Below are 72,089 nucleotides of genomic sequence, written 5' to 3' on the forward strand. Positions count from 1 at the left end.
TCTTTCTTTATTGCATACATAGATCACTGTACTGGTTTACCGTATTTGTAGGTTTTCCAGAGACCATTTTGAGGCTCCTTCAAGTTACTCAAAATGTGGCAGCCTGTGTCTTGATGGAAGAAAATCATTTCGCTTCAGTTATCCATCTTTTGCCTAAGTACTTTGGTTAAGGATGGGCTGAGGAGGGCTTCAGGTTGGGCAGACTAGATGGACATTCGGGTCTTTATCTGCCGTCATCTACTATGTTATGTATGTTACCAGTTGGGTCTTTCCATATAACATTAAAATTCTCCAGTAATCATTGCTGAGGAGCGGATAAGATTGAGATCTACAAAATCCTGAGTGATATAGAATGGGTAAAAGTGAATCAAATTTTTACACTTTCAAAAATTATGAAGACTAGGGGGGAGAACTCAATGACAATACATGGAAATACCTTTAAAACAAATAGGAACAAATATTTTTTTCACTCAATGAATAGTTAAGCTCCGGAATTCATTGCCAGAGGATGTGGTAACAGCGGTTAGCGTAACTGGATTTGGCCAAGTTCCTGGAGGAAAAGTCCATAGTCTGCTATTAAGACTGACATGGGAGAAGCCAGGGATAGCTCTTTGGCTTTTTGCCAGGTGCTTGTGACCTTGATTGGGTACTGTTGGAAACACTATCAGGAAGAATAAGGGTCTTTTGATGTCCCCTCATATCGGCAAATTAGGCTATGAGAGCATGTAATCTGCATAGTAGCCCCTATCATCTGATTTGCAATTATTTGCACTAGAAAGGCCCCATCCTGGCTTAAAGCAACAGCAATTTATATAATATTGTGAATTCATAATAACAAATGGACAAAGAGAGTTAAGAAAAGACAGAGGAAAGAGGAAAGCGGAAAGCAGAGACTGGGTCCAACACAATTAGAAAAATAAAATAACCAGACAACAAAGGTAGAAAAAAATGTTGATATTCTTTTCTTTTTAGTGATTAAAATATGCCAGTTTTTGAAATGTACATCTTCCTGAGCTGGTGTTAGACATGGCTGGGACCTGTGAGGGAAATCTCCAGCTTTCGGATGGGCCACCTTTGTTTTCAAAGGTCAGTTTTACGTTGAAAAATGTTTTTAGAAAAATTATGTATGTAAGTTACTAAATAGCATTGGACTTTGGAACTCTTTTATTTAAAAATTTATATCCTGCTTATCCGACAGTTTGATGCGGGTGACACGCAGCATATATAAAATCACACAAAGAATGCAATTTAAAATGAAAAGCAACAAAAAAACATCATCAAACAAGCATTAAAAACAAACCTCTAAAACCAAAAATAACAATCAAACATTAGACCCAAGAAAGCAAACAAATCAAAAATAGCAACAACATCGCAAAATGTCATTTAAAAGAGCTCTGTTCATTTCAGGAGGGATTTTTGGGATACAACTCCATTTGCAAATTGGGCTGAAACCGCTTTGTTTTCTTTCACGAAAGGCGGACAGACTGACTCCCAGAAATGCTGTGTGTGTATTTGTTTCTTGCCTAATGGACTCATAAATGAAAATCAGCCAGTAGGTAAGTTAGGAAAGAGAAAGAAAGATGAACTTTTAATGAAAAGGATTTTAATCTGGCATTGGATTTAATAACAGGGCATCTGAATTACTTCAATCAACTTTAAAAATAGCTAAGAATCATCAAACTTAAATAATAAGAAGACTTTTAATAATCAACCATGATGTAGCTTTCTGCTCTCAGCCTAGAGAAATCTTGCTTTAGAGATGTTAATTTCCTTCTTTTGATTTCGATAAATCCTTAGACAGGGCGACAGTGGCCTTTTTTTTTTAAGACACACAAAGCACAAGACCCTCAGCTGATTCAGTTTTAGACCATGCTTATAATGTTATAAAAGTCTTCTGCTTCTTATCGTGGAATAACAGCGGATCTGTTTAAAGTAATATTTAAAAGTTCACTCCACCTCAAGCTTAGCCCTCTGCAGTCATGGCAAAAAAAACCAAACAAACACCCTTCTATCTCTAGCGCAGACCGTCTGCCCAGCCCCCACCTGCTAGACTAGAGCTAGAATTCCCCCCCATCTGCTCTACAGGGTGAGGCAAAAATAAGTAGCCCTTAGAGTGGTAAACACAGCAAAGATGCAGACTCTTTAGTCTGACCACCCAGAGATGTTCATGTGTTCAAACAGGAACCAGCTTACTGTTAATGATGTCACAGTGATGTAGGCTTTTGCCTAGGTCTGTCACAAGCTCCACCCAAAGCTACAAACAAGCTCTGAGCTCAAGGAAATGCTGCAGATGAACTGGGATAGGGTTACCAGATGTCCTCCTTTTGAGGACATGTCCAGGGGTCCGGATGGCTTTTCAAAACCCAGCACTTTGTCCGAGTTTTGAAAAGCTTTCCTTCAGCAGGAGGGCATCCGTGCATTGCAAGGGGGGATAGGCAGGGCTGGGGCAGGCTTGGGGGCATGACAAGGCAGAACCAGGGAGTGATGGGGTGGGGATGGGTGGGACTGAGCGGGTCTGGGGGCAGGTCTAGATGGAAAATCTGGTAATCCTAATCTGGGTCAGCGTGCTACAGGAACCAATCGACAAGACTAAAGCCACTGAAGGCCTGTGCCATCGACTCATGTTCGAGTCCTAGCAACTTCATGAATTACAGATCTAAAAAGAAATCGATTTTGGGCTAGTCTGGTCAGGTCCTCCAGCGTCATCCCCATGCTTGTTTTCAATGTGTCCCGCCGTCTAAGTGCAGGTCGCCCTCTGCTCCCGCTTCCTTTGAGCTTCCCAAACACGATGTCCTTCTCCAGTGATCTCTCTCTTCTGACCAAAATAAGCTTCGAGTTTGATCTTCAAGAATCGATTTGTTTGCTCTTCTGGTGGTCCACGGCACACCTAAAATCCGTCTCCAGCACCAAAACTCAAATGAGTCAATCCTCTTTTTGTCTTGTTTCCGTAGCGAGATGTCACAGTAACTGCACAATTCTGATACATTGTTAATTGTATCATTTGCCGTTATTTTATTACGTTTTAGATTGAATACTTGTAACGCACAAAAAATCACTGGGTGCCATGCTAAAAGGTCAGTAACATCAACACAGCTTAGGATAATTAAATGTAAGTTTGATGCCTAACCAGGTAAGTGAAATTCAAAGCGATTGCTGAGAAAATGGTTCCTTTTTTTGCCATTTATTTGGGATCCTGCGACAAAAGTAAGTATTACCAAAATATTAATCTGACTGTCCACAGCCAGGGGTCGAGCCAGAGATACCAGGCTTCACCTTGGAAATTCTCAATCATCCCCTCTGTTGACGGAAACTTCTTTTTATCATTTTTGAATGATTTTCATCTTAACATTAAGTTGTCTGCTGAATACCTAATGAGCCCATTAGCATACATTTTTCTAGCAGCTGCCTCATTTCCATGCATGTAACATTGGCAACTTAGAACTAACACACCTGAAAATAATGTGCACGGTCGGTGGCCGTCGGTAAGGGCAGCTGCGTCACGCCAGGTCACCAGCTCATCAGTCGTTATGTTAAATCTAGAATATCGATTTTCTCACTTACCGGTAAGAATCTTTGGAATGAGATTACGCAAAGATCGTGTGTCTTTTAAGAAAATGTTAAAAAACAGAATGATAACTCTGTGGTTATTTGTTTCAGATTTAAATAATTCTGTATTGAGGAAATTTGTGGGGGAGATTTTATTTGTTTACTGCATTTTACAGTGTTTGTTTGGCTTGAAACTGTGGATGTAAATGCGTAGATTTAAATAAATAAAACCTTTTTTTGGACTGCAGGAAATTCACTTTTGATGAATGTACCATGTTCAAAACTCCAGAGATGGTAAAGTGCCAGGTACGAAGTCGAGATCAGCAGCTTTTCACCCCCAGGATGGCTATTTCTCTTCTTGCCCAGCTGCTGTCAGAATCCTCCTGTTATATACATCTGAAAGGACTTTACCTGTCGGGATTCACAGGCCAGATCAGTGAAAGAGATGTTTTATGTGTATTTCCTGGTGTCTCTGTCTGTGAAGCTGGTTCTCTCTCCCTTTGATACCTGTCACTCCATCTTTGCATCTCTCTCCTCTGCACTAGAGAGTAAATGAAATCCCTGGTGGCATCTTCAGCGACACAGGGACCTGTCAAACCACAGAGCAGAAAGACTTTCAACTACTCATGTTCTGGATGCATAGTTTGAAATAATGCGGTTACAACATTTTATCCATTTTTAACTCATTCTTAATTGGTACAGCTAAAGTTATTATTCCCAGAAACAGCCTGGGAAGACCAGGAGACCATGTCCTTCACTGTATCTCATGAAAGTGTCTGGGAGTCACTGCAGGATCTCACACCACCAGAGACACTGTGTCCTCCATTTTGCTGGTGCAAATCTCACACCAACGAGACACCATCCACCACTGTATCCAGTGGAAGTTTCTGGGAGTTCCACTCGAAGCTCACATCACAGGAGACAGACACACTGCTCCGCTGCTATGAACAAAGAGGTTCTCATCTTGAGGTCCACAACCCAGCCGGGTGTTCAGGATCTACGCAATGAATATGCATGAGATCTATTTGCATTCACTGCTTCCATTTTATGCAAATAAATCAGTCCAAGGTTAGATAGAAGAAGATGTTTTCAATAACCTTTATTTTCCAAGCAGCTAAGACATATGACCAATTACAGACAATTCCATAAACCCCTGAACACCTTTTTGTTTCCAAAATGTGTTGCCTTAATTATGTGATCCTTGATTTTATGATGATGCTGTCAATTACTTAATTGGTGAATATGCTGGGTTTTCTGTTGTGTGAACCACCTGGAACTGTCTTGGTTACAGTGGGCTAACATATGAAATTTGTAATGGAATCTAATGATACCAATTAATTGTGGATCTCGAGGGCTGGATTTGAGGACTGTGTGTAAGTGGCAGAGGGCATGAACGCGGGTAGGACATGACTATGTCTACCACTGAAGACTGCAACAGTGAAATAATACTATTCGTATAGTCGACACTATGTATCACAGCACAGACTATATAGGAATGCTTTGGGGTTGAAATATCGACCTGTAACTTAGACTCACCCTTATTGCACTTAGACCCTGATGCTGTAAAATTGCTGTTAAAATCCTGCGGGTCGCTGCAGTGCCAGTAAATTTAATGATTTCCAAATGACGAACGATGCCCAAGGAACCTCTCATAGAAATGAGGTCCATGGAAATCCCACATAAGCACATAAGCATTGCCTCTGCTGGGTCAGACTAGAGGTCCATCACGCCCGTCAGTCCGCTCACACGGTGGCCCATCAGGTCCAGGACCTGTATAGTAATCCTCTATCTATAACCCTCTATCCCCTTTTCTTTCAGGAAATCATCCAATCCCTTCTTGAACCCCAATACCGTAATCTGTCCTATCACACCCTCTGGAAGCATATTCCAGGTGTCCACCACCCTTTGGGTGAAGAAGAACTTCCTAGCATTGGTTCTGAATCTGTCCCCTTTTAATTTTTCCGAATGCCCTCTCGTTCTTATAGTTGTCGAACGTTTGAAGAATCTGTCCCTCTCCACTTTCTCCATGCCCTTCATGATCTTGTAAGTCTCTATCATGTCCCCTCTAAGCCTCCGCTTCTCCAGGAAAAAGAGCCCCAGTCTCTCCAATCTTTCAGTGTATGAAAGGTTTTCCATCCCTTTTATCAATCTCGTCGCTCTTTTCAGTTGTTGGAGAAAGCACAGAATAGTCCATGGAATGAGGCATAAATGCCATGTTGTAGACGTGCATCACAGGGATACCTTATTGTCAATGCTATTGGCTGGAGGAAAAGGAAGGGGATGGGGTGGAAAAGGCCAAACCAAGGCACATAAGATATGCTCGAGACGTGGTTTTGAAATAATGAAGGTGACGTCTACCAGGTTTTGGAGGGTTTTTTTGAACCTTCTATGACACGCAATCGTCAGCCCCAGCCCCAGAAACACACGCCTGAGATGCGCTTTTAACAGTATCGGCACCCCAGCACCAGCCGGTAATGTGGGAGCTTTAAAAGTCAGTGCTTCAGTTTGTGCATCACCAGGCGATATCAGAGCCTTGTCCGGAGTCCTCGTTACTACTATGAATGATTTCTATAGCGCTACCAGACGTACACAGCGCTGTACAGAGTCACAAAGGAGACAGTCCCTGCTCGAAGGAGCTGACAATCTAAAAAAACAAGACAGACATACAGATGCCATGGATAATATTAATGACCTCGTTGTACTACATTTGCATAGCAGAGTTGGAGGCTGCAATGAAGCACGTGGTGAACCATTATTTGTACTGATAAGTACAATACTTCGATACTAAACAAGTAAGAGCAGGTTTAGTGTTGATGGTTAAAGGCACAGTGAGGTATAAATGCAAAGCAGATGTCTACAGGAGTAGAGCATGAGGGAACATGGTTACATGCATGACTTATGCACATCCCTGCTACAAATGCATGCCCTCTCTCCCCCCGTTACCCCAGGTCTAGAGCTGGTGTAACAGCAAGCACACTGACACCGGCTGGCAGCTCAGATGCCGTCAGCAATGTTGCATCTCGACTACTGTGACGCTCTATTGCAAAGTGTCAGGCGTAAGGATATTCATCGTCTCCAACTCATGCAGAACGCCGAAGTTCACCTCCTCGCAGGTGCCAGATGTTTTGATAATGTCACCTCTCTGGCTATCTCCATGTGTCTTGGTTTATAAAACCCTCCTTACCTGTCCCAACTATCGCTCCTCTACTGTCTCTCGAGAGGCTTGCGTTCATCACAGCAGAACTTACTACATGTCCTAACTCATCACACCATCCACCTTGCTGCTATCTGTGATACATGTTTTGCTGTCCTGAGTCCTTCCTTGTGGAATTCCAAACCAGCTGCTCTTTGCCAGAAGCAAGCCTTGGCTGGTTTAAAGTCCAAGCTTAAAACCTTGTTATTTCTTAGAGCCTACAGGTCCTAACTCGTCCTTTGCGTTCCTGTCTGGGATGGAATTCAGGAGCCTGACAGCGCTGGCTTCATAATGCTTCACTGTTACTCCTTCCTGCCTTTCTCCCACGCCTTCCTGCTCTCAGATCAATTCATTGTTGAAAACCATCTTAATGGGTTCCAACAAGTCATTAGAAAACTTAATTACAGAAAAGGTTTCTACCTGCTGTCCTCGGGGTGCCCAAATGGAGATGCAAACACCAGCACCACTGACTATATACGTATGAATGTTTTAAACACTGCAGCTGGCGTTTTCAGTAGATACTGGACCTGGAACTTTTTATTGATTGCAGGTGATGAGAGCATTTTCCTTCTGGGTTCTGGTGCCATTTCCAGCGGATGAGGTATGCTGCATTATTTACAGGCCTTCAACTTCTGACTTCAGCATGTCCCCCCCAACAACCAGAGGCGGCTCAGTCTCTGGGTCTGTTTTACTCGCTGGCTGTGAACCATCTAGTCCTTGGCGCAGCATCCCCCCTTCCCTGTGCCACAATTATCAATCTTTTCACCTAGGGTTGCCATATTGAGACATCCAGGCTTTACTTCTTCTGAAAGCAATGGAAGTAAAACCTGGATGTTTCAATCTGTCCTCCTTTTTCTGGAGCCATATAGTAACCCTAGGTTCACCTCTCCCCAGCCACTCCTGCATTTTGATTGACATGTACAGTAATTGCTAAAGTAAAGATAATTCCGTGTCTTATTACGTAACCCAGTGTGCACATTTCTCCCAGCTTTCAGGCTCACGGATTCACGTGTTTTCCTCCGTGTGGGTGGCTGGTTATTGTCCACACCTGAGCATTGACTGGGTTTGTCTCCTGCTTAATGAGTTTGTTTGGCAGCTCCTTTAAGATGCAGCCGTTTGCCTCCACTGGCTTCTCATCTCTTGGAAAATGATGTTTTAATTTCAGAGGCTCGAGAGCTGAAGCTGTATTTAAGGGTCAGCTGCAGTCCTGACTCATTGTGTAATGTCCTCTGACTGTTAATGTGTTTCTTTATGTTGAGAATAGTTGGTTATTCCTTTTCAATCTCATGGAAGGCTCTTAAGAGATTTTTATTCTTGAACTGGGCCATTTCCTGAAAATTCTAATAAACAGGAAGTATAGTTAATGCTTCTGCCAGTAACCTGCATTAACTACTGCTCCCCTCCTTCCCCCCCCCCTTAGGTGCCTATAGGCGCCTATGGAGACACAATTCTCGTCAAACATAGGTGCCAGTAATGTAGACCTGCAAAACCCTGGCCTCCATTACAGCCCCTATGTTAGATGTAAGCCACAGTTCTCTTAACAGCACTTACGATTGACACGTGGACATCACCATTTTGAGAGGCATCGGTCGGTGTAAGCGCTGTTACTAGAATCAGGCCCACATTTTTTATGCTTAGTTTAAGTAATACAAGAAACAGCCAGAAAAACTCAAGTCTTTTGACCCATAAACAATTTTTTCTTTCTTTTGGAAGTAAAATTCAATAACCAGGCCTTTTTTTTTTTTTTTTTTTTTAAATCTTCCAAACAGTTTACAAAAATGAATTCATGTACCCCAGTAAATCAAACACATTGCTAAAAATATAAAAACACAGGCCCTCCCACCACAGAATCTCATTAGCCCCTCCTTGCTGTAGGCCTCAAACGTTCCTTGGAAACCAGTGCGTTCAATTTCCTCAGATTCTAGTCTTGGCTCTCTTGGTGAGGAATCTTCCACCCATCACACAAAACATCCATGACCTGAATCATTCGGTTTTAATTTCTCTTACAGAGGGTACTTCTAACCGTAAATCTTGCCTGGAGCTCAGAGTCCGGTTTGGCCTATATTTAGTCATATAAATAATGAGGTTGAAAGCCAGCAGTAAGAATTTAAACTTTACTCTACATGCAGTCGGGAGCCAGTGTAGCCTCTTCGACAGCGAAGACACACTTGAACAGCTCGGTCTTCTCAGCAAAAATCTTGCTGCTGTATTCTGTACCGTCTGTATTTGTCTTATCTTAAATTCTGACAAATCCAACAGCATTGCAATACTCAAAACCAGAAAGAACAAAAGATACAATATTAATTATAGCCTAAGATGACAAATATGATTTTAAGCCTCTCAACTAACAGAGCTTAATATTGTACGTGAATTATCATTTCAAAGCTTGGGGCTAACCAAATTCCTTAATACTATCCAAAACTGATTCTATTAATGTCCCATTCACAGTTAACTGAATCTTAAATCCCATTTCTGTTTTGTCTTTATTTACCACCAAATCCATTGACCTTAAAACACCCAAAAATCCTTTCCAAACCCACCGAGAAGCAGGACTTGGGTGTGATTGTATGTGATGATCTTAAGGTGGCCAAACAGGTTGAAAAGGTGACGGCAAAAGCTAGAAGGATGCTAGGTTGCGTAGGGAGAGGTCTGGCCAGTAGGAAAAAGGAGGTATTGACGCCCCTTTAGAAGACTCTGGTGAGACCTCACTTAGAATATTGTGTACAATCTTGGAGACCGGACCTTCAAAAAGACATAAAAAGGATGGAGTTGGTTCAGAGGAAGGCTGCTAAAATGGTGCAGGTATAAAAAGCCTTAGCCTTTAGGAAGAGGAGATGGAAATGTTAGGAGATAGTGGATGCTGCGGATGGGTGGACTGGATGGGCCATTTGGCCCTTTCTGCCATCATTACCATGACTATACGTCCCGTTTTGAACAGGACCATCCTGTTTTTAGGTAGTCTGTCCTGTTGCCCCCAAGCACAGCTTCGGGATGCCGAAATGTCCCGTTTTCAGAAAGAGAGCAACTAGAGAATGACACAGTGGCTGGTAACCCGCCAAAACAGTAGGGGGAAAAAATGGTCACTGCGAGGACAAGGCCATTCACCACCCCAAGGAGCAGTGAATGGCCTTGTCTCTGTGGGAAAGCACGCGGTCACCGCACGGTCCAGCAGCCCCCTCCTTAGTTCCTGCCGATTGCTGCCGTCTGTCCTGGCATCTCCCTCCCTTCCCCTTACCTTCGTTGCCAGTTTTAATTTTCTTTCTACAAAGCAGCAGGAGCCTCGAAGTCGCGTGTGGCTGCTGAAGTTCTCCTTTGACGCAACCAGGAACAGGAAGTTGCAACCGGAAACAGGAAGTCGATGTCCCGTTTTGAGGAAAACAATAATTGGTCACGTTAGCCATCATGTTTCTAAAATAACCATGCCTTCAGTTCTTACCCTCTCACTTTCTTCTGTTTGTATCCATAATGGGGGGAGGGGAAGCTCATGTTGTGGCTTCAGACACACTGGTCTTTCCTTGTTTCATACGTCTTTTTCTCGTTAACCTCGCAGATCTCTTCATTGTGTCTTCTTAAAGTGGCAGAAGTGAGAGTGGGTGGGTGGTCTCTCTACGTGGTGTGCCTTGAGGGGTCCTGTGTTTGAGAATGTGAGTGAGTTGTGGTGGGTGTGGGCAGGAGTAATGTGGGGGGACAACATCTGGGTTGGGGTGTGTGCGAAGAACCCAACCCAACCCAGATGCTCTCATTCCCCTTGCACACTCCTCTCCCTTCATCCACCCCTAACACACTGTCTCCTCCCTTTCCCATTTCTCATTCCTCCTTTTGATTCCCTGGGCAGACATTCCTTCTTTCTTCTCATGCCATAGGGATGGTTTGGGATTCCTGCAGCATACTCTGCTCTGCTATGGGGGCCGTGTGCTTGACTCAAGTGCAAACAAACTTATACATATGGACGGACAGACAGGCTTTCCTTTGCTCCAGTGAAAACCACTTAAAAAGTACATTATCTTGGCCTTACTACTACTAATAATAACTTTATTTTTCTATACCGCCACAATCTTGCGACTTCTAGGCAGTTTACAATCAAGATAGCTGGACATTCAGCGGAATACAATAAGTAGATATTCAGAGGAAATACAATACGATGCACAACGTATAACAAACTGCCCACCCCATGAAAGAGCAGGCCTACTCACATAGGAGGGACCCCACTACGGAGCTCCCTCCCCCCAATTCCTTGGAACAGATCCAGCACCCCAACCCCACTGAAAGTCCATGACCTGTATAGTATTTAGTTCTCCCTGCCCCGATCCCACCTACAAGACCCCAAACTCAAAATGGCACCATAGAAGTTCTGATTTGAGAGGCTCAGGGAGCTCTGGCGTAGAGGAAGGAAACATAGAAACATAGAAACATAGAAATAGACGGCAGATAAGGGCCCACGGCCCATCTAGTCTGCCCACCTTAATGTCCCTCCCCTACCTTTGCCCTGTGAAGAGATCCCATGTGCCGATCCCATTTGGCCTTAAAATCAGGCACGCTGCTGGCCTCAATCACCTGTAGTGGAAGACTATTCCAGCGATCAACCACTCTTTCAGTGAAAAAGAATTTCCTGGTGTCACCTCGTAGTTTCCCTCCCCTGATTTTCAACGGATGCCCTCTTGTTGTCGTGGGACCCTTGAAAAAGAAGATATCTTCCTCCGCCTCTATGCGGCCCGTAAGATACTTGAACGTCTCGATCATGTCCCCCCTCTCTCTGCGCTCCTCGAGCGAGTATAGCTGTAATTTGTCAGGCCGTTCTTCGTATGGAAGATCCTTGAGTCCCGAGACCATCCGGGTGGCCATTCTTTGCACCGACTCCAGTCTTAGCACATCCTTGCGATAATGCGGCCTCCAGAATTGCACACAGTATTCCAGGTGGGGCCTCACCATGGATCTATACAATGGCATAATGACTTCCGCCTTACGACTGACGAAACCCCTTCGTATGCAGCCCATGATTTGTCTTGCCTTGGACGAAGCCTGCTCCACTTGATTGGCAGACTTCATGTCCTCACTGACGATTACCCCCAAGTCTCGTTCTGCTACCGTTTTTGCTAGGATCTCGCCATTAAGGGTATAAGACTTGCATGGATTCTGGCTGCCCAGGTGCATAACTTTGCATTTTTTGGCATTGAAGTTGAGTTGCCATGTCCTAGACCATCGCTCCAGTAGGAGTAGGTCGTGTCAACAATGGTTCAGGGACCCACTCGATACTGGGATAACAGGGGAGGGGGATTGTATGGGGAAGAATAGTGGTCTATGAAGATCACTACCATTTATCAGATATGTAAAAATGTAATATGCTTTGTAAAGGGACAAGGAATAAAACACAGAATATAGGTTTCCTTTATTAAAGGCATACCGAGGGGAATGGCAAAAGCAGGAAGAAGAATGTAGGAAAGCTGAAGAGCCAAGTTAACTGTGAAAAGCTGTTTTCAAGAATTCTAATAACATAAGAACCATTTTTTACACTTAATACCTTATGAATAAAATGCCCTGTAGTGCAAATTTCACACGTCTTGTTGCTATCTGTGAAGGCCGTCTGTTTCCAGCATAGACTGCTTTGTGGAAAAAAAATGTACTTAGGTACAAAACCGCAATAGCGTTTTTTTAGCGCAGAGCATTCAGCGCATCGGCCTGCGCTAAAAAAACACTATTGCGGTTTTGTAAAAGGGGGGGAGGGTACAGCAATGAGCCCCTTTGCATCCCCATACTATCGAAGGCTTCACCTACTATTGAAGAAGATTTGTGGACTTTTCACATAGATATACACACAGAAGAGTTTTGGAAGAGCGGAATAGCCAGAAGCTGCAGACTAGTAGCAGAGGAGTGATACCAGATGTATGTGTGTGCAGTGCCCCCTGGTGAAACATCAAGGAGGCTGCAGCTTGAAACCCAGGTCTCTTTCCCTCCCTCTCTGGCAGTGAGTTCTCAGCTGCAGTCACTAAGATCAGGACAGAAACGTGCTCCTGGCTTCCCTTTGCAGCTCACCTGCCCCCAGGCCACCATGAAGCTGACAAGTGATCAGAGCTGGTAGAAGAGGGGGCGTTTGACAGTGAGGTAAGTTCCTCTCTCTTTCATAACTAAATATCAAAAATGGACTTGCAGAAAACCAAAGTAGCTTGAATGGGAGTTTCAAGATCTTAAATTAACACCTCAAAGGTGCTCTTGGCAGTGATTCGAGTTTGATGCTCACAAAGGGATCTTAAGTTTCTCCTGCTGACCTGGCTGAAGTCCTGAACCACCCACAACCTGCACTTTCTGCTGCTGCTTGATTGCCGAAGGATGCTTTTGTATTGTATTTCTGATAAACAGCAGAGTTTTGGCTGCAAAAAAACTGTTTCAACCTGGAAGCTGCGGTAAGAGGTGCCTGGGATCTTCTACATGTGACTCAAGTCTTAGCTGCTTTCCACATGCAGGTGAGCAGCTGGTGGGAAGCTGGGGACAGTTTGGGGCTCAGTGGGTACTGGTTTTGGAGCTGGGATTTCACACTCCTCCAGTGTGTTCTGCACAGAAAGGCAATCTGAGCTGGAATCTATAACTCTTTCTCTGCTCCTGCTGTGAATGTGTAGTCTGGGGGTTTTCACTCTACAGTAAGTTACATGTGTGTTCTTGTGCGCAATGTTCATTGTATGCTAGATGGTTTAATGTATGGTCTGCACGGGTGGGGGGAGGTTCAGAGATACCAGCTCCGTGAAAACTTGCATCTGTCAGTAAAAAAAATGATGCCATGCTAGTAGAAACATCCAGGATGATGGGACCACACGTTGTCTCACCCCATTAAGGCATCAACACCATAATGTCTGTCCCTGTAAAGTCAGGGAAAGGTGTGGCAGGTGAACTGAATGTATCTATAGCAATATCTGTCCATCTGCAGGTGAGCTGCTAGCCCTAATCGCGTTCCTAAGTGTGCAACATGTGTGTGCTTTTAGTCTTAGTGCAGAAGGGACAGAGAAGCCAAATAGTTAAAGCACTGGGCTGAGAACCAAGGAAGCCCAATTCAAATCCCACCGCAGCCCCCACGAGGAGCCTCTTTGTGACCTTGGATGCATCACTTAATCCTCCGTTGCTTTAGGTACAAAACTTTTTTTACAGGCAAATATCTCCAGGGTCTGAATAGAATTTGCCTTAAGCTCTGAACTACAGTCAAAATATCTTCCCAATCGCAGTCTTTGGAGATTCTTAGTCATTTCATATCTGCAGTCATAAGCCCTAAATTCAACCACTAGGTGTCAGCATGGTACAATGACCATGACTTCCCACAGGGAGGGACATTTTATCGAACCTGGATCCTTCACATAGCAATGCATAATACAGTCACTGTGTGAGCCATCAAACTGATCTTCCCCTAGCGGGAAGAGGCATTAAAACTCCACAAGGCTGATGTCCACTCTGGAATGTTTCAGCATGAATAACTCTTTCTTTTGAGGACCATCACCTCTAACTGGGTTAATAATTGAAAACTGGTGCTTTGGAGAGGCCGTTCTATAAGCTTAATGATGTTACATTACCTTTGGTATTACAGCGCTGATCATCTTACAATGAGCTGCCTACAGTCTCAGAAATGCAGCACAAAATAATTTTGGAACAGGTAGAGTCATAGTTTGTAGTTCAGTAAGAGAAAGGACCCATGAAAACCTACAAGTCCAGTGAGATGTGGTTGAAAGCCAAAAGGTAGCCCAAGCTCAATGACAAAACAAAGGTACTCCAAAAATGTATATGAATATAAGAGAGGAAAAAGGAACTCAGCAACTGATGGAATACTACAAGATTCAAGTCTGAGACTTAGTTCCAGATTTCAATCACTGATTCTATATTTAAAAAATCCTCTTTTACTATTTGATTTGATTTGTTATTAAATGATTTTTCTATATTTAATAATTTGTTTTTTTAAATATAATTTTACTATTTATGTTTCAACTGCACAAAAAATTATTTCAAATGGTAACAGAAAGAGCCAAAAAAAACTTATGTCAAATGTTTGATTGCACCAGTTCAATCCCGTTTCGCCAAACATAAATCGACTTCTTCCAGGGATACACCAGGGACTGGAAAAAGCAGAATTGGCTCAAGAAAATTATTAAATTGTCAGCTTAAACTTTAGCAGCAGGAATTTTACTTCCGTTCCTTTCTGTTCATGGCGTCTGGAATTAATAAGTCTCAGACTTGAATCTTGTAGTATTCCATCAGTTTCTGAATTCTTGTTTCCTTTCTTATATACATATACATTTTTTGGAGTACCTATGTTTTGTCATTGAAAGTCATAGCTTTAATTGAGCTTACACATCCATACAGTAGGAGGAGCAGAGGACTAAGGGAAAGATTCCTGCCTTATTACGGATTCTGCTGGAATTCTGACCTGCTAATCCGTGCTGCCTTGCTGGATGGATGGAGAGGTTTGGGGAGTCTGTTTTCAGTGCTGGGAAACATAGTAGAAGGTGCTGTGAAGCTTCCTGTATTTCCCTTGGGCATGGTCCATGCTAGGGTACAAGGCTTTCTCTGTTGTTATGAAATGATGCTTCTTACAGGGGGTCAGTCACCAAATATGATGAGTTACTTCACTCTCCTTTTCTTCAGCAGTTTAATGAAGGCAAAAAGAATCCTCAAAAGAACAATTGAAGTAGAAACAGATTGCAAACCTCCAAAACACTGGGAGAACTTTGCTCCTCTTGCCATGCGGCGAATTACACCTGATGTGGGAAGGGAGACTCATGGTATTCCTGAGGGTAAAAGATTTCTCTACAAAGGATGGATTAAATATGCATTTATTAAAGATTTGGCTTGTGGCCTTTTACTGGTAGGTTCAGGTCCAGTTATTTCATATATATTCTATATATTAAAAACCTAGATAGTTTCCAAATGTTAGCAATTAAATGAGGAGTGACGAGGTCAACATTAGTTATCCAGAAGAGGACAAGAAACAAAGTTCAGTACAGCAAACCGAAACAGAAGGCAATGTTCTGTGTTAGGTACATTTTAGTGTGGAGTTTCTCTAGAGATGATCTGAATTTGATTGTAAGGCTGTGTATTTGGCACGCAATATTGCAATAATCCTGGACTGGGTAATACTGTGGATGTGGCACATGGAGCAAGGTTTGGATGGGATCAATGTCATGCATCATTCCTGTTCCTGTGTAAGAACATGGGTGGCTTTGTTTTAGTAGGAGTTGTGGGTGTTAAATTTGTGGCTGTAGTGTGGATTTTTGTCATTTCAAATGTTTTGTTAGGTAAGTAGTTGATCACCCGGCGTTGCTCGGGTATAAATTCACTTGAGGAATAACATCACACAAATTTTCTGTTTAGGCTTCACCACACCACACCACAGCTGCACTTCCTTATATACTGTTGACTGTGACATCATTCCACAAGCTTCACACCATTGGCCAAAGCAATATCTGTCTTTTTCGATGATTCTTTACGTCACCCCCACAGTATTTTTTCCCAGATAGTAATTGATATGTTTGATATGATAAGTTTGGTTGAAACCTGTCCATGCATTTCGGAGTTATGCCGGAACATACATCCATCCATCCGATTTTATATATATATAGATTTGCTGGCAAAGGTTTGATTGATGGGCTGTAAATCTTACATATCACAAACAGTACAGGTGGTCTGGATGAGAACAGGGAGGTGCAAGTGCAGAGGGTCACGATGTAATGTCAAGTCTTTTGGAGAATATACATAAGGGGCAGGAAAGAAGCGTGTATAGGGCAGCACATCGTGTGGCAACAGCTCTTTCACAAAGCAGCAGGGTCAAACAGAGGAGCTTCACGTAGGGCTCGGTACATACTTTTGAAGCTCACATGGATATTCTGGCTAAGAAATCTAGACACCTCTGGAAATTTTGTCCTTTAATGATGGATGATAGTCTATTAGAATCCAACCTGACACTGTGCATCTCATGGTAGAGTTGATAGTCATTACTGTGAAGATGGGCAGATGCATATGGTAATTACATTGGAAAATGAAAGTTCAATATTCTTGTTATTTATAGGCCTGTTATAATTAGACTCAAAGTCATACTTTGAGTTTTCATCTTTCAGGTTACTGGTTCAATCTCTTGTATTAAGTATTTGGGATGATTGTAATATTGTTTACCTGGGATCTTACAAAAAAACCTTCAAGAGACTAAGAATTATTCAAACTTCAGAGATCTTTGGTCTGAAAAAATCTGAACATACACCCCATATTATAAAAAACATACACTGGTTACCAGTGAAGCCAGAATTATATTTAAATCTGCATGTTTATGCTATAAGGCGTTGTTAGACTTTGCACCTATTTATCGTTCAAAACATTTTTGTACTTTCTGAGAATCTACGACATATACGCGGAGCTTCTTTGTTCTCATTTCCTATGTTGAAAGGATGTGTTTACAAAAGATTCCTGGTATTTGGGGCAAAACCATAAGTGAATTGCTACTAAATTCTCTTTCAGATTAAAATTGAGAAGATCTTTGAAAACTTATTTATATGATAGATTTGTTTAGAAATGTATTTCAGGCATGTGTTCATGTATGTATCTTTGCTGCGTTTGGAAGTTCTTCTTGATGTAAACCGCTCTGAACTGAAAGGTATTGCAAGATATAAATAAAATATTATTCTTATTATAATGACAGTGTTTGCCATCAAATATTACTCCTAAGGTTAGAGCATTAGGCATTGGCGTGAAAGTTGAGGATTGGTTTCATTCTTTCGTAATTGAGAGAAGTTTCCAGATACAGTGGTTGGGGAAGGACTCTGACTGGTGCTTTATCGATCCTGGTGTCCCTCAGGGATCTGTATTATATGTTTTCTCACAGTTGGCCGTTTCTTATCATCTCTATGCACTGCAGCTTCTCTACCGTCGCTCAAAATTCGATCATATTATTCCGCTTCGCAAACCTGAGCCCATGCTTCCCATCTCCTTCAAGATTCTTTACAAATATAACCTCCTTACTTTTCAGATACTGGATTCTGGTTCTCCTCTATTTTTATTTTCTCATCTGATTCCGTACTCTCCTAGAAGGGAGCTGCGTTCCTCCAATCAATCCTTACTGACCATCCCATCAATTAGGCAGCTCTTTTTAGACATTTACAGAGATTCTAGTTTCTCTGTAATGGCCCCAAAGCTCTGGAACTCCCTTCCGCTATATCTGCGCACAGAAAAATATCTTAAATCATTTAAATCACTTTTGAAAGCCTATTATTTCAAATTGGCATTTGACCCTAGTTCTTAACACTTCAGTTTTGTTCTTCCTTTGCTTTCTTCTTCTTGCATTTTTTTTCCCTATCCTCTTGTTCTTACCTCTTAATATTGTAAACTTTTCCTGCCCTCAATTGTCATTTTGTGTCTAGTATTGTTAATTGTACAGTATCCATTTCCTTGTTGTGTTGTTTTATTTCCCTTTGATTTTTATCTATTGTTAACCACTTTGATTTTACTTTTTTTGTTAATAATGCCAGTATATCAAACTGTGTGATATATAGCTTGCTATTCTATTAGGAGGAACCATTTCAGATACCTATGATCATTTTGTTATAGAATTATTATTAAATGGAGGGATTTATTAGAATGGAAATCCTCCAAATCAATATATCACTCTCAAAGACAGGAATATAATTTATAAAGAAATAGTTATACAGGAAAGAATATAGCTCTGCCTGTTTCTAACTGTAATATATATTAAGTATAATATATGTGAGAGATTGGAGAAACTGGGCCTCTTCTCCCTTGAAAAGAGGAGACTGAGAGGGGACATGATCGAAACATTCAAAATACTGAAGGGAATAGACTTAATAGATAAAGACAGGTTGTTCACCCTCTCCAAGGTAGGGAGAACGAGAGGGCACGCTCTAAAGTTGAAAGGGGATAGATTCCGTACAAACGTAAGGAAGTTCTTCTTCACCCAGAGAGTGGTAGAAAACTGGAACACTCTTCCGGAGGATTCAAGACAAAGTTAGACAAGTTTCTACTGGACCAGAATGTACGCAGGTAAGACTAGACTCAATTAGGGCACTGGTCTTTGACCTGGGGGCTGCTGCGTGAGCGGACTGCTGGGCACGATGGTCCTTCTGATTTCACTAGACCTTTCAGCAGCATTCGACACAGTTGATCATAATCTTTTATTAAATAGATTACAATCTATTGGCATTTCCGAGCAAGTTCTTCTTTGGTTTAGGTCCTATTTTGATAATCAAACTTCTATAGTCTCTTTTAATGATTCTATGTCTTCGAGTTTCTCCAGTTCCTATGGCATTCCTCAAGGTTCTATCCTATCTCCTCTCCTGTTCAATATTTTCCTCTCTCCCCTTATGACTCTCTGTCAATCTATTGGTTTCTCAGTATTCGCTTATGCTGATGATGTACAATTCTTACACCCCCTTGACCCTAATAATCCATCAGAAATTGCCACCATTAATGAAAAACTTAAACATATTCATCTATGGTTGGACCAAAACAGATTGTCCTTAAACATTAATAAAACCAACACTTTACTCTTTCCCTGGAAAGAAAATCACAAAATAGCGGTTTCTATTAATATACAAGAAGTTACGCTCAAACAAGTAAATAAAATCCGGATACTAGGTATCATTTTAGATGAAAATCTTACTTATCATGACCACATTAGCTTTGTGGTCAAGAATACTTTCTACAGGTTACGTCAAATCCGCTCTATTTCAAAATTCCTCTGTCCCAAATCTTTAAATACATTAATTCATTCATTGATTATTTCAAAAATTGACTACTGTAATGCTTTATTCAAAGGAATGGCCCAAAAAGAAATTAGAAGATTACAAATTATCCAAAACACTTCCATCAAATTAATTATGGGGGCCAAAAAGTTTGATCATGTCACCCCGTTACTTCAAAAGGCACATTGGCCCCCTGTGGCACACCGCATTCTTTATAAATTATCTTTACTCACCTTTAAATCATTGCTATACAAAACTCCATCATTTATTTACAAAGTTTTAATTCCATATTCTTCTCAAAAAACTTTAAGATTGAATGAACAACTTTTATTGGTTATTCCCACCCTTAAAATGATTAATACACGAAGGCAATATATTTTTACCGTTACAGCACCACAAACTTGGAACTCTCTCCCACTTTACTTAAGACAGGAGAAAAATTTTGATAAATTTAAAAGCCAACTTAAGAGCTTTCTTTTTAAAGACGCTTTCAATATCTAATTGAAATGCCAATTGCTCTTTATAGGTGCCATTCATTTTGTTTAATTGTGTATTATACTCCCAATAAACTATTTTGTTTTCCCTTTCCCTTTGTATATTACCCTTAAATGTTCTTCCTTTCCTATCATAAAATGTATTTCGTTCCCTTCTATCCTAGTGTTTCCTGTTGTAATTTGTCTATTTTTAAAAGATTTTTATATTTTTATATATTCTTGCTATTGTTTACCTTATATTTATAGTTTATGTACATCGCTTAGTAACTGTGATAGGCGATCAATCAAATAACAAATAAACTTGAAACTTGAAACCACTGGTCTGACCCGGCAGCGACAATTCTTATGTTCTTATGTGAATATTTATTCAAGAACTAAGACTCAGAACATTTATATGCAAACTGACAAAAATGTATTTCTTTTAGAGCATAATTAATGATAAAAACAGGCCAGTAGAACAAGTAACAAATAGGATCGTTAAGCAGGGAAAATAGTTCCACACAAGACAAGATTTTACTAAGGTCAAATGATTAAAGTTACTCACAAATACTGGTAGAAAAGTCTTTGCAATGGAAAAGAAACTGCATGGCCTAGTTGGAGATCTAAGCACATGGTCGATGAGAGAGAGTCCAGCCTGGTCCGAGGGAAAAGGAAATGAGAAAGAAGGCGGAGCGTGGATCTGGCTTTATAGATGTGGGTGTTTCCCATGAGGCATCAGAACCCAATCCCTGAGGATGACATCGCATCCAATCATAGAGCAGTCCAGTCTTTCTAGGCCGATGATGTCATGATTAAATTTTCTTGCAGACTGGGGGGGTATTTCCTTTACTGGCACACCCAGCCATGCTTTTGTGGATTGATAAAGTTCTCTTTAGCATTGGTATCCACCCTGGCTGTTCTTTTGTGTTTCACTGAGTAGATGCATTTAACACAACACCTGGATAAGATGGCTGTGCATGGCTGGCTCAGGAGCCATTTTTACTTTAAGTTCGTCAAATTAATATACTTTACCTCCAAGCAGAAATATAAAATCATACCATGCAACAGTTTGAAAGATTGTCTTTGTGTAATAAATGATTTGATGGTTAGTTTGCTTCTTTTTTTTTTCCAAACTATGTTTATTAAGTGCAGCATGTAAGAAAGACAAATCCAGTAGTCAACTGTACAGAAACAATAATCGAGATCCAATAATAAGCAAGACATAAAATATACATTTCAGCACACAAGTAGAAAACATTGTTGGCTCATTGAAATCTCTTCCAGGAAATATACCTGGAAGCAAAGAAAGGTCTTACACTGAGAGCGACAACACAGCAATATCAACAATCAGATCGTATAAATGAGAGCTCAATGATTTCGGGCCCTACTACAATGGTTAGTTTGCTTTTTAGTTGGAATTTAGAAAAAGTAGGTTTTTCTTGGTGTATGTAATCGTTATGTGTTTTATGACTTTGTTTTATGCATGTTTATTCTATACGAGTCCACAATACAGCGATCCGCCTACTATATGGCCTCAACTATTGCGACCCCAAGCAGAACACTGGCTACCTGTCAAAAAATGCTGCATATTCAAAGCCCTTCTAATAGCTCACAAAAGAATCCATGACATAAGCCCTGCCTATCACATCCAAGCTGTACCAGTACACCCCCAATCGCCCCCTCCACTCTGAAGCAGAAAGACAACTATGCATCCCCCCGGAAAGATCTCTCTAGATGGAAACGGCTCATAAGCGCTCCTTATATTCACTTTATCCCTTGGCTATGGAACCAGCTGCATACCAGCCAAGTATCCCCTAAGTCTAATAAATATCAACCGAATACTCCCACCCCAGACCCACCCAAGCTCCGCCTCTGACTCCACCCCCATAATAATAGTACTAATTGTAATGCAATTTCTTCCATCCATTTCTCATATACACAAAATATAATCTTAATACATAATGGCAATCACAAAATTAAAAAACCGCTTACACACTACACTGAAAAATGTTAATTATCATTTATATTTGGGGGATTTTCAAAGAGGTCAAGCAGATGACTTTAAAATATACAATGTCAACTTAGCAACAGCTATTGAAAAATAGACAAATATAGTGCAAAATATAGACAGTAGACACAAATTCTCAAAACGGACACATTTTGATCACTAAATTGAAAATAAAATCATTTTTCCTACCTTTGCTGTCTGGTGATTTCATGAATCTCTGGTTGCACTTCCTTCTGACTGTGCATCCAATATTTATTTTTTTCTGCCTCCTGCACACTTCCTCTCCTCTGGACCTCATTCCCTTCCCCAACCAACATCTCTCTCTGCCCCTCCATGAGTCCAACTTTTCTTCCTCTCTCCTCTGCCCCATTGGCAACGTCTCTCTCTCTCTCTCTCATTCCTTCCCCTGCTGCAAAGGAAATGGGGAAAGAGAGAGAGAGAGAGAGAGAGAGAGAGAAAGAGAGATCCAGGGAGCATCTCCTCCACTCCCTCTAATGCCACATCCAACATTTCTCCCTGCTTTCTACAAGTCCAACATCTCTTTCTCTCTACCTCCTTCAGGCTTCCTCTCCTCCAGTCCTCATTCCCTCCCCCAACCAACATCTCTCTCTTTCCTTCCATGAGTCCAACTTTTTACTCTCTGCCTTCTCCCCCTTCCCCTGAGTGTGACATTTCTTCTTCCCTCCCCATCCATCTCTCAGTCTCTTCATGAGTCCAACACTTTCTGCCTCCCGCATGCTTCCTCTCCTCCTCATTCCCTTCCCCAACCAACATCTCTTTCTGTCCCTCCATGAGTTCAACTTTTCTTCCTTTCTCCTCCACCGCTATTGGCAACAAGTCTCCCTCTTTCTCTCCCATCTGTCTTGAGAGATCCAGGCATCTCTCCCACCCCCTCTACTGTCACATCCAACATTTCTCCCTCTCTTATCCCCTGGATCATATGCAGCATTTTTCATCACTGCCCACCAGCCCCATGCCCATTTCTCCTTCTATCACCCCTCCCCAGCACAATGCCACATCTCTCCCATCACTATGTCCAACATTCCTCCCCTTTGCATCCCCTTCAATCTGTACCTCTGTTCCCTCTCCACCACCATATCCAACATTTCTCTCTCATCCTTCTCTCCCCCATGCATCTCCCTCTCCTCTCTCTATGACCAATTTTCCTTTCCCCATGTGCCACCATCTTTCCCTCTCACTCACACATTAATACCCAACAATTCTTCCTTTCTATTCCCTCCCTCTTATGTCCCAAGTTAATGCCCCCTTCCTCCCTCTCTTCTGTGTCCCATGTTCATGCCCTCTCCCTTTCATCTATGTTGTGCCTCCTCCCCCTCCCTGCAAGTAAGTAGCTGCCCATCTGTAGAAGCCGCCACTGTCTCCAGGGATCCCGCCTTCCTGCCCGCCCTCTGCTGTGTCCGGGGACCCTCCCTGCCCTCCTTCCCCCCTGAACCTGACCCAGTTCTTGTTTGAGCTGCACTCGCTCCTTCTGTTTTCAGCGGGGATGGTGCAGGCAGCGATTCACATGCTGCACGTGGCTGACCCACAAGTCTTTCCTCTGACGTCGGAGAGAAGGTTTCCGGGTCAGCTATTTATGCGCAGTATGGATATTACTGCCTGCACCATCCCTGCAAAGAGTGTCGCTGAAGACTGAAGGACGACCGAGTGCAGCTCGAACAAGAACTGGGTCTGCTTCGGGGGGGGAACGGGTGGGCAGGGAGGAAGGGAGGGATCCCTGACAGCAGCAGGGGGTAGGCAAAAAGGCGAGATCCCCTGCGGCAGCGGTGACTTCTATGGATGAGCGGGAATTTCCTCCGCGGCGGCCAGGCTGCGTACCCCCAACAAGTAGCCCACATACCCCTAAGGGTATGTTACCACATGTTGAGAAACACTGGGGAACGGGATAGAAATCACAATAAATTAATAAAATGCAGTGCCTCTTCTAATCTCACTACCGATATGTATATGCCCATTTATGACTTCTTTGTGTGTAAAACTCCTAAAATCACTTCCTTATCTTCTTACAGCCTTACGTCTTAGGGCTCTGCAGAGGCTCATCCTTCTGTAGGGTCTACTGCTGAAGTTTTAATGGTGGCAACTATGAAAATGATGGATGATAGTTTGTTTATTAGAATCCAACCTACTGTACCACCTTTTGTCTATCTGACACTGTGCATCTCATTGTAGAGTTGATAGTCATTACTGTGAAGATGGGCAGATGCACATGGTAATTATATTGGAAAATGAAAGCTCAATATTCTCGTTATTTATAGGACTGTTATAATTAGACTAGCAAGCACAGATTACCTTGTGCTAATAGAGTGTGCTGGCATTACTGTAATTAGGATTGATAGAACTGAGTTGTGGTGGTGGTGATGGTGGTGATGCTGGACTGAATCAGGAGCTGGACTGAATCAGGAGCAAGTATCGTCTGAGTACAGGTCTTGCGTATCTCGGGGGAGGGGATGACATCTAGTGGAATTTAGCAAGTAAAGTGTACCAATGCACTGGATTGTTGGTTCACCATTGCCTTGATAATAAATGTGAGTGTTGGGCAGACCGGGTAGGCCACTTCCGTCATTTGCTATGTTACTATATTATTATGACGTTGCAATTGGAGGGTGACAGTCATGCACTCATAGGTTCGTCTGTCTAATGGAATCCACCCTCTTCTCTTTGCAGATTGGATGACTAGTGAAAATGATGCACTCACATACCAACTCTTCCAGTACGGAAATTGTACTTCACCAGAGAGAGCTCACACATAGGCATGGCTATCAAGACCAGTGCAACAAAAGCCATCAGGACCCAGGCTGTGGCTATGATTTTCCAGAACCTGAGGATTTTAACCTTACCATAGAGCAGTTGCAATCCAAATACCTAGGCCCTAGGAGATCCAGCTTCTTTACCCCAATCTGTGTCATCTACCTTCTCATTTTTGTGGTGGGGGCCATTGGAAACACCTTGACCTGCATTGTGATCCTCAGACACAAGATCATGAGAACACCAACCAATTATTACTTGTTCAGCCTAGCAGTGTCTGATCTGCTGGTTCTGCTTTTGGGGATGCCCTTGGAGCTGTATGAGCTGTGGAGTAATTACCCCTTTCTCTTTGGGACTGGGGGCTGCTACTTTAAAACTTTGCTCTTCGAGACCGTTTGTTTTGCCTCCATTTTGAACGTAACAGCTTTGAGTGTGGAGCGCTACATTGCCGTTGTCCACCCACTTAAAGCCAAATACGTGGTGACCAGAAACCATGCCAAGAGGGTCACCATTACTATTTGGGTGATCTCTGTTCTCTGCTCCATTCCCAATACCACCCTTATTGGCATCATTCACCTGGATGTACCTGGCAGGGGTGTGGTCCCCGATTCTGCCACCTGCACCCTAGTGAAGCCACGTTGGATGTACAATCTTCTCATTCAGATCACCACTGTCCTCTTCTTTTTTCTGCCAATGGGGACTATCAGTGTCCTCTATCTGCTCATTGGCCTGCAGCTGAAGAAAGAGAAGCTGCTACAGGTGCTGGAGGCCAAAACCAGTAGAGAAGGTGACAACTACCAGAGAGTTCGCATCCAGCAGGAGAAGGGCAGGAGACGGCAGGTCACTAAGATGTTATGTAAGTCTGTAGTTTGGAGGCCTTCTTGGGGGGTGGGGTTTAGGAGAAGCTGAGCACTGCTGAGGCTCTCAGGGTCAGGCTGAACTTAGAAAAGACATGCTGGGGAAACGAATGCACGAAATCAGTTAGCATTCAGCATGACTACGAATTGAAAAGTGCAACACTCACAGTATACACACACACACACACATGAACACAAAGACATACAATCCGTTCTCATTAATTGCAGTAGTACAGTTCATGAAAATGCTTGTGAACCGTGAAATCGCAAATAAAGAAATGCTGAGTCTATGGGGGAAATAGAAATTACCATAGATTCACAGTACACGTTGCACCTCAAAACTGCGGAAAGTGAATAAAGGATCCTATAGGGGAAATAGGGTTAGCACTTGGCGTACCCTGTAGATGCTTGTAAGTCACCTCTCCGGACACTTGGGGGCCATATTTGGAAGCAAACGCCAGACCATGAAGTGAAAATGAAAGCAAAGAAAGCTGTTTATTAAGAGCAGGTCCAGCGACGCAAAATCACGCACTGGGAACACGTGAACAGACATATCTCCCCTCAGCCGTCTCTTTTCCAAGCTGAAGAGCCCCAACCGTTTTAGTCTTTCCTCATACGAGAGGAGTGCCATCTATCTGGGTGGGCCTGATATATGTGTGAATGTTTATGGTTATTTTTATTTGATACACCCCCTTTTCTCCACAGATATCAAAACAGTTTACGATGCATTGACTAGTAAACAGGTACTCGAAGCATACGTGTTTGTGCGTGTACAGGTGTGGATGAGTATATTTATATAATACACTCATCAAATAAAAATAACCATAAACATTCACACATATATCAGGCCCACACAGATAGATGGCACTCCTCTCGTATGAGGAAAGACTTAAACGGTTAGGGCTCTTCAGCTTGGAAAAGAGACGGCTGAGGGGAGATAGGATTGAAGTCTACGGAATCCTGAGTGGAGAAGAACGGGTACGAATGGATCGATTTCTCGCTCCATCAAAAATTACAAAGACTAGGGGACACTCGAAGTTACAGGGAAATACTTTTAAAACCAATAGGAGGAAATATTTTTTTCACTCAGAGAATAGTTAAGCTCTGGAATGCATTGCCAGAGGTTGTGGCAAGAGCGGATAGCGTAGCTGGTTTTAAGAAAGGTTTGGACAAGTTCCTGGAGGAAAAGTCCATAGTCCTTAGTCCCACACATAAACCATGCACACCCTCAGCAAACACAATACAACTCTGTGTAATCCTTGGAGCAGACACTTTTGAATGTGTTAAATGTGTAAATCACCATTCCAAGCCACTGTTGATCATCAAGGCATCACTTCAGCTGTGTGTGTAAGAAACAAAGATGTGTTTGTGCCCATGTGTATGTGTAATGGGTTTTTATATTAATAACTAGGCTTCATTGATTAATATGGGACCTGTGCACGTATCATCTTCAAATTAGGCTGTATCTATTATAAAGTATCCTTAGGTCAAGTCCTCGATTCACCAAAGAACCGACTGGGCTCACTTCCTTTCCTGCTCTCTGCCGCCCTGCATGCCCCTCTGTTCAAGCAGTACACGTCTCCAAACATATGACAGGACAGTTTCTACAGGTGCTCTCGCAGCAAAAACAGAGGGAAGCGAGCGCAACACAACTCCTGCAGTAGAGGGCAGCGTTGACCTCTGTGCGAGCCTGTGGTTTTAACCCGTGGGTTTAAAGCGGGGCTGCTAACTCCTTCCATATTTCAACACAAAGTTTTCTTGTCAAACTCATGCTCTTTTCACATTTCCACCCGTTTCGAGCTGTAAATTTAAAAAATATCACAAGCGCATTCTTTCTTATCAAGCAGCCACTTGGGACAAGAATTTCAAAGAGTTTCTATTGTTCTCTGTTTCTTATTTACATTTTAGGAAACAATTAAAAACTTATTTCTTTTCCAGATTTTTGTGCAATATAATCTTAATAAATAATGGTAGCCACAAAATTAAAAAAACACAAAGCACACTGTACACAGAAAATGTTAATTATCATTTCTCATATTCAATTGTAGCTTTATTATTTAATTTTTTATTAACCACATAGAACTTAACGGTTATGCAGTCTAGAATTGATTTTATGTTATAACAGCATGACTTATACACTTCTCCCTCCAAATTCGCAAATTTAGAACTCAAGACTTCAGTTATTTGCGAGTTTCTAAATCCAGCCCCAACCCCGCCTCCTGGACCTCTCCACACTGTACCTGGTGACCTAGCAGTGAAGTGGGGCAGGAGCGATCTTCCTATGCTCCTGCCCCATGCAGATCCATCAACAAAAATGGCTGCCGAGAGTTCCTGCTGTAGTCTCATGAGACCACGGGAACTCATGGCAGCCATTTTTGTTGATGGCTCTGCACAGGGAAGGAGCGTAGGAAGATTGCTCTTGCCCCACTTCACTGCTAGACCACCAGGTAAGGTGTGGAGAAGTCCGGGAGACAGGAGGGTGGCGGGAGGTGGGTCAGAGTCGACCCTAAAAGTTATTCATGATTTTTCCATATTTGCAGGCTGACTCTGCCCCTAACCCCCGCAGATATGAAAGGAGAAGTGTAATAACATTGACAACTTCCCCCTTAGAGTGTAGAGTTTCTGTCTCTGGTAACTTGAGCTGATATTGTGATGTTATAATGCCTCATTCCACCAATAAGAAAATTCTGGTAACCCGAAAAACCACGATCCAAGGTGGCTGCTTCTGTCTGACTGTTGTGCGGATGCTTGTGATTGCCTCTTTTGTCTCTCTTTCGGGATGCCGAAGAGAAGGGGAAAAAGCGTCGGCGGTGCCTCCTGGTGCTTACAGGTTCCCCTTGCTACCATTGATGATTTTTTCAGACGCCACAAACAAGAGCAAGAAATCTCAGGGATTCGCTCGCAGGGTACACCGGAAGAGAGTAGTGCCGCGATGAATACTCCTGGGCTGGATGTTACTCTGAGCCCCAACGTCAGGATGCTACCTCTACAGCCATTGCCGTTGGGAGCCAGCTCATCATGAGACGAGAGTACACCCAAAAAGGAAGAGCTCTCGTCTCGAGAGGCCAGTGTTTTGGAGGGCTTGCCGGTTGAAATATCTGGGAGTGAGTTATTCCTCCTGAATGAACCTACTGCTGGGCTATCTGGAGCTATGGAGGATCAAGGCTCTAAGGAGGTAAAACAGTTGAAAGAACAATGTCTAAGCACACCTGTAGTTTCCTTTTTTTCCTGTTAAACATTACATTACATTACATTAGTGATTTCTATTCCGCCATTACCTTGCGGTTCAAGGCGCCTCCACAAGTCACCCTTGAAGCCCTTTGGGATTTGATGATGAATTTGGGGAATTCTTTTAACCCCCGAATTGAACATTTGAATAAAGAATTGGAAAATCGTAAAGAAGAAATTAATTCTCTGAGCCAAGATATGACTTTAATAAAATCTGATATTCAAAAGACTGATAAAAAATTGAAAAGTGTTAAACATAATCAAGATTTACTTGAAAGAGATAATTTAGCGATAAGGAGAAAATTGAAAGCCTTTGAGAATAATTGTCGAATTAATAACTTATGATTAATCCATTTTCCTAAGATTTCCTCAATTTCTTCTCAAGCTATGGTAAAACGTTATTTTTTGGAAATTTTGAAGATCCCGGAAAATTCACTGCCTCCCCTTACACAGGCTTATTATTTGCCGATTAAATCTAAAGATCCACACAATAAAGAAGATGATGCTAACTCACAGGAAGGTCCTCTGGACGTTTCCGCTTTATTGGAACAATCTGAAAGCGAAGTGGCTATTCCAGCCTCTCTCTTTGGCTCCAGACAAGGATTGGATCCTTAAACTTTTCTTCAAGAACAGATCTAAAGACTTCTTGGGGTGCCATATTCAAATATTCCCTGATGTCCTGAGGGAGTCTCAGAAAAGAAGACGAGAATTTTTGATGTTAAAGCATGGGGTTACTCAGTTAGGGGGTACATTTTTTTCTTAGATACCCCTGAAACTGTGTTGTTAGATATCGTTCAATGAGATATGTTTTTGTAGATTGTAGTAAGTTTTCTCTCCTTAAAGCGTCTTCAGAATGTGGGAACAACATCAAGAACTACATGTTCAGCAGCAGATTACTAGTATACTTAGCATTGATTATGTTCTTAATTTAATTACTCTTTTCCTTAATCTTGGATCCATTTTATTGAGGACTTGAGTGTGTTCAGGTTAAATAGTTTCTTTCGGGGTTTTGATTAATACTAATTATATTTTATGTCTTGATCACACTTTCTGTACAAGATGTTATGCTTGGAATATTATTTTGAAATCTTATAAATAAATTAAAAAATAAAATAAAATTCTGGTAACCCTACTCTCATCTGAGCACTTCTTGTTGCTCCTCTTATCACATGTGGGTGCATGAGAGCTTTGCTGGCATTTGAGACTCAACTTGTGACTTCACAGATCCCGCATTTGTCTTTTGCCACCATGACTTCATTTCCAAATTGTGCAGCTGCAGATTCTACTCTTCCTCCTCTTTCAACTTTGAGCCCTGCCTAGGGTTACCAGATTTTAGGCCCATAAAATCCGGATGCATGGCTCTGCCCCCAGGCCCGCCCAGTTCCACCCAAGTCATGCCCTGTTCGGCCCCAGACCTGCCCTCTGAACCTCTTCTCCTCGAATTCAGAGCCATGTTTGGATGGCCTCTGAGCGTGCGCAGGTATGACACAATGATGTTGCCTGCATGTGTGAGATGTCACCACATTGCATTCATACTTGCGCAGATGCCCTACCAACGTGGCCCCGAGCTGGGTTTTGAAAAGCCATCCAGACACCTGCACAGTCTTCTAAAAAGAGGTAAATCAGAACGTCCTGTTTCTCTTCTGGGAAGTAGGACCTGGCCTGTTGGTCACCGCTCATCTGCTTCTAGTGCTCCCAATTCCTGCTCTCTTCTTAAAATCTCCTTCCGCACAAAGAAAGCTACGTGTACAACAGGTGGATGGACTGCCAGACAGACAGACAGTCAGACCCTCGAAATCAGATGGCATCACCTTTTCCAAAACACATCTAAGAAACTTGAAGATGACTTGTGCTGAAGCCTTGACAGTTGATGCTACTACACCAAGCTGCAAATCTGCTCGAATTCAGCCTCTTTTCTGGATGTACAGAGGACTTGTGGGTTCCAGGAGCTTGAGTCAGGAGAGTACAATAGCATAGATGATCAAATCTGCACAGAGTCCTGGGGGGTCTCTAGAACATCACATCAATAACCTAGTCAGTAAATCATTCCTAAGACTGCAACAGCTAAGAAAGATTAGACCCAATTTCTTCCAACATCATTATAGGATAATATTATCCCTGTTAGACTACTGTAATACTCTACTACCAGGAACACCCCCCCACCCCCCAATTAATGAAAATCTTCAATTGATACAAAATACAGTGCCAAGACTAATATTCTATAAGTCAAAATTTGATCATATTACACCTCTACTGAAGGAATTACACTGGCTCCGGGTGGAGAAATGAGTAGAATTTAAACTATGCTTCTTGACACGTAAATCCTTATATGGAGACGCCCCCAAAAGCATCTCCAGATTCTCAAAACTATTAGGCAGCTCCACAGATCATTGAATCTCCGACAAGATGATCTTATCCTTCCCAATACTAAAAGGAATAAAATACAAATCATCACATATCAAATTGTTCGAATATCAAACTTCAAAAATCTGGAACTCGCTACCCACAAAGACTCAAGGATATTGTAAACTCATCTGCACAGCTGTGTTTATATGGTCGACTTCTGTACAACATCTTCTGTCTGTGCTGGCGACTGAAGTGGATGACTGAACCAAAGGATAAAACCTCCTCAGTGGAAATGCAAGAAGAACCACACTTCAGCAGCGCGACAGGACTTGGAAATACGCCTGTAATTATTATAAGGTAATTGTTTCACATTTAATATGTTCCATGTACTCTACAGGCCCCTGGGAGCCAGTTCAAAGACTTTTGTCTTAGGATTGATTTTATGCTCTATGAATTTAAATACGTGAATAATTGAATTATATGCAGCGTTGTGAGGGAAAGGCTATTTCTCATTAAAAAGATATTTCTTCCTCCTCCTGTGCCCTCTCATCTCTGCCAGGACTTGACTGAGTCCAGGTTCAGTGTACAGAAGCAGCCCTGCCAGAGCTTGTGCTTTGCAGTGTACTTCTGCTGTGCCAGAGCCGTGTGTGTAGAGAGCTTCACTGTTTCTGCCTGTGCTGTACGGTACACCGACATATCTGTGCACAATTGCACGTATGGACAAGTGTATGCACGACAATTGTGGCCCATCAAGGATATCTGGAAGGCCCTGATTTGCTCAGACTCCTCAGGCCCCGTCCCTTGGGAGGGGCTTGAGGTGTCTGAGGCACTTCAAGCCCCTCCCAAGGGACAGAGTCTGAGGAGTCTGAGCAAATCAGGGCCTTCCAGATATCCACTAAAAGGGTTCCCATAATCATGATGTAAACCTAACCCTAACACTAGATAGGAAATGAATGTTTTGAGTATAGTGGAGGGGAGGTCCCCCCCCTCCCTCAAAAAAGACAGTTACTTTGTAACTCTCAAAAAGACAAAATAGTACCCTTCGGGGCGCAATTGTCGGGTCACTTCCCATTCAGTGCGTGCATTTGTTGGAGCGCACCAATGTCGGGGCACAATTGTTGGCGTGCAATTGTTGTCCACGCATTTGATGGGTCACCGTGCTGTACAGAGAGGTCAAGGGTGGCCCATCCAAAGAGTGAGATTTATATCCCAGTAAGATTAAACAGTGAAGTAGTGAGGGGGATGGGGGATGCGGACCTCCCCGGGCAGCATCTTTTTGGGGGTGCTGGCACCTCTCCTCTCCACCTCTCCGCCCACCCACCTACCTCTTTAAATCTTCACTGGCAATGAGCAGCATCTCTAACCAGCCTTGGCTCTCCCTCTGATGTCACTTCCTGGTCACAGGACCAGGAAGTGATGTCAGAGGGAGATTTGAAGCTGGCGGGAACAGCAGCTTAGAGATGCTGCTTGCCACTGGCAATCATTTGAAGAGGCATGCTGGTGGGGGTGCATAGCGGGGAAGGAAAGAAGGGGACGCACAGCTCGGCAATGCCGGGTGCCATCGCCCCAGGTGTCTCCTTCCCTCGCTATGCCACTAAAACTGAAATCCAAAAAGTATTGTTTTTTTCACGGTGAATTTGGGGGTATAAATTTGGCATGGTGGTGAAGGGGTTAAGGCCTGAGGAATTGCTGCTGGCTACATTTATTGACAAGTAATAATAACATGCACAGTAACATAGTAAATGACAGCACTTAAAGACCTGTGTGGTCCATTCAGTCTGCCCAACAGTCACATTCGTGCTCAAGGCAACAAACCAGTAATTTTCTTGCTAAGTTTCAGTATAAGATGTTCTCTCTCCTCCTAGGGTTACCAGACACCCAGATTTCCCCAGAAATCTCCTCCTTTTGAGGACATGTCCGGAGGTCCAGTCGGCTTTTCAAAACCTGGCACTATGTCTGGGTTTTGAAACGAAATCACATTGGGAGGGGGCAATCGCACATGTGAAAAGGAGAAACAGGGGCCATGGTCCAGAGAAGCAGGAGGACGACACCGAGAACGTACCTGGGATCTACAAAGAAAAAGAAGCTGCCAGTCGTGGTTACATCTGTGAAAGCAAAAGAAATGCTGAGGTGTCTTTTAAAAGTGGAGAGTCCTGAAGGAGAAAATGAAGGACCAAATGCATTGGATACGGCTCTACTAAAGATGAGTCCAGCTTTTAACCGTCTTTGAAGAGCCAGATCTGATGCATTCCACATAAAGGGGTAACTCATCAGTATTTAGGCCCAGGATGTGCAGGCAAATGACCAGAATACCTACATGCATGCGTTGTGTCATTGCTAGTGTGTAGTTTACATGGTTGGAATCAGGGTGGGGTGGAGGGAGTCTACACGTCTATGTGAAATTTATAAAATCTAATCTAATGCAGGTCGTGCATGTGCAAGACCGGAGGGTTAGGACTACGATGGGAAGATAGGACTTAAATGAGAAACCAAGGTGGCAAGGGAGCCCCTTCTGGTGATGCAGACAGGTCGTGACCTGTTGGGCCGCCGCGGGAGCGGACTGCCGGGCAGGATGGACCTATGGTCTGACCCGGCGGAGGCACTGCTTATGTTCTTATGTTCTTAATCTGAACTTCTGTATTCCAGACTTATAAGCTGCTACAGTCTTCTTTCTGAAGGCCTCAGACAGCTCTTTTGATCTTACCATGGTGTTCATTCTTATCGCAGCAGTCATGAGCACACCAAACTAAATATCTGAGGTTTAAGTAGGGCAAACCTTCAATTGCTGGGTAATGATGTTCTAATCATGTGCACCTGATGTGATATACCTGTATGTGATTTGAGTCACTTTAAGTGGAAGGATATGTGGGGGATGTCCTAATTTATTCCTCAGTTATAATACACATTTTTATGGATATCTTTTGTTTCATGAGTAAATCAAGGAAAACTTTTGTTATTTACTTGCAAATACATCATTTTCTTTTCCAGAGATAAATAAAAAAAAGATTTGACATCGATATGTGAACATTTCTTAAGAAAGAACTGAATAGTTCATGGGGTGTCCTAATGTTTTCACATTGCTATAGGTCTGCCCTCATGCCTATCATCTCAATCACTCCCCACATGCCAGTTCATTCTCCATCGCTTGATTCCAGCTGCCATATAGCTCCTCAGCTGGGATGCTGTCCTTCTCCTGCTACACACAGAACTATCTCTCATGAAATTTAGAGCCGACGGTTGGTGACTGATCAATGGCTGCACCTCCTATGTCTGTCTTTCTGCCTTCCCTTTGTACTGCTCGTCTTTCTTCTTGTTTTCTGCTACTCAGCCCCTGTCACTTTCCTATAATTTTCTATCAGGTTTTCTTTTCCTGTCAGCGTGTTGCCATTCATTTTCCTTTAGCTCTTAATCTATGAACTGATTTCTTATAAGTATTATGAAAGGTGGTATATCAAGTTTAATAATTAACTTAATCATAACTTTCCTATGCAGATTTTGAATGTCTTTTAGTAGGGTTTTCTGTTTCACAAATTGTCCAACAGTGGAAGGACAGTGTGTTACTGTTCTTGAGGTGATCCCCCACAATTATTTTTTTTCCTTATGGATATAGAGGTCTTAGCTCCATTGTTGATGAAATGTGCAGTATGTTCGGGTTCTATATTGAGATTCTTAGCTCCATTGTTGATGGAATGTGGAGTGTGTGCGGGTTCTATATTGAGATTCTTAGCTCCATTGTTGATGGAATGTGGAGTGTGTGTGGGTTCTATACTGAGATTCTTAGCTCCATTGTTGATGGAATGTAGAGTGTGTGCGGGTTTTATACTGAGATTCTTAGCTCCATTGTTGATGGAATGTGGAGTATGTTCGGGTTCTATATTGAGATTCTTAGCTCCATTGTTGATGGAATGTGGAGTGTGTGCGGGTTCTATATTGAGATTCTTAGCTCCATTGTTGATGGAATGTGGAGTATGTTCGGGTTCTATACTGAGATTCTTAGCTCCATTGTTGATGAAATGTGCAGTATGTTCGGGTTCTATATTGAGATTCTTAGCTCCATTGTTGATGGAATGTGGAGTGTGTGCGGGTTCTATATTGAGATTCTTAGCTCCATTGTTGATGGAATGTGGAGTGTGTGTGGGTTCTATACTGAGATTCTTAGCTCCATTGTTGATGGAATGTAGAGTGTGTGCGGGTTTTATACTGAGATTCTTAGCTCCATTGTTGATGGAATGTGGAGTATGTTCGGGTTCTATATTGAGATTCTTAGCTCCATTGTTGATGGAATGTGGAGTGTGTGCGGGTTCTATATTGAGATTCTTAGCTCCATTGTTGATGGAATGTGGAGTGTGTGTGGGTTCTATACTGAGATTCTTAGCTCCATTGTTGATGGAATGTAGAGTGTGTGCGGGTTTTATACTGAGATTCTTAGCTCCATTGTTGATGGAATGTGGAGTATGTTCGGGTTCTATATTGAGATTCTTAGCTCCATTGTTGATGGAATGTGGAGTATGTGCGGATTCCATATTGAGATTCTTAACTCTATTGTTGATGGAATGTAGAGTGTGTGCGGGTTTTATACTGAGATTCTTAGCTCCATTGTTGATGGAATGTGGAGTGTGCGCGGGTTCCATATTGAGATTCTTAGCTCCATTGTTGATGGAATGTGAAACATAGAAAGTGACGGCAGATAAGGGCCAAGGCCCATCAAGTCTGCCCACACCAATGACCCTCCCTACCTCCCTTTGCGAAGAGATCCCACCTTTCGATCCCATTTAGCTTTAAAATCAGGCACACTGCTGGCCTCAATCACCTGCATCGGAAGACCATTCCATCGATCCACCACCCTCTCGGTGAAGAAGTATTTCCTGGTGTCGCCATGCAATGTCCCTCCCCTGATTTTCCATGGATGCCCTCGTGTTGACGTGGGTTCCTTGAAGAAGAAGATATCCTCCCCCACCTCGATACGGCGCGTGAGGTACTTGAATGTCTCGATCATGTCCCCCCTCTCCCTGCGTTCCTCTAGGGAGTAGAGCTGCAATTTATTCAGCCGTTCCTCATACGGGAGATCCCTGAGCCCCGTGACCATCCGTGTGGCCATTCGCTGGACCGATTCAAGTCTCAGCACATCTTTGCGGTAATGTGGTCTCCAGAATTGTACACAGTATTCCAGATGGGGTCTCACCATGGACCTATATAATGGCATTATGACTTCGGGCTTACGGCTAACGAAACTCCTTCGTATGCAACCCATGATTTGTCTGGCTTTAGATGAAGCTTTCTCCACCTGAGTTGCAGTCTTCATGTCCTCACTGATGATTACCCCTAAGTCTCGTTCCGCTACAGTTCTCTCTAGGATATCACCATTAAGAGTGTAAGTCTTACATGGATTTTTGTTGCCAAGGTGCATGACCTTGCATTTTTTGGCATTGAAGTTTAGTTGCCAGGTCCTGGACCAATTATCCAGTAGGAGGAGGTCGTGTGCCATACTATCGGTCTTGGATTTGTTGTCAGGTCCTGTTGTGTTCTTGTCCACTATATTGCATAATTTGGCATCATCGGCGAATAACGTTAATTTACCCTGAAGCCCCTCAGCCAAGTCCCTTATGAAGATGTTGAACAAGATTGGGCCCAAGACCGAGCCCTGCGGCACTCCACTTATCACCTCTGTCGTTTCGGAGGGGGAGCCATTCACCACCACCCTCTGAAGTCTACCCCCCAGCCAGTCCCCCACCCATGTAGTCAAGGTATCTCCCAAACCTATAGAGCTCATCTTGCTCAACAACCTGCGGTGTGGTACGCTATCGAATGCTTTGCTGAAATCTAAGTACACGACGTCCAGGGACTCCCCAATATCCAGCTTCCTCGTCACCCAGTCAAAGAAGCTGATCAGGTTGGATTGACAGGACCTCCCCTTTGTAAACCCATGTTGACGGGGATCTCGCAGATTCCCCTCGTTAAGGACCGTATCCAATTGGTGCTTGATTAGAGTTTCCATTAGTTTGCTTACTATTGATGTGAGACTCACTGGTCTGTAGTTCGTAGCTTCCGTCCTGCTTCCTTTTTTGTGGAGTGGAATGACATTAGCCGTTTTCCAGTCTAGCGGGACTTTTCCTTTGCCGAGGGAGAGATTGAAGAGTGTTGATAGTGGTTTCGCCAAGGTGTCTCTTAACTCCCTGAGTACTCTGGGGTGTATGTTGTCTGGCCCCATAGCTTTGTGAACCTTGAGTTTGGATAGTTCACTGTAAACACTACTGGGCGTAAACTCGAAGCTGCAAAACGGGTCTATCGAGCTATCCCCTGTTGGTAGCTGAGGGCCGGATCCCTGCGTCTCACGGGTGAAAACTGAGCAAAAGTATTCATTTAACAGTTTAGCCTTCTCGGAGTCTGATTCTACATAGTTCCCATCCGGTTTCCTAAGGCGTACTATCCCTCCTGTGTTCCTGTTTCTATCACTAATATACCTAAAGAATGCTTTATCGCCCTTTTTGATATTCTTTGCTAGATTCTCCTCCGCCTGCAATTTGGCCTCTCTGACTGTTGTTTTGACGGTTCTTGACTTGGCCAGATAGTCTTCCCTGGAGCCCTGCTTCCCTGAATGTTTAAAGGAGATGAATGCTCTTTTCTTCTCTTTTATGAGGTTGGAGACCTCCGTAGAGAACCACTGTGGTTTGTTTTTTCTTCGTCGTTTACTTACAGATTTAATAAATCGGTTTGTTGCTTCGTGTATGGTAGCTTTCAGTGTTGACCACAATTCCTCTACATTATCAGTCTCTGCTTGGTTTTGCAGTGACTGATGGATGAATTCCCCCATGTCCTCGAAGTTGGTGTCCTTGAAGCTGAGGACCTTAGTTAATGTGTTGGATTTGGTGAAACCTTTTCTGAGGTTAAACCATACCATGTTGTGGTCACTGGATGACAGCGTGTCTCCCACAGAGACATCTGTGACACTTTCTCCGTTGGTAAGTATTAGGTCTAGAATCGCTTGATCCCTAGTTGGCTCCAAAACCATTTGCTTGAGTCTTGCTCCCTTTATAGAGTTTAATAGCCTTCTGCTGCTGCCGGTCGCAGAGGAAAGTGTGTTCCAATTCACGTCAGGCATATTGAAGTCACCCATCAATACTGTGTCCCCACGCAAGGTGATATTCTCTATGTCCTCGATTAATTCCATATCAAGGTCTTCCTGTTGCCTTGGAGGTCTGTATACTATGCCAAGGTACAGGCATTTGTCCTTTCCCCTGGCCAAATTTACCCAAAGGGATTCCCCTGTGTACCTAACATCTGTGATTCTGGTAACTTTGATGTCATCTTTGGCATATAGTGCTACCCCTCCTCCCATTTTGCCCTCCCTGTCTCGGCGGAACAAATTGTAACCCGGTATGACCATGTCCCACCTGTGAGAGTCTGTAAGCCAGGTTTCGGATATCGCCACCACATCTAGGTCGACGCCCCTCATTTCCGTCTCCAATTCCAGAATCTTGTTGCCCAAACTGTGGGCATTGACGTACATAGCCTTCCAAATCCTAGGTTTGTTATGGCTATCTAGTGATATTCCCGATTGAGCTCCATCGGCTCCTTTGGTATTGTTTGCAATGTGTGTATTCTCCTTAGACCCTGAAACACAGTGTGAACTTACTCCGGACTCGGAAATGTCAGTATCCCCCCCGAACACGGAAATGTGAGCACCCCCCCCAGATCCATGATTGCTATGTGTATATACCTCAGATCCTGAATGGTATTTGCAGCTTACTTCATTAGATAGGTTATTAGTGCCCGTACCCTCCCCCAACTTACCTAGTTTAAAGCCCTATGGAGTAGGCGGGCTAATCGGTGTCCAAAGACGTTCTTCCCTCTGCTGGACAGGTGCAACCCATCTGGTCCCTGTAGTCCTTGTAGTGCCTCTCCGTGGTTCAGGAACCCGAAGTTCATCTCCTTGCACCATCCTTGCAGCCAGTCGTTTGCCTTCTGGATCCGATTCTCTCTGGCTCTTCCCTTGCCCCTTACTGGAAGGATCGAGGAGAACACAACCTGTGCATCCAACCTCCTCAGCTTCTCACCCAGGGCACCAAAGTCCTCAGGTATCCTCTCCGGGGTGCTCCTGGCGGTATCGTTGGTTCCGACATGGATAAGAAGCATGGGGAAGTGGTCCTGGGGCTTGATGAGACTGTCCAAGCAGGCGGTTACATCCCGGATCCTGGCTCCTGGCAAACAGCAAACCTCTCTCGATTGAATATCTGGTCTGCAGATTGGGCCCTCCGTGCCCCTCAGCATTGAATCCCCAATTACCACCACTCTACGCTTCTTAGGGGAGGACCGTACTGATGTCTCTGGGACCGGAACCTCCTGCTGGATATCTTCCTGTTCCTCATTGTCAGGTCTTCCCTGAAGCAGCTGGAATCTGTTCCTCAATGGGATTTGCGGGGTTGATGTAGAACTACCCTGTGTGTGAGAAAAAGAGACAGTATATGAGGAAGGTTTTTTGTGTTTGCCTGTGGAGGAGGTTACCAGCTGCCAGGAGTCAGCGTCGTCAGCCTCCTCCTGAATTCCAATTGTTGGTCCCAATGAAGCAGGAATGGTGGTTTTGGGCGTCCCGAGGATGGTCCTGCCAGGTTCCTGTACGGTGATCTGGGACAGTTCCTGGATGACATCATCGATGTAGGCCTCGTCATCCCGGATACTTCTTAAGCGCATGACCTCCTCTCTCAAGCTATTCAGTTCTTGTAAAAGGCTGTTCTCTAGTTGATCCGTCGTTTCTGTCTGCGTAGAAACTGTAGCCATTTTTGTGGGGATGGCCTCGGTCTGTACAGATACCTCTGTGCTCTGTCCCAGCTCTCCCTCTGTTTCCGTGGCCACCCCCTCGATCCCTTTGGTGACTGGACCACCTACCTTGATTGTGGAGTATGTGCGGATTCCATATTGAGATTCTTAACTCTATTGTTGATGGAATGTAGAGTGTGTGCGGGTTTTATACTGAGATTCTTAGCTCCATTGTTGATGGAATGTGGAGTGTGCGCGGGTTCCATATTGAGATTCTATCCAGTCCTGTATAGAATATATACTTCTCTCCCACATAGCAGAGTGTAATGAATGATTTTATTTCATAAGTTTAATTTATAGCCTGTCCATTAATATATTCCTAAGTGGGTAATAATAACTATTAAATAATAACATGACATGTCACATATATGTATAAAATATACTTGTCTATTGGTCAGGATGAGATAGGATTCTATCAATTATAATGCTAATTTTACTAGATGGCTCAAATGAACTGGGAGGGGGTCATTTAAGCACAGATGTCCTTGGGGGCTAGCACCACTTGTACATAGCTTGTACCCCTATTGCCATCCCAAATATTTCTGTCTAGAGATACCACTATGTTATAATGTCTTCTCTTTTTCATCTCATCATTTTTTTAACTTGCTGCACAATAAAATTGGAGTTATAAGCCCAGTCTATATTCTGTTTCCTTATGACTTCATCCGATTGCAGAACGTAGAGTCAAGCAATAAGTGGCAGTTTTGGTGAATAGGAGTCCTGGAGGGGTGGTTGGTTTTGAGACAAGTCTTCCACTGCATGTTTGGAGAATACCATTATACTAATGTTATATTGTGGCTTTACTTTCAGTTATCCTGGTGGTGATGTTTGGGATCTGCTGGGCACCATTTCACACAGATCGTCTCATGTGGAGCTTTATTGACACATGGACAGGTGAAAGGCATGAAATATTTGCCTTTGTCCACGTCATCTCCGGCGTCTTCTTCTACCTGAGCTCGGCTGTTAATCCTGTCCTCTACAATCTGATGTCCACACGTTTCCGGGAGATGTTCAAGGAAGTGATGTGCCATGGCAGGCTAAAGAGGTCAGCATCCCGGAAGTATTCCCCTAGTGTTACCAGAATTACCACACGCAGCACCGTCTCTGAGCAGCCCAACAATGGTTTGCCCCTCTCCGATGTCGAGGAATATGAGGTATATCTGGAGTGTGAGAACGTGGAAGAAATCGAAACTTCCTTATCCTAACATTGGATCTCCAAGACACCAGATAAACTGATCACTGCTGAGATATCACTGTCATCTAACTTCTTGATATCATGAGGTGTTACCCAAGTGCAACCTTTCCACCTCCCCTCCCAGTGCATTTTGGACCTCCTTCTCATCCAGCACAGGATGACCAGTGTGATAAATGACAGGAGATAAAGACCTGAATGGTCCATGTAGTCTGCCCAACCGATGGATTTTATTTTTTTTCAAGTCAAAATTATCCCTTCCTACTTTTAGCGCTGTCTGCATGGATTCATAGGCCTGATTTCCTTAAGAAATGGAGGTGTACAACTGCTTGTATGCAGTGGGTAAAACCCAGGAGTGTCCAAACTTGTCCCTCAGCTCAGTGCAATCTCAGTAGGATGAGTAAGTGGCTCCATCTTTTCAGGATAAACTCGCCCAGCCCTGCCTTTAGCCTTGAACATGTATAGACTTTCATTAAGTTAAAAAGTTTAAACTCATAGCAGGTGAGAATTAAAGAAGCCAAAGTCATGCCAGAAGAGGCTTTTCTTCTTCTGCATGTGTAACTCGGAGATCTTGCATCAGGGGTTCTGGGAAGCTTCCTGGAGGAACAGATGAGGACTGATCACCTGCAGAGACCCTACGTCACTTCCGCACTCAAGTCATCAGTCAAGAGCTAGCATGAGAAAATAGGGCACTCTCCCAGTTGAGTGGTCCAAAAATTGAATTAACACATTTTCTTTGTCCACAAGGCTAATTTTCTTCCTTTATATAAAAACGAAAAATACACAAAATTTTACTTAAAACAAACAAAGTCTAGGAGTTGCCTCACCTTGCCGTGCTAAGCTTAACAGTACGAATATTGTAATTTTTCTGCACTTGACAAATAATCAACGGTGTATGACATAAGAGCCACCTTTGATGCAGAAGGAAACTTCTTTTGGTGGGTGCTCAAAGAATAAGTTGCTTCTGTTCTTCATCTTTTGTCAAAGTATCGTTGTATTTTTCAATGAGGCTTATCCCTCGTTCTGCTGCATCATTAACAGTCAGTTTGGATGCCCGATTCCAAAGTTCTTTGAAAACTGGATCGTCAGTCCACTCTGTGGGATGTTTCTTCAGGAGTATTTTCGCTTCTGTTGATCCACCTTCAATCAAGAGATCAAACACAACTTTCAGAGGTCACAGGTTCCATTTCATCTATACGAATGAGACGTTGTGGAAAGTCTGGCAACAGTGAACACTATAAGCTTTGCACCATTCGTGGCTTTGTGGTGTCATCACGAAAGGCAAGTGCTGCTAGCCATAGATGTCTGGAAATGGCTGTGAGCGCCTCGTTTGTAACAGCAGTTCAACATCATTGTATGAGCCTTAATTCCCATTGGCACATCAGTCCACTTTTGAACGTCTTCCCTCGGTGCCCTGATCTCCTCCCATGGCTTCCAGTATTTCCTTTATGCTCATGACTCCCAGATCTACCTCTCTACACCTGAAATTTCACCTAAAGTCCAAGAAACTCTCTGCTTGTTTGGCTGACATTGCTGCCTGGATGTCCTGCCATCATCTGAAACGAAATATGTCTAAGACTGAGCTGCTCCTCTTTCCTCCTAAACTCTCTGCTCCTTCTCCTTTCTCCATCTCTGTAAATAATACTGTCATTGTTCCATTCTCCTCTGCTCGCAACTTTGGAGTGGTCTTCGATTCTGACCTCTCATTTTCTACGCAGATCCAACAAGCTGCTAAGACCTGTCGCTTCAATATCACCAAAATTTGCCCCTTCCTCTCTGAGCACCCTACTCAGACCCTTGTCCAAGATCTTGTAACCTCACGCTTAGATTACTGCAATCTGCTCCTAACTGGTATCCCTCAGTGTTGCCTCTCCCCCTTGCAATCTGTGCAAAACTCTGCTGCACGACTCATCTTCTACCAACCTCGCTACGCTCATGTCACCCCTCTCCTTAAGTCACTTCACTGGCTCCCTATCTGCCATCGTATACAGTTCAAGATCTTATTGCTGACCTTCTGCTGCCCCTCAATATCTCTCCTCGCTTCTCTCTCCTTATACATCTCCCAGAGAACTCTGTTCCTCAGATAAGTCGCTCTTAACGTTACCCTTCTCCTCCACTGCCAATTCCAGACTTCGTTTCTTTCATCTAGCTGCCCCCTTTGCCTGGAATAAGTTACCCGAGTTTGTCTGTCCTGCCCCTTCCCTTGTTTCAAAGCAGACTGAAAACCCACCTTTAACCCATAACCCTGCTCCCCACTGCCCACCAACCCAGCCAGCAGACTAACTGTTCCCCTTAACTGTATCCATGACATCCTGTTTGTCTGTTTCGATTGTAAACTCTTTGGAGCAGGGACTGTCTTCTTCTTTGTGACTCTGTACAGCGTCTGGTAGCACTATAGAAATAATTACTAGCAGTAGTTCTACACAAGACTGACAAACAAAGCCAAGTCGTCGTGCCGTCATCTGAAACTGCTCTGAATAAGTGCGTCCAGTCCACGTGGCAGTCGACAGCTGACAGACTGACTTCCCAAGGAGCCAGTTTTCGGGTGCAGATTGCAAACCAGACGATGCCAAACAAACAAATTCTGCGCAATCACCTACATACTCAAGCAAACAGTGCATGCTGGGGTGAGCTCTAAATATTGTCCAAGCAAGCTGAAATTTTGCACATGAGGAAGACAATATAATCCTTTGACAAGGTTGATTTTTGTGCAGACTCTCCCAGTCCTGCGTTAGTGCTGAAATGATGTCACATCTTTCAGGATTTCCATGTTGCAGAACTATGAAGGGTCAGCATCGTGAAGTGCCTACTGATAAACGTCATTGGGTTGGTGGAGGGTGGGAGTATTCTTTCTTGACAGGGCTCAGCTCATTCCTCTCCTGTCACAAGCACAGGAAATCTCCAGCGCAAATCTGGTGCTTCATCTACACATGTTACTCTTGAAGGGCTCTGAATATCTGTGGCGGTGAAAATCTTCAAAGATTGTCCAATTCACACTTATCATGAGCTAATACAGGCAGTCCCCAGGTTAAGAACAAGTATGTAATTCGGATCCAAAGAAACAGTCCTCAAAATAAAGTACTGTAGTTTAAATAGAAAGAAAAGATAGGAGGAGGTTTACACTTCTTTTTGTTCTTCACTGTCCCACTGCTCCCTCTCTACCACCACATCCAACATTTCTCCCTCTCATCTCTCTCTCCTTCCCTATGTCCAAAAATTCAACGCTTTCCTCATTTCCCCATGGGCACCATATCTCTTTCCCTCTCACTCAGACACCCATGCCCAACAATTATTCCTTTTTATTCCCTCCCCACCTCGGCATCTCTTTCCCTCACTCCCTCCATTGTTCCACCCTAAGTTCCAAGTTCATGCTCCCCTCCCTCCCTCCGTGTCCCAAGTTCATGCTCCCTGTCTCCTTTCTTCCTTTGTCTGAAGTTTGTGCTCCCTCCCTTCCTTCTGCATCCCAACCCACCCCTCATCATTTTTCCCTCCATTCTGCATTTCAAATTCGTACCTCTTGCAGGTGTTTTCCTCCTCTGGCCAGCTGTCTCCTCCCAGTGGCATTTCTCTTCGCAAAGCCGCAGCCGCTGGTTCTGGCACATAGCTTGCAGCTGACCCAGAAGCCTTCCCTCTGATATTAGGGAAGGCTTCCGGGTCAGCCATGAACCAGCGGCTGCGGCTTCGTGAAGAGAAGTGCCACTGGGAGGAGAAAGCCGGCCAGAGGAGGTAAACACCTGCAGGAGGCACAAGGGGTCAGACTTGTCAGGTCAGCCGTGAGTCATGGCTTTGCAAAGAGAACTGCAATGGGAGGAGGAAGCCAGCCAGAAGAAGAACATACCCGCGGGACGCATGAATTTGGGACACAGAACAGAGGGAAAGATGACAAGGGGTGCGTTGGAACAAGGAACAGAGGAGGAGGGTCATGTTTGGTCAGGAAGGGAGGAAGAAGAGGCACATTGACACAGAAAGGGAGAGGCAGGACCTCTGTTCGTAAGTACAAATTTGACATAAGTCGGGTGTTCTTAAACCAGGGACTGCCTGTACTAAGGAGAAAACTCAGAAGTCTACAGAGCATTTTACAAAGAGCACTTTCTCTTTCTCCATGCTTGCAAATATATTCTGTGTGTATATATAATCAATATGTGATAAATAGAACAGATACCTCAATAGTAAATCATCAGAGAATGTGGCAAAAGCAGTTAGCTTAGCAGGGTTTTTAAAAAGTTTTGGACAAGGTACTGGAAGAAAAGTCCATAAACCATTATTCAGGTACACCTGAGGAAATCCACTGCTTATTCCTTATCCTATTTTACTCTTCTTACGATCCTGACAGGTATCCCGTGACCTGCTGGAAACAGGAAACTGGACTTGATAGTCATTTGGTCTGTTCCAATAGGGCAGTGCTTCTACTCTTATGTACAAGAGCTGAAACAGAATTACACCATGGCGTGACAAAGGCATTATAACTTATTCTAAGGGAAAACAGATTTGATCATGTTACTCTGCTATTGCAAAAATTGTACTAGTTGCCAATTGAAGCAAGAGGCAAATTTAAAAGTGTGATTTTTATTTTAAAAATGTTATATGGGTTATGTTTAGGTTACTTGATAGATCTGATTACTGTATATCAATCAACTAAGCATTTGCGTTCTTCTCAAGAACTGTTATTGATAACAGTGGTGAAGTAAGGGGGGGAAACGGGAGCCACTGGCACCTCTCTGCCCCCCCCCCCCATGCTTGTGCTCCCCTTCCCCCCCTTCTCCACCACCTCTTTAAATCTTCGCCAGCACAGGCAACTTCTCTAGCTTGGCTCCCCTCTGAAATCACTTCCTGGTCATGGGGCCAGGAAGTGGCATCAGAAGGAAAGCCAATGCCAGTGCAAGCAGCAGGCTGGAAAAGTTGCTCATGCTGGTGAATATTTAAAGAGGAGGAAGGGAGGGTGTGAGTGTGGCATGAGGGGTGAGGAAGAAGCAGGAAGAGCACCACTACCCTGCCCCACTAATTGGTAATACCATCTTGCAACGATTGGACATTGTTCTCCTCTAAGAAGAGAACACTTTTGGGCAGAGCTGCAGAGCTTTGGGATTCATTATCCATGAAATAAGAAATTTATCTAATATTGGGCAATAAAATACATGGTTATTCCAGAAAGATCTTTGACTATATTTTTTCAATGTCTTCTAACTGTCACTTCATTGGCTTCCCATCCATTTCCGAATACAATTCAAACTCCAAATGCCCCTCACTATTTCTCTTCATTTATCTCACCCTATAATCCCAGCTGCTAAGTCCTTCCTTTCTGAACCCTTCTCTTCAACTGGCAACTCCAGACTCCATCCCTTCTGCCTTGCTACGCCATACGCTTGGAACAAGCTGCCCGAATCCCTACAGCGGGATCCATCTCTGGCAGTGTTCAAGGCCCAGCTAAAAGCCCACCTCTTTGAGAGTGCTTTCGACTCCAAACTCCTTTCACCTTGGGTTCTACATCCCCAACCCTATATGGCATGTCTGTCTGTCCAAGTTAGATTATAAGCTCTTCCGAGCAGGGACTGTCTATAGTATAAAAGTCAGACCACCTCTTTGAGAGTGCTTTCGACTCCAAACTCATTTCACCTTGGGTTCTACATCCCCAACCCTATATGGCATGTCTGTCTGTCCAAGTTAGATTATAAGCTCTTCCGAGCAGGGACTGTCTATAGTATAAAAGTCAGACCACCTCTTTGAGAGTGCTTTCGACTCCAAACTCATTTCACCTTGGGTTCTACATCCCCAACCCTATATGGCATGTCTGTCTGTCCAAGTTAGATTATAAGCTCTTCCGAGCAGGGACTGTCTATAGTATAAAAGTCAGACCACCTCTTTGAGAGTGCTTTCGACTCCTAACTCTTCTCACCTTGGGTTCTACATCCCCAACCCTATATGGCAAGTCTGTCTGTCCAAGTTAGATTATAAGCTCTTCCGAGCAGGGACTGTCTATAGTATAAAAGTCAGACCACCTCTTTGAGAGTGCTTTCGACTCCTGACTTCTCAACTTGGGTTCTACATCCCCAACCCTATATGGCATGTCTGTCTGTCCAAGTTAGATTGTAAGCTCTTCTGAGCAGGGACTGCCTATAAATGTCAAAATATACAGCACTGCACACACCTTTCAGCGCTATATAAGTGATAAGTAGTAGTGGTAATACTGTGTTAGATCTTATTGTGACCCACTTGGGACTTTGCGGTTAAGTGGAAAATAAATATGGAAATTAAATTAAATTCACTTTCTTTTCTGTTTGTTTTCCTAATAATTGGTAATACTATTTGCATTTTTGGTACATTGAGCTGAGGATTTCTACATATTGTTCACAAGGATAACATAACATAAATCTTAATTTGCATTTCGCAATACCTTCCAGCTCGATGCGGGTAACAAGATAAGAGAACCGTGACTCCTAATGTGAGAATTATGATATACCGGTAGCTCATTCTTTTTCCCAATGAGCACCACTTTGCACTGGTCTACCTTCACGGCCTCTTTTACAAAGCCACGCTAGCGGCCCCGAAGCCCATAGAGATTTAAAAGGCTGCGCGGCTTTGTAAAAGAGGCCGTAAATTTCACCTGCCATCTGGATGCCCAGCCTCCCAAGCTCCTCCTACAATTTCTCATTTCCACCACTGGATTTAGGTTTAACTGTCGGAGCAGTCAAAAATAAGATATTTGATAACTTAGCTGTAAATTCTGTAGACACCTGGAATGCGCTTCCAGAGGACGTAATTGGGCAGAGTACGGTACTGGGGTTCAAGAAAGGATTAGACAAATTCCTACTGGAAAAGGGGATAGAGGGGTATAGATAGAAGATTACTGCACAGGTCCTGGACCTGTTGGGCCACCGCGTGAGCGGACTGCTGGGCACGATGGACCTCGGGTCTGACCCAGCAGAGGCATTTCTTATGTTCTTATGTAGCTCCAGTTTAGATTGAATTGCTCCTGCCCTAGGGCTCGGTGGAGGCCTGCCCCTGTTAGGTAGATAGTTTCTGTCCACTTGTCGATAACTCAAGAGCTAAATCCCTGGTCCCCTTACATGAAGGTGTAGTGGCCGGCAATTTGAACCAGACAATGTCCTTTTCCCCCCAGGCTAGATATTTATAATCCTTCAGTTTCCCTCCAAAGGGATTTCTATTCCTAGTGCTGATGGGGCAGGAGAGTAGGAAGACTGAGACAGCAGGGACTTGATGAATGGCGGGCTGAAGGGAAGGGGATGCTGGGTAGAGGGTGGGAGAGAACGATAAGGATGGATGCAGCCCAGAGATGGGGTTAAAAGCTACTGTAAGAGGGAAAAGCTGGACTGGAGCCAGTGTAATTGGTACAGGTGCTGATTTAGACTTTTGGACAGGGTAATGATTAATCTGAATCTGAGGGTCTGTGTGCTTTTCTCTTCCTTATTCTCTGGAGGCAGGCAACTGTCGCCCTCCCTGTGCCGCGTCACGGCACCACATTTCTCTGTTTTTCTGCCCCAAACTCCAAGGCACAGGACTGAACCATCCCACCCCTTTGCTATCGCAAGGAATTAATTATTAAACAAATGAGCCCACAGACCTGACTGAAAAAGAAAATCACGGGGAGAGCAAGAATAATGTGGCACTCTGGCAGGTTGCCAGCATCGCTTTGAGAACTTTAAGTGCCTTACATTATAACGTGAGAGATTCCTTCTGAACCCTCAGCTTTCCATTGTATTAATTTCATGGATACTGACAGATGTGTGATTATATTTTACTGATTCCTTAGTATAGGATTTAATATGGCACAGTTTGATGGAAAATGAGGCAGGATTAGAAAAAAAGCCACAAAAACCAACTCTTCCCAAGACTGAAAAATATAGAAACATAGAAACATGGTGGCAGATAAAGGCCAAATAGCCCATCCAGTCTGCCCATCCCCAGCATCCACTATCTCCACCTCTCCCTATTGGCTAAGGCTCTTAATATTTGCATCTCCTCTTTCTATAGGCTAAGGCTCTTTACACCTGCATTGTGATGTCAGAGAGCTTTATGATTATAGAAACATGATGGCAGACAAAGGCGAAATGGCCCATCCACAGCATCCACTATCTCCTCTTCCTATGGCTAAGGCTCTTAACATTTGCATCTTCTCTTCCTATAGGTTAAGGCTCTTTGCATTGTGAGGTCAGAGAGCTTTTTGGTTATAGAAACATCCTGGCAGATAAAAGCCAAATGGGCCATCCAGTTGCCTATCCATAGCATCCACTATCTCCTCCTCTTTCTAAGAGATCCCACATGCTGCTCCACGCTTTCTTGAATTCAAACACAGTCTTTGTCTTCACCGGGAGACTATTCCAAGCTAGCGTGCATAGGGAGAGAAATGGCCTCTAGGAAAAAAGAGGTATTGATGCCCCTATATAAGACTCTGGTGAGTCCTCATTTAGAATTTTGTGTACAATTCCGGAGATCACACTTTCAAAAAGATATAAAAATGATGGAGAGGAAGGCTACTAAAATGATATGTGGTCTTCATCATAAGGCGTATGGGGCAGACTTAAAGATCTCAATCTGTATACTTTGGAGGAAAGGCGGGACAGGGGAGATATGATTTAAATACCTACTTGATGTAAATACACATGAGTCGAGTCTCTTTAATTTGAAAGGAAGCTCTGGAATAAGAGGGCATAGGATGAAGTTAAGAGGTGATAGCCTCCAGAGTAATCTAAGGAAATACTTTTTTACAGAAAGGGTGGTAGATGCGTGGACAGTCTGAATTCAAGAAAGCGTGGCACAGGCACATTGGATCTCTTAGGGAGAGGAGGAGATAGTGGATGCTGTGGATGGGCCATTTGGCCTTTATCTACCATCATGGTTCTGTGTTCTCCTTCCTTGTGACCTTTCTCCTCCAAGGTATTATAGAGGTTTCCAGATTGGAAACATGGAAAACAACAGCAGATAAGGTAATATGACCATATCCAGTCTGCCTACCCAAACCCTACCAATCTCTACTATCCCTTCTGGTGCCCTAGACCAGTGGTCCCTAACCCTGTCCTGGAGGACCACCAGCCAGTCAGGTTCTCATCCTAATAAATATGCATGGGGTAGATTTGCATGCCTGTCACCTCCAATATATGCAAATCTTTCTCATGCATATTCATTAAGACTATCCTGAAAACCCGACTGGCTGGTGGTCCTCCAGGACAGGGTTGGGAACCACTGCCCTAGACTAAAATGCTTAGTCTGTAAATTCCTACAAAACCTAAAATAACATCAGTTTCAACTGGACGTATATTGATAAACCAGAGGGAACCAGTAGCCTCTCAGGGAACCAGTAGCCTCGCTAGAGATTCAATGCTCATCGGCTTAATAATGACAAATGACAAAATAGAACATCAGCATTCTTATTCTTCTGTGCTATTATGAGCCAACTGAATTCCAGTGTTTTAGAAATCAATCTGATGGCACCTGAGGATACCCTTGCTCTGGTGAGACATATTCTCGCATACTTCAAATCAGGAACATCCATCAAACGTTGACTTACCTTTACCTATTTGATGGATCAGGTACTTTCGCTCTTTGTCCCATGGGCTCACAATGTAACCATGGTAGGTGGGGCAGTGGAGGGTTGGCTGATTTGCCCAGGGTCACAAGGAGTAGCACTGGGATCGAACCCGCACCCTTCTGTCCTGTTTGTCTGTCATAATTGGATTGTAAGCTCTTTTGAGAAGGGACTGTCTCTTGTGTGGTAGCACTATAGAAAAAAAACAATAGGAGGAAAGATTTTTTCGCTCAGAAAATGGTTAAGCTCTGGAACGCATTGTCAGAGGTTGTGGTAAGAGCGGATAGCGTAGCTGGTTTTAAGAAAGGTTTGGACACGGGGGAAGCATCTGCTTGCCCTGGATCGGTAGCATGGAATGTTGCTACTCTTTGGGAATTCTGCATGGAATGTTGCTTACTCTGACATAAACGAATGTTGCTACTCCTTGGGTTTTGGCCAGGTACTAGGGACCTGGATTGGCCACCGTGAGAACGGGCTACTGGGCTTGATGGACCTTTGGTCTTAGTAGGGTGCTGAGAAAGCAGCTCTAACCACTAAGGCTTACTGATCTTAGAAATCAAGAGTGATGAATTAACCTCAACTTAGATGCCAATATGACAGAAACTTCATCACTAAATGTCTTTTAGATGCATACTAATATCTTAAATTTGACTCTATACTGAATTGATAGCCAATACAATGCTTGTACGTAACACAGGTGTTGGTGAATCAAACTGTGTTCTTCCAAATAACACTCATGAGGAAGCAATCTGGGCTAACTACAATAGTCTAATTGTCATTTTCGACAATACAACTATTTATAGATGCATTTCTTTGAGCAATTGACTTTATGTAAGATTGAATATGCCTGTTTTTGGTTTTATTTTGTGTAGACTTTTAATATTTTATGTATGTAACTCCCTGAAAACCATTTTGGAAAAAAACGGTATAGAAATTTATTATGGTTTAATTTTATTTGATAAAATCGACTACCTTACAAGTAAATCAAGGCGATGTACAATAGAAATATATATATCTAATCAGAAAAGAACTCCATCAAGGTAAAGGAAAGCTTACATTTAATCAAGAGCAAAACCAGGAAATGTCATTCAAATATGTCACCTAGTTGTAGTCTTTCGGTGTCTTCAAAGTCTTTAGAAATCTGCTGATCATAACTTAGAGATACCCGAAGATTCATTACCACCATTTTCACGGGTTTATTATCTGCCTGATAAAGAACAAAATCAACAACTAAAAGAAAAACCCTCAGATCAAGAACTTCCAAATATATCGCAGATCTTAGAAACATCTGAGAAGGATTTAGCATCACCAGCCACCATGATTATTACTTTAGCTTTGCCAATTGATAAAACATGGTTGTTAAAACTTTTCTTTAAAAATAGACAAAAAAGCTTTCTTGGTTATAAAATACAAATGTTCCCAGATTTGGCACGGGAGACGCAAAGGCGTCGCCGTGAATTTCTTCTATTGAAACCTGGGGTTTTATCTTTGGGAGCAACCTTTTATTTGAGACATTCGTGTAAATGTATTGTATATCACCGTACTCTTAAATATGTGTTTTTTGAACCATCACAATTGACAAACTTTGTGGCTATGTCTCGCCTGAATGTTAACAATCTTTGAGCCCTATATTTAGGATATTGTGACCTCATCTCAGTGCTATAGTTCTCAGTTTCTTTTACAATTTTCTTTTTAGATAATTTCGCCAATTTTCAATAATTCTTGGATCCTAATTGTGGACTTGAGCATAAATAGTATATTTGTTTAATTTAAGATTTATATTGCTTTGTATTTTATATCTATCCTATTCTTGCTTTCTGTACAAGTGAAATACTTGAAATTTAAGTTGAAAATAATAAATAAATAAATAAAAAAAAAAAAAAAGAAATCTGCTGATCATAACCCAGGCCCCCAAACCTTCCAGAACTAAAGCGAAAAGATATGTTTTTTGATCCCTTTTGAATCATTTTAATGAAGACTCAAAACACAAATCCAAATGACTAACGCTTGAAACGCTCTACGTAAGTTGCAAAAATTCAACTGTGGTTTCAATCGACGAATTCTCAACAATTTATAAAGCACCTTCTTAATAATTGAATCTATAATTACACCCCGAGTCCTGACTGATTCCCAGAAGCACAAACAAACCGGTAGCATTCCTTCTATGAGCTGCATTGCAGCCACAGAGATGTTGTTCTGCTATAGTCTAAATGCCGTCTGAGTGGGACGTCTGGTGTCTGTCTCCATTACAGAGGATTTCAGGAGACTTGTGCACCTAATTCATAATGTCACAGCCTGACGCACAGAGAGCTGCATGAGTCACTTATGCTGGATACATCAGGGAACAGGAGAAACTAAGGTCTACCACTGTCCCATCCATCCTCACATCAGTCACGGGGGGGGGGGGGGGGGGGGGGGAGTGTCTGACTTGCAGACCGGGTAGGGGTAATTCTGTATAAATTGCCCAGTTAGATGCTGGGATGATAAATGCTCACTGAAGGCGTGTAAATGCTGGTATTCGCGAGCCCATGCGCAAACTACCTGACACACCCCTAACCCACCCATGCCCCTCCCAGGTCCAGCACACATTTACAGAATACCAACTAAGGGCAGTTATGCACAGAATTGCTAAATAATGCCAATTAACACCAATTCTAGACTATTTGTCACTGACTCATTATTAAACTAAGTTGCATGCATAACTGGCCTTAATGTATATCTTGTGCACAGTAATTTGGGTGCTCAGCTGTCTAGAATTAGGTTGGTATTGCCAAGGGCCAGGGCAGGATTAAGTCTTTGTCAGGCCCTAGGCAAACAAGCCCAATGGGCCCCTTATCATAATCTAAATGTATTTCAAAAGGTTCAGAATGGTGTCCCCTTGGTCCTTGCTGTAGAGGAAAACCAGCAAAAGATGGCACAGCAGGGAAAGAGGATGGGAAGAGTACACACTGCTCTGGCCTCCCCCCAGCCAACTTTCTTACCAGGACCTTGGCAGAAATTGAGAGGGCCCCTCCTAAACGTTTGGGCCCTAGGCACATGCCTAGTTTGCCTCTGCATTAATCCTGCCCTGCCCAGGGCCCCTTAAACCTTCTGGGCTATAATGTCTTACTCCACGATAACCTTGGCAATTACTGATCTCACCCATCATGTAGACCCCAGAAAGAAGTGTTGCAATACGGGAAACATGAAGAGAATGGGGATGTCCACCTGTACCAACCACCCACGTAAAGCACAGCCGATCACCCCTGAATATCCATTAGAAAAAGGTTCAAAGAAGAGCGACCAAGATGATAAAGGGGATGAGAAAAGACTAAAACAGTTTGGGCTCTTCAGCTTGGAAAAGAGACGGCTGAGTGGAGATACAAAATCCTGAGTGGAGTAGAATGGGTACAAGTGGATCAATTTTTCACTCCGTCAAAAATGACAAAGACTAGGGGAAGCTCGATGAAGTTACAGGGAAATACTCTTAAAACCAATTGGAGGAAATGTTTTTTCACTCAGAGAATAATTAAGCTCTGGAATGTGATGCCAAAGGATGTGGTAAGAGCTGTTAATGTAACTGGGTTTAAAAAAAAAAAAGGTTTGGACATGTTCCTGGAGGAAAAGTCCATAGTCTGCTATTGAGACAGATGTGGTGGAAGCTACTTTTTGCCCTGGAATGTTGCAACAATTTAGGGTTCCGAAATCTTATTATTCTTTGAGATTCTGGAATCTTGCGTACTCTTTGAATTTCTGCCAGGTACTTGGGACCTGGATTGGCCACTGTTGGAAACAGGATGGCTATTCTTATGTTCTAAGCTGAAATTGGCTAATTTTCAGGCAGTCCAGAGATGGAATTGGCTTTTGTGCAGTTAAGTGCCCATGTTCAGCACTTAACCACATAATAGGTAACCACATAATAGGACCACAGAAACCACGGTTTAGTGTTGAATATTGCCTGGAATTTAGTGCTGGTGCCCAGACCATGGCCTGGTATTGAACCTCTGGGGCTAAAGCCAGCGGCCGTCAGAAAAATGCTGACTATTTGCCCGTGATGTTTTCCTGATTTTGAGCCTCATTTTCTAGAGTCTCTGTGCTCAGACTAACGGCCCCATTTCACTGTACAAATAGCTCATTCCACGTTGTTCATCCACCTGCCTTTTAAAGAGACACGTGGTCTGGAGATTGCTGGATATTAATTGTCTCTTCTGTGCAAAAGAATGAAATGCCCTTTGCCGTCACTCACTGAAAGTCTCCCAAGTAATTTCATTAAAAAAAGCTTTATAATTCCCCCATCACCATTTATTCAATAGAGTAACTGCTTTCGTTAACACCCCTAAGACATGAACTATCTGTCCCATGCAGTAATAAGATCACAGAGCCTCTGAGATGCAAACCACAGACAAAATCAAGACACACAGGGGTGAAAACTCTTAACATCAGCCACAGAGAGATGCCCTTCTCCAATGGTCTAGGAAGAAACAGCTCTCAAGATACAACATTATAGAAACGGACTCTGGGAAAATGACCCCCAAAATACAGCTTCACAAGAACTGACTCTGGGGAAAATGACCCCCAAAATACAGCTTCACAAGAACTGACTCTGTGGAAAATGACCCCCAAAATACAGCTTCACAAGAACTGACTCTGGGGAAAATGACCCCCAAAATACAGCTTCACAAGAACTGACTCTGGGAAAATGACCCCCCAAAAATACAACTTCACAGGGCACTGACTCTGGGGAAATGATCCCCCAAAGTACAGCTTCATAGGGACTCTCTTAACTTAACAGTAGAAAGTCAGTAACGTCAAAAGGTGAGTCGGAAAATCTGTGACAACAGCTTTAAATATTTTTCTCTACACTTTGGTTTGATCCTGACATAGTATAATTTCTAGACTATGGCTTGAAGCTTAGAAATTTCTGTGGAGGCTTTTGATAAATGATGCCTGCCATTCACATCACATTAAACAGTCCAGGGCCTCTTATGAACCATCTGGAAAAAGTGGCTGCTGACCCAGCTCCACTTTTCTTATGCCCTAAGTCACTACAGAGGAAAGGGATTGAGACTTGTAGACTGCCTTTTCTTTGTAGTTTTAGAAAGAGACTCAAAGCGGTTTACACGCAGGTACTTCAAGCATTTTCCCTCTCTGTCCCGGTGGGCAGTGGAGGGATAAGTGATTTGCCCAGGGGCACAGGGAACAGTGCAGGGTTTGAACCCACAACCTCAGGGTGCAGAGGCCATAGCTCTACTGCGCCACACTCTCTTGCCATGGATTCAGAGGCTCAGGAAGGTTCTTTCTGATAGTGATAGTCTGAGGCGCTGGTTCTGGTTTTCTGGCTTCTCCTTGCTCTGCTGCATTCCTTGGCAGGAATTTATGACTCTGGATTGTAAGAACATGATAAAAGAAGCCTGCTCGTACTTTCAGTTTCCCAAGGAAAAGTCCATCCTTGATTACATGGATTCCTCTGTAATAAGGACACTGCAGAAGGCTGCTCCATCCTCTTCTTCCACAGCTCTCTCTCAAAGCCGGGGTCCACAGGCCTCTGAAACATACCGTAGGCAGTTAGGCAATAGACCATGTAGAGCTTTGTAGGCAAGGCATCCAAATTTGAAGAGAACTCTTCCCTCGACAGGAAGCCAATGAAGTATTTCCAATGGCATACACTGTAGCAGATTCAGGAATGATGGACAGCCATATTAAGAACAGTGTGTGGTTTGATATACCTTAGAGGGAACAGTGGGGGACAGTTGGCCCTTTTGTCAGCTGGGAGCAGAATCGTAAAATCTACAAGGTCTGAGTTACATCCAAATCCGACTTGGGAACAGTTTTAAAAACGTAACTCATTCTTAGCCTGTATAGAAATAATCAAGCCTTTGTGACATCACCGCTGAGCTGGGCTCTTAGGCATTGGTGGAATGAGGCATTATGACGTCACAATATGATCTCTGGAATGTTGCTACTTAAGAACGTGGATGCGGCTTCATTGGATTTCACTGAGCAGAATTTCCAGTGGCCGAGACTCCTCCACTTCTCCTGCAGCAGATTCAGGAATGATGCACAGCCACATTGTGTGTGGTTGTGTATGCTGTACCTTGGAGGGAACACTGGTGGGGTCAGTTGGCCCTTTTGTCAGCTGGGAGCAGAATCTGAAAACCTACAGATTCCGAGTTACGTCCAAATCCGACTTTAGAACAGCTTTAAAAACATAACTCGTTCTTAACCCAGAGGCTGATTATAGGGAGGGTCACATATTGGAGTTCTCCCCCGTTCCTCTTTGGGGTGTAAGTCATTTTTATATTTTATTTTTATTATCTTTGTTATTATTTTATTGTACATCGTTTTAAATGTGATTTGCGGGATATCAAGAAACAATAACTTTGAACTTCAGTGATTGGAGAAGTAGGGTCACATGCAGAGTTTGACCTATCAGAGCACAGATTATAAGGACACTCAGAACGTGGCAGCAGCAGTGAACACTCATTAGAGCTACAATATACTTTTTAAAAATGTGGAAAACATGCACCCATGACTGTGGGAGTCGAACACTGCCGCCTTCTCTCTATCAGACGGCTGCCTTTCAGAGCCAGGGCTCACAGGCTTCTGGAAGCTGCTATACCACTGTTCTTCAGGCTCTGATGAGTTCTGCTGCCCCCCCCCCCCCAAGGCGGCAGGCTTCCGAAAGCAGAAAAGCTGCTATTGTACTTCAGGCTCTGCAGACTCCCATTTCTATGTATCCAGCTGCTCCCTCTCAGGTCCCAGGTCCGCAGGTTTCTGGAAGCTGCTAAGCTGCTGTATTTCAGGCTCTGCTGACTCTCTTTTCTATTAGTCCTGCTTGATGGCCTTTTCCTCTGTGTCCCGCTCTAATCTCAAAGTTTCATTTTGCTGACTTTTTCCCTCCCCTACATAGATGCCCCTTTCTGTTGTTGGATTGTAATCTACAAAGCATGGAAATGTAATTATTCCTGCTCAGTTTAGTAATAGCATAGAAGGGGCTGTGAGCCATCCCTGCTCTCATGTACCGCTTCTGGGATAGAAAAATTTGGATAAGAGGGTGGGAGCCAGGACTTGAGGGCTGGGGAATGCCATCCAGGTCCCATCTCTTTCCCTGGGCTGTGAGTCTAGCGATGCCTTGGATGTGCTCTTTCTGCGTTGTGTGTGTTGGGAAGTGAAGAATACAGTATCTCCATGTTGTCCAGGGCACTAGTTCCTATCCTGGACATATCACAACAGGAATGAAGCTGACTCCTAAGCCAGGATAATAGCAGACATTCCCCGGGTTGCGTTTTTAAAGCTGTTCTTAAGTCGGATTTGGGTGTAACTCAGAATCTGTAGGTTTTCAGATTCTGCTCTCTGCTGACAAAAGGGCCAACTGTCCCTCTGAGGTTCAGCATTTGCAACCACACACTGCTCTTAATGTGGCCGTGCATCATTCCTGAATCTGCTGCAGAAGTGTAGGAGGCTATGCTCAGTGAAGTCAAAGGAAGCTGCAAATGTGTTCTTAAGTACGAGTCGTACTTAAGTCAGGCGTCTGTAACTCGGGGACTGCCTGTATATCATTTATTTATTTTTGGGATTTATTTACCGCCTTTTTGAAGAAATTCACTCAAGGCGTGTACAGCAAGAATAAGTTAAATATGAGGAATAGACGATTACAGCAATAAAAATATTCAAATTACAATCCAAAGTATGACAATAAGGTAAGCAAAGAAGGAACATATAGACAGATCATACAGGAGTTAGAAGGTGCTTACATTATCTCCTTTATATGTTGGGGGGAGGGGCAGCAGGTGACGGCAACGCGTTGGACACACAAAAAAGAAATACAAAGCTGACCATGTGAATGATTTAACGCTTTTGAACTGAGGAAAATCTTCTAAGCCAGTAAAAAGGATTGAGTCAGTGGCGTACCTAGGGTATGTGGCACCCGGGGCCCATCATTTTTTGACACCCCCCCCCCCCCCCCCCATGTAAAAAAAATTTTTTTTTTTTTTTTGCAATAACCATGAAATGGAATAAATGGTCAGAATAGAAACAGGCAGTGAAAATTTTCTTTTATTGAACCTCATATATGTAACCATTATTCCAAACATAACAAAACATAAATTATGTCTAAATTGTCATGACATTAGAAGTACATATGGAGTAGTTGCAGGCAGTGGCGTACTTAGGGTATGTGGCACCCAGGGCCCATCATTTTTTGACACCCCCCCCATCTATATGAAAAATATGATTTTTAGTACCAATCTACATATCGCACCACAAGAGTGTACCTAGGAAAAGGCTGCATCTTAAACACTGCAGTGAGCACTAGAACACCAACACATACATTGTAAAACTAAACAAGTCAGATCCCGCACAGTCAATTGGTCCTGTAGTCAATGCCAACTGAAAACTATGTCTTTTTCATACACACAGAACAGAGATACACCCTCGCCCAAAATGGAATAATCACAAACTAAAAATAGAAATATGTAGACAAAAGTTAAACTGATCCGCCAAGAAACCAGACCCTGGATACAATGCAACACCACAAAAAAAAGTAACACATGTCCTCTAATACAGTGCAAAATATAAAGACAGTAGATGTAAATTTGAAAAAACTGATACATAACAATCACCACTTTATAAATTAACAAATAAAAATAAAACAAATAATGAGATATAAAAAAAATACAATTTTATTGGACTAATCCCCGTAAGCTCGGTCCCCATCCCCGCAAACCACCTGATTCCATCCACACAAGCCTTGAATTGTTTATATTAAAGTATAAAAAGAAACAATATTCTGTACAATTGTCAATTTATAAATCAGCGTCTTCTCCCCACTCTCTTCCCCATTTCCCTTCAGCATCCTCAGCCCACTCTCTCTCCACTTTCCTTCAGCGCACGCACATAAAAACAAGCAAGTAATTTTATATCATTTTCATTCTATTCATTCATAGAAATTAAAGTCTAGATAATGCCAGTCACATAACAAAACATGATTTTACAAAAATAATTCCCTGCAGTCAAGCCTGCAAGGATTATTAGATGTCTTTCAGCAGTTCCCCTCCCTCCCTCCCCCCTACCTTTGTGGCCAAGTCAAAATGATCTACCAACAATAAAATTTTAAAAACACAAAGCACGCTGTACGCAGAGAAAATGTTAATTATCATTTATATTCTGCGGGTTTTCAAAGAGGTCAAGGCAGATGACTTTATGCAATGTCACCTCAGTAACAACTATACAAAAATAGACAAATAGTCCCCCTCCCTTTTTACTAAACTGCGATAGCGGTTTTTAGCGTAGGGAGCTGCGCTGAATGCCCCACGCTGCTCTCGACGCTCATAGGCTCCCTGCGCTAAAAAACTCTATTGCGGTTTAGTAAAAGGGGGCCATAGTGCAAAATATAGACAGCAGATATAAATTTTCAAAACGGACACATTTTGATCACTAAGTTGAAAATAAAATCATTTTTCCTACTTTTTTGTCTGGTGATTTCATGAGTCTCTGGTCCTTCTTCTGATCCTTCTTCTTTCTCTCTCCCCCTGGCTCCCCTCTTTATTTCTGCCTTTCTTTCTCTCTCCTCCTGGCCCCCCTCTTTCTTTCTGCCTTTCTTTCTCTCCCCCTTGACCCCCCTCTTTATTTCTGCCTTTCTTTCTCTCCCCTTGGTCCCCCTCTTTCTTTCTGCCTTTCTTTCTCTCTCCCCCTGGCCCTCCTCTTTCTTTCTGCCTTTCTTTCTCTCCCCCTTGACCCCCTCTTTATTTCTGCCTTTCTTTCTCTCCCCTTGGTCCCCCTCTTTATTTCTGCCTTTCTTTCTCTCCCCTTGGTCCCCCTCTTTCTTTCTGCCTTTCTTTCTCTCTCCCCCTGGCCCCCCCTCTTTATTTTTTCCTTTCTTTCTCTCTCCCCCTAGCCTGCACAAAGCCATCGTGCCGATTTCTCCACTTCCACGATTCTTTCCCTACTCTCACCCCCAAGCCAGCAGCCGATTTCTCCCTGCTCCTTCCCCGATGTCCTGATGTCCTGAACTTCATCGGGCAGCAGCAGCATTCACAATTCACTGATGTTGCCCGCTTCAGGCCTTCCTCTCTGTCGGGTCCTGTCTTCATGAAAACTGGAAGTAGGCAGGACCCGGCAGAGAACAAGGCCTGAAGCCGGCAACAGCAGCGAATTGTAAACGCTGCTGCTGCCCGAAGAAGGTAATGGAGCACCGAGGCAGTCCGCTTCTCCCCCCTCCCAGCCGAACCCCCGCTGACCCTCCTATCTCCCCCCCCCGTGAACCTTTCCGACCTTCCCAGCGAGAGCAGCAAACCTCCTTCGCGGCTTTCTCCAACCTCTGCCGCGTTACTGATGACGTCATCAGTGATGCGGCAGAGGGAGGATAAAGCCGACGCTACTGGAGGGAGGTTTGCTGCTTTCACTGGGAGGGTCAGAAAGGTTCACTTGGGGGGGGAGAGAGATAGGATGGTCAGCGGGGTTTCGGCTGGGAGAGGGGAGAAGCGGTCTGCCTTGGTGCTCCAAGGCCTGGCGCCATTACCTTTTTCGATAATGGCGCCGATGCTGCTTTCGCTGGGAGGGTAGGAGCGCGATAGGGACCGGGCCAGCTGTGCACCCCCCCCTAAGGCGGCACCCGGGATGGACCTCCCCCTCGCCCCCCTTGGTACGCTACTGCCCTGGGGAAACAGCCTGCAACAAGATCGCGCGATGCCAGAGATCTTTGCCTGCTTCGGCTGTTTCCTCCGCCGCGGTCCCGCCCCTCCTCTGACATCAGAGGAGGGGCAGGACCGTGGCGGAGGAAACAGTCGAAGCAGGCAAAGATCTCTGGCATCGCGATCTTGCTGCAGGCTGTTTCCAGACGCGACACCCGGCGCAGGGGGGGGGTAACTGGACCGGACCGGGAGCACCCCCTCAGGGCTTGGTACCCGGGGCGGACCTCCCCCCCCCCTTGGTACGCCACTGGATTGAGTCATTCACGTGGTCTGCAGACAGTATGAAGACAAGACCTGCTTTGGGCGCATTTCTTTCTTTTGCGACCAAATCAAGACAACGTGTTGCCATCAGAGAAACCAGCGGGTCAGCAACGATCGGCCAAAGGCTCCCCACACTAAGGAAGCTCTGCTGAAATTCTCCCAACCCTGGTCCTGGGTTATCTCAGAGGCAAGCGCAGGCTATGCCTTTGTCCATGTGTCCAGCAAACATCTCCTTTCATCAAACACAACTGAACCATCTGCAGTGCTACAGCCCCTTGCAGCCCCCAAGCTAACCCTCAATACCCCAGTTACAGTGGTTGTGCTTTCATTGTTTTGGAGCCGAACTCTCCCTAATACTACAGCATAACTGATCCTGCACCTCCTGCCTCTCCCCCCCCCCCCCCCAACATAAAAAAGAGATCATTCAAGCACCTTTGGAGAACAAGGTCAGACTAGCAGTGAAAGGTCACTTGGACACACAAAGTCAGAGGCGTGAAGAAAGTACAAGAGGTTTATTTACAGCATACCGGACTCTAGTGCAGTTAATAGCCTGCCTACTAGAGTGTCAGAAACAGGAAATACATGGACTTTTATGCCATTTTCGCAAACTAATATATGCAAAAACTACAATTTTCATTTGTTACTTCTATAACTTTTCTACAATTATTATTGGTCCTAAACCAGCACTTATGATAGGTTCAGGGATACAACTTATAGTCCTATAGGAAACTAGCTCATTTCTCTGCTTATCTAAATCTTACAGGTCTAAATGTTATATGTACAGAAGGGCAGGGTACATCATGGCTCAAACTCTTGGTAGTTTACAATGTGGTAAGGCAGGGACATACATTTCAGGCAGATGAAGTCAATAGATTGTACACTTTCTTCAGCTATGTAGGCCAGAGCAATATTTTAAACAACAGTTAACCATTTCATGACCCTACAGCAGTAGGTATCTAGGCACCAGCTTAGGGTGGCACAATGTATGGGACAACATTAGCATGGCTTTGAAAGCAATTCTTAGCAGTGGCACCATCAGGAGCCGTTAGTGAATCAAAGGTGCTGCACTGGTGTGCCATGGTTGCAGCAGTCTTAGGCCTCATGCTCAGCCCCTGAGGTTGTGGGTTTGAGCTCACTGCGACAGAGGGAAAATACTCAGAGTCTCTGATTTTAAAAACTTGTGTACTGTCGAGGGAATCACTTCATAAATCCAAACAAATAACTAGTGGCCCTTTAATTGTTGTGGTCCAGACCTACACCAGGCAGCCAGTCCATTCTTCTGCCCCACCCACCCACCCCAGCCCAGCCAGCACTGTACCTTTATTCCCATATGCCCTGTAATTCCTCTCCCACCTCACAGGAAGTGACATTCCAGTTCAGCCACTGGTGTAAGTGCTCACGCCTAAAGGATAAGTATCGAACTTGGTACAGTTGAATTTTGTAAAGGAAAATAGGCATCATCTTTCCTTTCTAGAACAGGCTCCAATCAAGTACTTTCTAGGTGCCTATATTTATGCATACTGATCAGGGGACCAGCTACTTGTAATTTTGTTATCCCTTAATCCCATCACTTTTTATAAACAAGCCATCATGAGTTGGCTCAAGTATGTCTGGTCTCTTGGTTGGTAATGCAAGAAGTTAGCCATCAGGAAAGCAGCAAAAAAACACCTCTTTGCTAGTACAGTCACACAGACCACTCCCACTTGTACACCAACACGGACCAGACTCTCCACACATCCTAATCCACGAACCAAATTCCTATCGACTGTGTGAATCTGCCAATCCTGTCTTTGCTACCATAAATAGTACCAGCACCTATGTTATCCACAAGAAATTGTTGAAACCATGATACTGTATTTATAAGAAATTGCTAATGATGGGAGAAGTTGCCGAACCTATCCTGTCCTGTAAATAGTCACATCACTCATGTTAGTTCACAAGTAGTTGTTAAACTGCTATCTCTTATTATGTATGTAAACTTGTAACCTGTTCTGGGCTAAAAAATCGAACTAAGAACTCGGCTTGGTTGGTTTGTTGAGGTGTAGACGATTCTTGATATAACACACAGTACAATCAATCTGGCCAACCTTGTTGCGTTTTCATGAAATGAGGATATATCAGTCAAATAAAACCATAGACCATAACATGTTTAATTATTACTTACAGATACAGTAGGTTGACTATGTGAAAAGTGAGCCATTGAGAGTGTTCAATGTGAACTGACTTGATACTAGTAATTCCTCCAGTTACGAGCAGTTGTGTCATAAGTGAGCTTCTGCTGGTCTTTAGTAGAAGCTCTCTCTTAGGTTGATATGATATAAAATGACTATATACCAACTAATATATTGCTATACACACCACAAGTGGAAGCTCTATGACCCCAATTGTCTTGTTGTGTGATACTCAATAATACTTCATACGGAGGATGGAAGGGACAGACTGCAATAATTCTGTGGTACTGTTGGCCCCTATCCAGGTTCAACCATAGGTCATAAAAACAACACAATGACAGCACTTATCTTGTGTCTCTACGAAGTGTCTCCCTTTCACCAACGGCTTCTTCAGGGGGAATAAACGGCTGTAAACATTATTCTGTTTAGCACAGTAACAGTTCTAGAACAAAAGAGATATAAACCATTAAGAATTGAAAACATACAAGGCATAAGGTCGGCTTTTGAACCACAACGCACAGGATACCGTCAGCCGTACTCATTTACATGCTTAACTCAAGAGGCTGTTATAGGGGAAAACACCCTCCAAGGATTCAAGACAAAGTTAGACAAGTTTCTGTTGAACAAGAACGTGCGCTGGTAGGGCTAGTCTCAGTTAGGGTGCTGGTCTTAGACCAGAGGGACTGCTGGGCATGATGGACCACTGGTCTGACTCATCAGTGGCAATTTTTATGTTCTTAAGAGTCTTCCCCAGGCCGCGTTCAAAAATGACTGTGGGCAAATTTAAAGATGCCAGGCTGAGCTACTAAATTGATTTATTCCATTTTTTCCCAGGGCAGCTCAGAACGGTTTGCATGAATTTATTCAGGTACTGGAGCATTTTTCCCTGTCTGTTCCAGCAGGCTCATAATCTATCTAATATACCTGGGGCAGTGAGGGGGGGGGGGAGATTAAGTGACTTTCCCAAGGTCACAAGGAGCAGTAAGGGTTTGAACCCACAACCTCAGGGTGCTGAGGCTGTAGCATTAACCACTACGCCACACTCTCCCAATCCAAATAAAAAGCATCGTGCTGATGTCACCAAAAAGCAGACCATTGGATGTTAATGTTCAAGCCAGATGATTCAACAGAATATCCATCTTATATGAGTTTCTTATCCCGATCACCACCACATCTGAAGGCAGAGATAGGATCGATTGCAAAGCATTTAAGGCCCGTGAAAACGTGATTGAAATCGGAGCAATGAGAAACCAGGGGAGCTTCCATATGAAGTATGATTGAGTTGGGGTCATTGTGTTTCCACTTGTGGTTTGTGTAATGATTTAAAATGAGCCACGGTGGATGTTTCCTTGTGAGCTGACATGCGTCTGCTTAGTTTCTCAGTTTGGTATATTATGAGCAGGCCATGGTGGGTCTCTTGAGCTGGCCTGGTTCTGCCCTGTCTCTTAAGTGAGCCGACTCAAGTCTCTCCAGTCTCATACTCTGATTGCAACTCGCTTTGACTGTGAGTTGCTTTTGGACTGGTATCTTATAAGGGAGCTGGGCTTTGTTGAACTCATCTGCAGAAGTCCAAGCAGGAGGATTTCTCCCGTCCTTGGCAGCTTCTGACCAGACTCCATGGAGTGTCGTTACTGTACAGCGTTTTAAGCCTGGCTTACATGTGTTTCTCTCTTCTTTTGATTTTTATTTATTGTCTCTATTTTTAACACTATAATATTTCATTTTTCTACAGAAATGTCATGAATCTTCCTTTCTGTATATTCTCATTTTATTTCTGAAAATAACTTTGTATTCATTTGCCAAATGTTTTCCCAGAGGTTGTTTTGTTCCTCAGCATGGAGAGGACTCCCTCTGCCAGAATCTAAATTTCTGAAATAAATCTTCATCACATGGGATCGTGTGCAGAGAAGTAAGAATTGGGGCAGAGTCAGGGGAAATAAATCACTGCTCAAATGAGACCCACAAGTTAGCAGCAACTGCTGAAAATCTGCTTTTCAAAAACTCTTTAGATGTTTCAATTATTGCCAAAATGGAGGCAATAAGTGACACCCCCCCCCCTACCTGTTCACACTCCTGCTTTCTCCCACTGCCACATTCCCAGGATCAGTAAGAAATGACAGCTTTGCTGGTTTACATCCTCAGACGGTTCTCACAGATTTATAGACATTTGGCAGATTAAACAATGAAAATATGCAGCTTGTGTTCACCCCGTGTCCCTTACAGTCTCCTATCTAGATGATCTCATTCAACACTTACAAAACATTGTCTGAAGGCTATTGGATCTTATTAACTAGCGCTCAGCAGCTCCAGAGTGCATGGTAAAGTCCTATTATAGAAATGAATGCCAGAAATGGCTATAGCAGTTGAGTGGAAGGTGACAGAGGGAAGTGATCAATGGAGATCGCTCTGAGGAAAGGGAGGTCACCAGTGGTGTGCCTCAAGGTTCTGTTCTTGGGCCTGTTCTTTTTAACATTTTTATAAAGGATATTGCCGAAGGGTTGTCGGGTAAGATTTGCCTCTTTGCAGATGACACCAACATCTGAAATAGAGAAGACACGCCGGATGGTGTGAATAACATGAAGAAAGACCTGGCGAAGCTTGAAGAATGGTCTGAAATTTGACAGCTAAGAAATGCAAGGCCATGCATTTGGGCTGCAAAAACCCGAGGGAAAGGTACAGATTAGGGAGTGAAGAGCTTATGTGCACAACAGAAGAGCGGGACTTGGGTATGATTGTATGTGATGATCTTAAGGTGGCCAAACAGGTTGAAAAGGTGTTGGCGAAATCTAGAAGGAAGCTAGGGTGCTTAGGGAGAGGTATGGCCAGTAGGAAAAAGGAGGTATTGATGCCCCTGTATGAGACTCTGGTGAAACATAGAAACATAGAAGATGACGGCAGATAAGGGCCATAGCCCATCAGGTCTGCCCACTCTACTGACCCACCCCTAAGTCTACTATCCTAGGGATCCCACTCCTGGTGACAGGTTCCCTTGGCTTAATCCTCTAAGGCAGGGGTGTCCAATGTCGGTCCTCGAGGGCCGCAATCCAGTCGGGTTTTCAGGATTTCCCCAATGAATATGCATGAGATCTATTAGCATACAATGAAAGCAGTGCATGCAAATAGACCTCATGTATATTCATTGGGGAAATCCTGAAAATCCGACTGGACTGCGGCCCTCGAGGACCGACATTGGACACCCCTGCTCTAAGGGATCCCACATGGACATCCCATTTGCTCTTAAATTCTCTCATTTAGAATATTGTGTACAATTCTGGAGGCCGCACCTTCAAAAAGATATAAAAAGGATGGAGTCAGTTCAGAGGAAGGCTACTAAAATGGTTGATTGTCTCCGTAATAAGGAGTAAGGGGACAAACTTAAAGATCTCAATCTGTATACTTTGGAGGAAGGGTGGGAGAGGGGTGAAATGATAGAGACGTTTAAATACCTACATGGCATAAATGCACATGAGTCGAGTCTCTTTCATTTGAAAGGAAGCTCTGGAATGAGAGGGCATAGGATGAAGTTAAGAGGTGATCTAAGGAAATACTTTTTTCAGAAAGGGTGGTCGATGCGTGGAATAGTCTCCTGGAAGAGGAGGTGGAGACAGAGTCTGTGTCTGAATTCAAGAGAGCCTGGGATAGGCATGTACTAGTGCATCTGTAGTGGATGCCCCTAACCCTGGCACGCTTCCTTTTGAGCTGTGTGCAGATCTTTATAGAATAACGCTTAGCAAGGTGTGTGTGCAAATCCTAATGCTGTCAATTAACACCAGTAATTGATTATTAGCAGACTGGCTCAGTAGCCAACTTTAGTTACATGCTCATGTCATGATAGTACACAATTTTGCAGGCCATTTGTATAATTGCTCTTGATATGCCTGGCAGGCAGTGTTCTAATGGATGGGTGGTGCAGACCAGCGAGTGAGGCATTTGCAGATTTTAATGACTCGTCTTTTATGTTACTTTTATTAAGATTTTAAGAACAAAAGAATAGCCCTACTGGGTCAGACTAATTGTCCAAGCCCAGGATTCTGTTTCCAATAGTAGCTAATCCAGGTCTCAAGTACCTGGCAGAAATCCAAATAGTACCTAGCAACATTCCAGAATCTCAAAGAGTAAGCAAGATTCCAGAACCCCCAAAGAGTAGCAATAGTCCATGTGGAATCCCCAAAGAGATTCCGGAACCCCAAAGAGTAGCAACATTCTACGTGGAATCACCAAAGAGTAAGCGAGATTCCGGAACCCCAAAGAGTAGCAACATTTCAGAATCTCAAAGAGTAAGTAAGATTCCGAAACACCCAAAGAGTAGCAACAGTCCATGTGGAATCCCCAAAGAGTTTCAGAACCCCAAAGAGTAGCAACATTTGATGCGGAATCCCCAAAGAGTAAGCAAGATTCTGGAACCCTAAATAGTAGCAACATTCTAGAATCTCAAAGAGTAATCAAGATTCCGGAACCCCAAAGAGTAGCAACATTCCATGTGGAATCCCCAAAGAATAGCAACATTCCATGCTACCGATCCCAGGGCAAGCAGTGGCTTCCCACATCTGTCTCAACAGCAGACTGTAGACTTTTCCTACAGATACTTGTCCAAACCTTTTTCAGACCCAGCTAAACTAACTGCTATTACCACATCCTCTGGTAATGAGTTCCAGAGCTTAACTATTCAGAAAGTGGGGAAAAAAATTCTTCTTATTTGTTGTAAAAGTATTCCCATACAATTTCTGTAAATAGAAAGAAAGCTGTATCTCAGTTTCCTCCCACCCCCCCACCCCCCCACCCCACTCGGGGGCCTCAGGACGGGAGAATCCACAGAAGTTCTCTCAGGGTTTCCACAGCTGGCATTGTGCTTGTTGCAGGTTTCCAGGTCTCGCTGCGTCTTTGTCAGGTAGAAACCAATGTTTCAGCCACCATGCTGTGACTTTCTTCAGGGTATGCTCTGAAGTCTGCAGTGTGGATTTGGACATAGTGGATTCACTGACCTGATTGGGAACAGTGCAGTCCACCAATTTGAATTTTGGCAGGAAAGTCAGTTGGTCAGAAATTTGAGTTTTGTTCTGGTGGGTTCAAATATGTTCTCCCCATGGAACTGGGTTTGATGTTCTCTCAGGGTTTCCACAGCTGGCATTGTGCTTGTTGCAGGTTTCCGGGTCTCGCTGTGTCTTTGTCAGGTAGAAACCGATGTTTCATCCACCATGCTGTGGCTTTCTTCAGGGTATGCTCTGAAGTCTGCAGTGTGGCTTTGGACATAGTGGGTTCACTGACCTGATTGGGAACAGGGCAGTCCATCAATTTGAATTTTGGCAGGAAAGTCAGTTGGACCTATGGAACTTGGAGGAGGCAGGAGAAAGGCAGCAGGAAACCCCCCTTTGTAGGCTGCAAGCTCAAGAAGGGAGTTGGCAATGAAGAGAAAAGCCCTTGTGTAAGCTGCTAGTGGCAGAAGGAGCCAGCAGCCAAGGAGAAGAGAGGCCAACGTCCCACGAGAACCCGGAAGCACCGTTGAATGCAAGTCGTGGCTGCGTTCTGGGTCAGTGGGGGTGAGGAGCAGGCAAGAAGGTGACCCATAGCACGGGAGAGCGCCAAAGCAGTAAGAAAGGAGGGGAGACAAGGAGAGACCCGTGAAAAAAGGGGAAAGAGGTATCAGGTGCCACAGGGAAGATACAGAGAGCCACAGCACTGAAAGAAGAGCCACGGTGCGATGAAGGCAGGGCAGGAGAGGAGATCAGCCAACCAGATGAGGGCCAGAGGGGCAGCCAATTGGAGGACCCAGTGCAAAATGGCACCAATCAGACAAAGGGCCCCTGACTGGTGTGGATTTCGGGCCGCTGTGTCCACTCTGGTCGAGTGTATGTTATCCTTTATGTATAGGGCTATTCCTCCTCCTTTCTGATCTGCCCTGTCTTCGCGATAGAGTTTGTACCCCGGCCATGCTATGTCCCATTTGTTTTCTTCATTCCACCATGTTTCAGAGACCCCAATGATGTCTAGGTTCTCTTTTTTGGCCATGACTTCTAATTCTCACATTTTATTCCTTAGACTCCTTGCGTTAGTATACATGCAATTTAAATCCTGGTATTTTTTAGTCTTCTTTTTCTTTTCCTGTGCTACGATTTTCTTATCATCCTCTTCTTGATCTGTCAACTCTTATTTTTTGCCCGTTGTCTTCCCAGCATTTTTCCCACTCAGTATCCTCTCGGGATACCTTATTCCGAATCGTCGACACTTGGTCAACTGTCGGCTTTCCCCTTCTTCTTAGTTTAAAGCCTGCTCTATTCCTCTCCTGACGTTTGCTAGAAGTCTAGTTCCCGCCACACTCAGGTGCAGTCCATCTCTCCTGAAGAGCTTGCTCTTGCCCCAAAACGTTGTCCAGCTCCTCACGAAGTGGAACCCCTCTTCCTCACACCATCTCCTCATTCATACATGTATTGACTGTAGTTCCATCTGCCTCTTCACATCTGCCCTCAGTACTGGTAGGATCTCTGAAAACGCTATCTTCTGAGTCCTCATCCTCAACTTCCTTCCCAGAATCTTGAACTGTTCTATCAGTGCATTTCTATTGTAGTCTCTCCTGCTGACATCATTTTTCCCAATGTGGATCATCACTGTGGTCTCTTCTGTGTCTGCTCCTTCTAGGATCTTTTCAATTTTGTCGACGATGTCTTTTGCTCTCGCTCCTGGGAGGCAGGTCACTAGTCGATCTTCTCTCCCTCCTGCTATGTGGCTATCTACTTGCCTTAGGATTGAGTCTCCAACTAGGATCGCAGACTTTCCCTTCTTCAGTTTTTGCTCTGGACGCAGGTCTATGTCCTCGGTGTGCTTCATTGCTTCTTCTTCTAGGCATCGATAAGACCTTGCCTCCCCTTCCTGCGGGCTTCCTCTGTGGGTTTCTTCCTTGGCGTCACCTTCCTCTTGTTCTGCATTCCATGTGGGTGTATCTTCATCTTTCCTTTGATGTTCGTGTACTTCCACCCTCCTCCTATAGGCCTCCTCAAGCTCTCTGATTTCTTCCTCAATGTGTCTCTCTCTCATGAAGTCTTCAGCTGTCCAGATTGGGTCTTCTGTGATGTAAAGTCTTTCCAGTTCCTGTATCCTGTCCTTCAGTTGCCTAACTTCCTTCTTCAAGCTTTTCAGTTCCTGACACCGACCGCATACATATGACTGCCTCTCCCCCAAGGGGAGGTAATCATACATATGGCAGACTGTGCAGAACACTGGAAAGCTCATCTTCTGGATTCCCTCTGCTTCCATTGCTGTGCGCTTTTTTGGAGTACTTTCTGTTATTGCACTGGTACCTTTTTGCTTGTGTGTGTGTTCTCTTCTGTGCCTGTTGCTTGCTACTTCCCTATTCCCTCTGCGTCTGCTGCAGTTGTTCTTCTGCTTCTTGTACAGTGACTTGCCCCTTCTTAAGGCCCTTCTTAAGGCGCTCTCACTAAGGTGAGCGCCTTTTACGCTCGCCTTCAACACGCGCTGAACAGCTGAGCGCCGTTGGCTCCGCCCCTTTTAAGGCGAAGCTCCAAGGTCTGACGTCAGAGGGGTGGGTGGAGCTACCTCTCGCCGCTGCCCCTCACTCTGCTCCTCCTGGCTACTCCTCCTCTCCTCTCCCCTGCCTCCCAACGCAATCAGCTGCAACGTCAACAGCTTCCAAACTGGTAACATTGTGTGCACCCAAATTTATTGTATTAGGACAAATTTATTCCAGTGAAATAAACCTCAGATCTGAGTAGTTAAATTGTTTATATATAAGATACTTACCTGAAGGAATCCTGGTTGAATGTGAATCCGATGACACCTGTGAGAGAAAATTAGGAAGATTTGCGAAAAAGAATTGTCTTAGTGGACAGAATTGAAACTATATCAGTGAAAAAGAATAGCTTTTGTACTTATCTGATGCCGAAGTCCTTAAAATTTGTTAGTTGCAGAGCTGAGTTACTGAGGGAAATGAAGCATGTAATTAGGTTTTGGATATATGAAACAGTTTGTATTTTATAGAAGTTAAATTGAACTTTTGCTAACTATAAATGGTAACGAGTGTGACGCAGTGGTTAGAGCTCCAGCCTCAGCACCCTGAGGTTCTGGATTCAAACCCTGCGCTGCTCCCTGTGACCTTGGGCAAGTCACTTAATCCCCCCATTGCCTCAGTTACATTAAATAGTGAGTCCACCAGGACAGAGAGGGAAAATGCTTGAAGTATGTAAACCATCAAGTAACATAGTAAATGACGGCAGATAAAGACCTGAATGGTCCATCCAGTCTGCCCATAAATTATTCCCATTAAAAATACATGATTTGATTAACTTGTCTCTTCTTTGA

At 43.7% G+C, this 72,089-nt stretch overlaps 1 protein-coding gene across 2 annotated transcripts; it reads left to right on the top strand.

Annotated features, from left to right (window-relative positions):
* The first annotated feature begins 12,720 nt into the window (after positions 1–12,720).
* NMUR1 (neuromedin U receptor 1) lies at positions 12,721–42,608 on the top strand. Of its 2 annotated transcripts, none has more exons than XM_033959611.1 (3): positions 12,721–12,838; positions 24,619–25,555; positions 40,755–42,608. In XM_033959611.1, exons 2-3 carry the CDS (start codon positions 24,637–24,639, stop codon positions 41,147–41,149), a joined length of 1,314 nt encoding a protein of 437 aa, XP_033815502.1. In that variant the 5' UTR covers positions 12,721–12,838; positions 24,619–24,636; the 3' UTR covers positions 41,150–42,608. The 2 variants fall into 2 exon arrangements, with proteins under 2 accessions (XP_033815502.1, XP_033815503.1); XM_033959612.1 differs by lacking the exon at positions 12,721–12,838 and adding an exon at positions 13,065–13,197.
* The last annotated feature ends 29,481 nt before the right edge of the window (positions 42,609–72,089 follow it).

Source organism: Geotrypetes seraphini, chromosome 9, assembly GCF_902459505.1.
Source record: "Geotrypetes seraphini chromosome 9, aGeoSer1.1, whole genome shotgun sequence".
Taxonomy (NCBI): Eukaryota; Metazoa; Chordata; class Amphibia; order Gymnophiona; family Dermophiidae; genus Geotrypetes; species Geotrypetes seraphini.

Bases quoted from the DNA above. Each gene is read 5' to 3' on its own strand.
- NMUR1 (XM_033959611.1), top strand. From the start codon at position 24,637: ATGATGCACTCACATACCAACTCTTCCAGTACGGAAATTGTACTTCAC. The intron at 25,556-40,754 runs GTAAGTCTGTAG...CTTTACTTTCAG, and splicing joins GCAGGTCACTAAGATGTTAT to TTATCCTGGTGGTGATGTTT.